Genomic DNA, 72,089 nt, shown 5'->3' on the forward strand with positions numbered 1-72,089 from the left:
CATCCATTTCGCTCCATTCATCTTCGTCCATATCTTCTGGTTTTATCCCCTTGAGCTTTATAGGTTTTATCTGCTTCTTTTGTACCAACACGTGCCAAATCTGCTTCTTCCACAATGGGAAATTGGTTCCATCCAACTTCTTGATATTGTAAAGAGCAGTGTCCTGTGATCCAGCCATAGCTACGCTTCACAGTGGTTTACTTTCCTGGGAAAAATTCGGCAGAGTTTCCCCTATAAACTGACCTCTGAACCAATATCAACCTGTCAAATGAACCAAGAAAGCTTCAGATTCTGCATAAATTTTGGCAGAGTCTCCTTTGTAAAATGGCTCTGGTGTACTCAAAAAACAGACCAAAAAACAGCTCAAAAAACCTGTACTATCTCTCACTGTCTTGTAAGCATAGACTGTGACAATGCCTCAACGGCAGTAAAGCAAAGATGCAATCCCAACTGTCTAATTCATAGTCAATACATCCTAGCTGCCTATCTAAGGGTGCTCGAGGGATCGCTCCAAGACCTGTATCACCGAAAGGATCTCAACATTCGAGAATCCCCCAGCTCAATAAAACCTCACTCGACCCTCAACAAAGGCTACAGTAAATATGACAGTACATAGACTTCCCACAAAGTCATACATCCACAAATTTCCCACTGTATGCTGTAACCGCTGTGGTGGTTGTTTGCTGCGTGACTCACAGCCAGCAAACCCTCAACAGACATACATCATCTCTCACAATACATCCCATGTGGAAGTACCTGCAATGTCAGGATGAAATCTGGAATATCAAGCAGCAAACACAAGCTACCTGATGAACTGGTGGATGTCGCCTACAGTCTGTGTGTAGATGCGCCCGTGTCGTATGTGACACGCCTCCAAGAACTGTGAGCCGTCCTTCGATGTGTAGACAGCCACAAATCAACACTCTGGGAGTGTCGATATCCTCAGCACCTACAGTCGTAGGCCGAAAACCCCAAATTTGCAGAGTCGGATCTGCACCCGTCGAGACCACGTAGTCGAAAATGGTCTGCGCAGACCTTTGTCGAAGCCGAACGATGACCGAGATGACCTCAGAATGATTTGGGGCCGTGTCTTCGCCTGTCGAATTTCACTCCAATCTGAGCTGGTGACTCTAGCCTACTGCAGTGTTGCCCCGAGCCTCGATCTGAGCTCTGATACCAGTTGAAGGAGTACGAGCGGAAGTGCGACGCGAGCGAGAAGAAGAGCACAACGATATGGTGAACTCGCTCTACTGTAATTTGTAGATCATAGTGAGTTCTTATTAGGTTTTTACAAAAGAATATCTGTACATACCTGGCGGCCCGCCCACTTACCTGGGCGACCACATTGGGCTTTATACCCCAACAAAACTGAAAACATGTATAATGAGGGATAGAATCCTGTCGAAGAAAGTCATTATTATAGATCAACGTCTTTACGGGATGATGATATTTCCATCCTATGAGTATATTGTCGAGAAATTTGTTATTACCAAAAAAATAGATCAAAGCACTCACAAAAAAGATTTTTTGGTTGAATCCAATCGAGGAGTACATTGTGAAAGAGACAGTGTATGTAGATGAAACCATTATCTGAATTCACTTTGTTGAGAGTTCTTCTTCCACAAGGGCTTGTAGCAACCTGCAATATAACCAAGGTTTAAAATTCAGGGAAGTTCCTGAGGGGGGGAGACCTGCCTCTTCCTCTTGTAAAGCTACGAACTCTTCCTCGGTTAGAGGATGAACTAGGTGTTAGGAAGGAAGTGAAGGAGTTGGGGGTGATCAAAGAGTTAGCCCTTTTGAGAGCAAGGGAGTCATCCTCATCAATACAAGGTTTAAGAATACTAGTGATGAGCTTAACACCTTTAAAGGTAGCATAAGTAGTTAAGTAAATGCCAGGTTCATCAGCTTTTAACTCCTTCAAGATATCAAGCATTAGTCCACGGAAGATGTTGAAGGCAATCTGTGCAATTACAATTTGCTTAGCTTGGCCATCTAACCAAGAGCAAATGAGGGAGAGATGAAAATCCACAGGTTTCTCCGGGAAAAATAAGTCCAAATGGTTGAGAATAAACTAGATGGTATGATCAAACCACCTGATGTTGGATTCACAAGAGTCTTTAGGGTCAAGAAATCTGCAGGCACATTTCACATAAGGACGAAAGACATTCCAGATGGACTCAGTGTAAAAATCAGGGTTACTCTTGGCGAATTCCATGTTTCCTTTGGTACGGATGTACATGCCTGTATTTGAGGGGCACTTGGAGTGGTCAATGAGATTGAGATTGAAGGGTGCTTTGATGAGCTCACCTTTGTCCAAGAATTTCCCTCCTTTAAGAATTTTGAGTCTGCAATCTTCCACGGTAGAGGCAGGGAGGTTGGCAAGGCAAACCCAGGTTTCACTCAAAATAGGAGCTAAGAAATCTTTGTTGGGCAGGACCCAAAGCTGATGGTCAACCCCGAGGGATTCAATTTCAATTTGTCTCATGGGCAAGACAAGAAAAACTTTAGAAATTTTAGGCACCATCTCTAGGAGGTTTGAGTCATTGAGGGAGCAAAGATTACCCTGAAATTCCTTAACTTCTTCAAGGGCTGCACTATCCCGACAGAAGATTCGACCAGTTTGTGGAATAGAAGGAGTGGCCAGTGCACAGACAAAAGAGGGATTCAGCCCACATAACTTCCTAAGAAAGTTAGATAGATCCGCACCAGAGGAGGAGAACATAGCAAGCTCTTGCTGATATTGTGAGGATAATAGAGGAAGCTGGGCAATGTACTGGGAAATTAAATTTACTCCTTCCATGGAGTCTTTATCCAAAGTCGCTAAAATCTTGACCCAATCATTGAAAGACAGCATATGTAAGACAGATAAATTTTTGTCAGAGGTAAGAGCCGAATCATAAATTAGTTGCAAAGCATCCAAGCTACTAATACATCTGAGAACAAGAGAAGTGGCCACTGAGAGGGGCTCCGAGGTCAGTTCCAATCCTTGTGAGAGAGCAAGAGTCTGCAAAAACAGTGAGGTGAGGTTCACTTATACTTGCCATAGTAGGTAATACAATCTTTGGCTTTCCTAGAGAGGAAGGGTCTAGTTCTAACTGCCAAGGCATTCTTTGGTTTACGATCCTTAAGGTAAAGCTTAATTTGTTCAAGAATCTTTGCAAGATTCTCAAGGTTGTGATTAGTGCTCATGCGAACTGTCTTTCTATAGGGTAAGCAGTCCTGAAAAGGGAACAATGTAAACATAAATAGAGGTATAAACAGTAATTGTAATATTTTCGGGCCTCCAAACCTTCAACCGGCAAAATCAAAGACTATAGTAGCCATGAGCAAGGAACCAGAAAAAGAGTTTAAAAGGGACCACCTAACACCAGTCAATTGGTCAAGGGATTACAGACTGTGGGTTCAACTTAGAGCTCAATTTCAAAGAGAATTTTCAAAGCCAGCATCCCAGTTTCTCTTGGAAAGAGAAACCTTATGTATAGGAGGTGTGTGTAGCTGTTAAATCTTAGATAATAAGAGATAATTGAATTTTTACATTCAAAAGACAACTGGCAATGGAACAAGGAATAGATATGTACAAAAACAACTCAGTATTAGAATCATTTAAGTACAATGTTTGTAGGAAAGAGATCCCCTTTCAGTATGAAGAAAGTAAAAGAACTTCCCAAGTCATCAGTTAGTGTTCCATCCAGAGTAGGGTAGCTTGCCAAAGTAGAAAAACCTTCCAAGATAGAGTCCTTACCTGCATTCATCCAAACAAGACAACAATTCAGTTAGCGTTGGATGTGTTTTACAGGTATCAATGGACCATACCAGTTGTTATCCATGTCCATCTTACAAAACTTTTTTACCTTTAACAAGCTAGGTCCATAGTAAAACCTTTTTGTTTATAAGTTTAATTATCATTTCTAATCTAAGTGACATATTTCCCCTTCTAATCCGAGTGGTATATTCCCTTAAGAAACAAACTTCATGAGTTATTTATCTGTCATATTAGTGAGGTTCTAGCAGTAAACAAGCCTAAATATTTTCTTATAAGTAAAGAACTAATGTTGTTTTTATGTTTCAAATGAAGTCTATTGCAATCTATTCTTATAAGTTACAAACTTATAGCTAGCCAAGTGGTAGAGGCCTAGCCCATCCAACTGTGTTTTTTATATAAAAAAAAGGACAAACTGTGAATGCAAATGTTGTAAAGCATTGTCACAAACAATCCAAATCATAACGATCAGATCCTTACATAGAATGTAACGGATCATATTCCTTCCCAAAAAAGCAACATTAACTAGTACATGGGTACGAAAAATGTGGTACAACAGTTTAACACTCCCTCCATACGGAAGGTTTTACCAAGTCACAAAAGTGATAGACAACATGCCATCCATTAATACCAGCGATGGTATCAGTAGTAGGAATCCATCCTCATCTGGGGTACAACCCTTTCAAAGCTCTGCTCGGTTTCTTTCCATACAAATGTTAAGCCAAACTGCCATATACTTACCTTCCAAATAAGTGAACAGAGAACCCTTTCATAAACCATTAGCAAACCCAAATCGGTGGATTATACCCAGCTTACTACCAAGTATAAATGATGATCATTTACTCAAAATTTTAGTATGCACAGTATTACAAAGTACCCAGCGCCTCAGATGCTACAAAGGCCAAGAATAACCCCATTTTTTGAAAAAAACCAGTTTTGCCGGGACTAGCTAATGTCTGCAGATGGTAATACCCTGCAAAGGCTTGAAAATCCCAATTTCAATGGTACTCATATGATCATATAGCAATTTATAGGCATAGTTTGAATCGTGCTCTGCACAATTTTTTTCAAAAAAAGATAGTAGGACAAAAACCATTACCAACAGCAAAAAAAAACCCTTTTTTATACCGCGAATGAAATCAAGCAGTAGATGCCAACCATTTTTAACAACATATTCCATGTTGAGTACAATAATAACCTATTATTCATGAGTAATACATACACGCACAATGTAAAACAAAAACGACAGTCATCGACGGTTGTAAAAACCAATCAAGAACGCAAGCAGCAAATGCGTGAGATAAAACAACCATCACAATGCTATTGATAAGCATTTTTCCTACTGTGTTAACAAATAGCAGAATAATGCTTACTGTAAATAATTCCAACATAATTGGCAGCGAGGCAAAGTTAGGGTAGAAAAAAACCTGAGACGCTTGAGTGGTGAGCTCCATAGCTCTATTTGTGAAGCAGGCTGTAAATCCTCTCAAAAAAACACAACAGAACAATCACTGGCTAAGTAAGGGGCAGAGGTGCACCCTCACATGTTTAAATAGAGGGTGGACTGCTAGTCCTCTGAGCGGGAGTAATGAGTGAGCCGAGCCGCCCGCCTTTGTGAGTGTGTGGTAGCATCAAACGGCACGCAGATACCCATGAATGGGAAGATCCATAGCCAGGAGGTGTGTGTGTGTGTGTGTGTGTGTGTGTATCCGCCATATCCCAAGCGCCATACACAATGGGTTGGCATTGGGCCCATTGTGTATGGGCCTACTACCTTGTGAAGTAGATGAGAGTACCAAAGGTCGAGTATGAAGCATTAGCAGAGATGTGCCAAGTCAAAATGTCCTTGAAGAGGGTCAGATTAGTCTTATCAACACAATATCTAATATTTTCTTCAAGGAAGACATTACTCTTGTAGGAGTTTTAAGGCTTTGGCAGTCAGTTTGAAAAAAAAGTATGGTTGTCATTCATAGTCTATCAACGATATATCTTATGCTTTTGCTCCTGATCCCAAAGGAGTCCTCAAATGTGTAGTTTGTTGAAAAGTAACCTGTTCCTGACATCATCAGAAGAGAACTTGACTAACTCCCCTTTGTGAGCAAGTGTCAGGGTAAGAATGTTTTCAATGAGTTCAGATAACTCTAGAGTTGTTGACAAGTTGGGCAAGGGTATGGACACATTTATCAAACAACATGGTTTGAACCAAAGAGTTGGCTAGATTAATTGACGCCCCCGCTATCAGTTCAGATGCCATAGGGTCATGTATGCATCTAAGTACTTGAAGCAATGCTTTAGAAAGAGGCACAGTAGGAAGCTATATCCCTTGAGATAGTGTTAAGTTCTGCAAAGTCCATAAAACGTTAAAGATATATACCACCAAACGTAAGAATTGGTAGTCTCTTCAGCCTTCAACCGACCAGGCGAACTTATAAGGGCCATGGGAAGAGAGCCCCATCCCTCAGGATGAGTCCAACGTAAAATTATCTAGGACAGACATCGAGGGATTAAAATATAGTAGCTAGGTCTTTGAATAGTATCACTACTATCCTTGGTATTAGGTGTGTGTGTGTGTGTGTGTGTTTTTCAATAACAATATAACATATCCACCAAAGAATCCTTTCAGATTACAAAAGACACTAGAAACTATGTCGATGAAAAGAAAGTATATTCCATTCATAGTACAAAACAGTCTTATACACAAGTGCTGAAATCAAGAGCCCGAACATATAATAGTTTGCATCTTCAAGCCAAGGAACTTTGAAAACCATAGTTAAGAAGGTAACCCTCATCTGCACCCATGGAAACAACACAACATTTAGTTAGCATTGGTACCATATGCAGGTGATGCATGGGTATCCCACATGTTATAGATGTCACCCAACGAGATTGCTTTCAAAGAAAAAATAATAAGAAAGGTCAAGCTAATCATATATTCAGAGATGAAATCATTTACAAGGGGAAAAAAACATATGAGGCCCCTTGTGCTTTTCAAGCTCTCATGAGATAAAGTTCAGCAGAAGAAGCTATTCAAGTGCCCCTATTGTCATATGCATGAGGAATACTCACAACCATCAAGTAGTTCGGATAGCAGTCCATTTCAATGCCAAAAGTCACATGAGATTGAGTTGGAGCAGCCAACTCCATGATAGTTTGCTTATCCATGTCGTTTGCCATAGAACCAACACTTAACACTACCCCGTTTTGCAGGTAAAATCCTCAGAGTCCTAATGTACAGACACTTCTCCCAAATACGCACACCATGAATGCTAACTGAGCATGTAAAGCTTACCTTTTTATAGGGTTTGGAGCAAGTGTCCACCTTCCTTCTTAGCCGTATGGCAGGCCCAGCTTTAAGAGTGGACTAGTCTAACACTCGCCGCCATGTACAGAGAGAGAAAGAGGGGGGAAGAGAGAGAGAGAGAGAGAGAGAGAGAGAGAGAGAGCACTAAAGAGCGCAGTACGTAGACCTATCAGGAGGGAGCCACCTCATTATTAAGCAGAAGACGACATCATTTACAGAGCCAATTAGCCCGCCCATAACCCATTCATTATCTAAGAGTTAGGTATCATTAGATACCACCCTACAAAAGTTACATAGTGAATTTAAGCGAGTTACTCACTAAAAGTACCCAAGGCCAACTGTCCTAGTAAAAATATACAAGGAAAAAAGCAACACACTAAAAACAGCCATGTGTGTGTGTGTATCAATACCAGTACCATTATAGTTCAATAATACAAATAGGTATCAGTATCAGTACCAATACAACTCTAGTATTACCAATAGCAATATAGGAGTATTAGTACCAGTAGTGTATAGTGCCAGTATCAGTACCAGTATAGTCTTGTAGTATTAGAAAATACCAATACCAGTACCAATATATATTGTACCAGTACAACAAGTACTACCAGTATCAGTATAGGAGTATCAGTAACAATAGCGTATGATGCCAATATCAGTACCAGTACCTGTATATATTGTACTAGTTGAAATAACTTGTGTCTAAGAATGCACTTCATAGACACTCTTAATATTGTGTGTGTGTGTGTGTGTGTGTGTGTGTGTGTGTGTGTGAGAGAGAGAGAGAGAGAGAGAGAGAGAGAGGGAGAGAGAGAGAGAGAGAGAGAGAGAGAGAGAGAGAGAGAGAAAGAGAGAAGATTATACAAAAATAGAAAACGATGTGGTTGTCACACCCACAAGCTTCATCTTTTCCTACATCGAATTAAATGTTATGACAAAGATAAGACTTTGTGCTAGTGATTTTAATGTCTTACATCAACACACAAATCATACTTTTAAAGTAGAGGAACCAATACGGAGACACCCTTTAAAGACACTTATCTAATCCTATGGTGATAAAAACATCAATGTGCAAACAAGGTTATATTATAATTAATGTGATGATAAATTTTTTGATGGTGAGATGTTTGCATGTCTTTTCAACCACTCCTCTATGGCCTTTATTAGGCCAAAAACAATCAAATAAAAAGAAGTAAAATAGAGAAGACCCCATTACAAATTAAAAAGTAGATTTATAAGCATAAATAGTAAGAAAATAATTTCTTTTAAAAGCTTCTTAAATAAAAACATTCTTTCACAATTGAGATAATACTGGGATATCTCACATCATGGGATCAAAATTTTACGAATACCCTCCCTAACGTCTTGTTCTTTAAAGGCTTTTTTTTTAATGGCTTCATAAGAAAAGGTAGGTTTGAGCCCCTCTCTATGGTCCAACCCTTGAGGGCGCAATCCCATAAAAGTAGTCAAAGCGAAGCTTAGAACGACTATATTTTAGAAAAGTTAGGTTTCATAAGAGTAAGAAATAAGAAAACAATTTCATGAAATGTTATTTTAGGAGCTCCTTAAGTGAAAAGCAAAATATTGCAATATTTCACATCATGGGATCAAATTTCTATGAATGTACTTCTAATGCTTTGTTCTTTAAGGCTTTTTTAAGCCGTCCAAATAAACAAAGACACAAAAAAAACGATCAAGAGATTTAAATGGAGGACCAAATTACAATCATGGACAGACCCATTTACAATTTAAAAAGAAGATATAATATTTACAAAACTTTCTTTTTGAGTCCAAGAGGACATGTGTCCACCATTGACAACCTCTGCATCAACGGATTGACAACCTCTGCATCAACGGCTGAAAATTTGCACTTGTCCACCACCCCCATATGGCCTTCTTTAGGCCAAAATTCAATGTTGGGTAGGCTCGTTTTTTGAGGCTCCAGTATACTGCCGAGCCTGCAAGCCTGTCTCCATGCTCCTATGCCTTCCTTTGGATGCCCTCACCACCCTCGATGCCATCATTTTCCAGGCCTTGGCAATTGTCAAGTATGTGCTTGGCTGCCCTTTGGGGAGTGTTCACCATCGAGATTGTTTCTCTTTGCAACCAAATTGGCTCTTCCACTTCGTTTGTTCCTCTCTAGCTCGGATGTGCTTCATCTCTTCTCGTGACGGTGGAGCCCAAGCGACTTGGACTTCACATCAATCGATGGATTCGCTACAAGGATTTTTGGCTTCAGATCTTGGATCAGTTTGATGATGACAATAGCATCTCGGTGATTCTTTTCAAGCTATATGCTGATTTTTCTTTGTTTGCAACCTTCCAACGGACTCTGCACACGAAGATCTACCCTATTTGAACCTTCGCAACGCTTCGGTACAAATCAAGAGCGGACAAGCACATTGATTTTTGTTGGAGAGCGATATTTTTAGTCTCTCGCAAGCATGTTTTTGGGTCAATAGCATGCTTAAAGTTTTCTACTTTGCCTCTCCTACCATTTACCCACTTACGGGACATCATCTTGTAATGGCCATCGGTTTGTGTGATCTATTTGACTGATCCAGCTTGCGATATCCTTGACATTGGCTTCATCATTTCTTTTGTGCATGAGATTTAGGGGAGACTTTTCATTTCCAACACGGCATGATATGACCCTTCAACACAACACTAGAGGAGAAAACGGGTATACGAGGGAAGGGCGCATTCCTTGTAGTTTATTTAAACTAGATGAGGATGGTGCCACTTCCCCATCATATATACGTATGGTTTTTTCTTTTGTTAATGGACAAGTGTACGAGCACAGCATGCATTCTTTCTTCTTGCATCAAAAATACCAAAATTCAAATGAATTTGACTTGTGAAAACAAGATATACATATAAGTACTACAAATTTGGATGCAACAATTTTACGATTCATGTATGGATGTTCTACATTTGTAAGACTTAATGGTACTAATAAATTATGTTGTGTGCAATAATTTACAAGTCATTATATCTTTACTTGTAATTTGAATTGGATTGTTCCCTCCAAAGGAATCATGACACACTAACTGGATTGTTTCCTCAATAGGAATCATGGCACACTAGTGCTTCTCATCTCTCTCTCTCTCTCTCTCTCTCTCTCTCTCTCTCTCTCACACACACACACACATATGTGCGCACACACCCCCTATGAAGGAGATTTTTTAATGTCATAGGACCAATCTCAAGAAAACTTGAAGCATCCTATGTTTGGCATGGTGTGTCTAGGTATTGCATTTTCTTCACAAAGAAGAAGGTGAAATGTTCTACATAGAGATTAAAGAATGAAGCGACCACAAACGGCTTTGTAGTGGAGCATGTCCACATGCTTGTGAGACATGTACACCCACATTGGCTCACATATTCAATAGGGCAATTTTCGCAGGATTTTAAGCCATTATGATTAGCCATCTATTTGACTCATATATGATTAGTCTATTATAGAGCCGGTTTCCAACTTTTCGGTAAAGATGCATGTCATGAAATTAGCGGTGGGTGACACTGGATTTAGACTAAACTAATCACAGTGGGTCAAACAGATGGCTAATCACAATGGATATACAAGCTATATGATGACAATGATAAGCTACCTATTTAACCCATACATGATCAGTCTATTAAAGAGCTGGCGTTCGTCGACATCTGGGTAGAGATGCATGTCATGAGATTCGTGGTGGATAACGTTGGATTTAGAGAAGGCTACATAACACATGTGCCCACCACTTCCACTTGATAATTCAACCAACTCTCAAAGGAACTGGAGAAAATGTGGGAGCTTTTTTGAAATTGAAGAGGGTCAAGCATAGAAGAAAAGGATATATTGTTGATTTAGCAACAATTTGTTAGGGTGTCATGTTCAGTTATGATGTCCTAGGAGACTAGAAGTGATTAGGGTCTTCAAAACATATGCCTTACATGATAGCCAAGTGCAAGTCCCTGGTTGTCATTTCAAAAGTACAATCATTCTGAAACAAAGATGCTTGTTTTCATTGTGAGTCTGTATAGAAGAGGTCTCAAACCGGGTCGAGAGCTAGTTTAGTTGGGGTGTTGATAACAATACTAATGGCATGGTATTAGCAACTGGGTCACTGAAGGGACCTTAAGATCATTTGAATGCTTTGCAAGACTTTAGTGAATCTTCAAATAAAGAAAGTTGTCCTTCAACGTCTCAATTGCTTGAGTGACGAAAGTTCCATTAGAGCGGCAATGTCGCGTTTACAGTAATATGCAGCTCAGACCAAACTATGATTTTTCAAAACTAGTCACCATGAGAGAGACCTTGAGACAGAGCATTTTCATCTTACATTTTTTACTTGGAAAGATGGAGGTTCTTTTAGATGGGCAATTAATTATCTTTCTTTTGTTTTGCATATCGAGGTTATTGTTCTTTGCTTATGATTATATAATTTCCTGTATACCTACATGATGTTGCCAACTGATGTGAGTGGAACATGTGAGAGAGAGAGAGAGAGAGAGAGAGAGAGGGGGGGAGGATGTATATTTTCATTGTCGGCCCCTTTGATTAGCAATGCTACAAGTGGTAGGCCAAAACCATAAGCCAAACGAGGGAAGCACATCTCTATATATGCCAGACCTCAGCAGGCCCTTCAGCATACTGTAGTATACATCCTTCGATCACTTTTGTGATTGAAGTTGCTCCTGTTGAAAGAAAAAAATGGAGTAAGGCCATATGCATGTGCGTGTGCATGGGCGTGGGCATGTGCGTGTGCGTGTGCATGTGTGTGGGCGTGGGCGTGGGCGTGCATGTGTACATGCGCATGTGCCCACTATGTGCACGCGAGCCCTCACTCACTAGGACATGGCTTTTGGTCGTATATACAATCATGTAAAATGTAAAAACATGAAGAATGAATGCATTGTACATCCTTCTCTACACAGGTGCATTTAAATTAGAGGAGGAGGTTGTTGGAGTTACTTCTGAGACAAAGAAGGCATGGAAGCCATAGGGTACTCTGCAGGGAAGCTTGACAACACCAACGGGCTCAGGCACCATCGTCTTTGCATCATACACGCACACCTCAGATTTCCTGCATCAAATAACTCAGCATGTAGAGAAATTCAGATAGAAGCACAACTTTGTATCGCTCCATGACGCAAAGATAACTGCAAGCATACGGAAGCATGAAGAAAGACTCTCTGATCAAAACACCTAGACAATTCATGTGTGGGATTTATGTGAAAAAAAGAAACAACGGTCCTCTTTCACAGTTCAAAGTTTTTTGACAGAGGCTTCGCAGACAGTAAAAATGCCGTCTCAGGGTCATGTTTAGGTCATTTTGTTCCCCAAAAGAGTCCGTAAGAACCAATTGATAAATCTTCGCGGCTTGTGAATGTTTCTCTATTCATGCTTACTTCGTAGCCCATTTTAGATCAAATCGTTTCCTTCCTTAACTTAGAAGCCATTAATACAGTCCAAATCGATTGAATCTTAAAACAATGCAATTACCAAATGAGATTAAAACGAACATACCCAGTGCCCTCGTCATGTACAAAACAGATAAGGAAGCCATCATCTTCAGTTTCATCTTCTCCAGCAGATTGAGGTACAAAAATAGCTTCTGAGCCATACCTCCCCGGGCCAAATATAATCATACCTTTCACATTGCCTCCCACTTCAATCTTACATTTTCCCTCGAATGCAGGCTCTGCCCATAGATCAAACTTGACCAGCCCTTTCACTTTAGTAGAGTCCTCAAGCATAGTGCAATACGCATATTGCTGCTTCCTGGCATTAAAAAAAATTAAAAATTAAAAATTAAAAAAGGCAGTTATACAAAGAAAGACCCCACCATACCAAAGGCCAGGGCAAGTTTATAATTACCTTCCAATATGCTTCTCATTAACACGTGGAAAGTCAACAGCAGACAGAGACAGCTGCCTTTGTGACGCCTTCCCAGTCTTCATATTGAACCTCATCTCATACCTCACCATGCAAAAGAAGCTCATCACTTTAAATCACCCTCCCACCCAATTTAGCCTAGAATTATGCCTTCAAAGCACAAAGATGTGCTCAAAAATTCCGTTGAATGGTTGGCTATTCCCAAAAGCAGACATTTACAGTATAGACTTACAATTCATTTTGAAACCTTTTAAAACTGTCCTTCACAGACCCTGCAGCAATCTCAAGGTCGACTTCTGGCAGTCTACATGTGTAAAGGACAACTTCATCGTCTTCCTCCCAAGCATTGACTGAAAAAGTACCCACAATTGAGTATTACAAGCTCACGTTTCGTAATCTCTGTAGCAAATTGACAACAAAACGCGGGCATTGAACTCACCATTGTGGAATGCATAGCATGTAGGAAGCTCAAACCATTTGATTGTAGATTCATTCTTAGCATACCGAGGAAGAACCCCTATTCTTGCTGGTTTTGTGTCATCGAACTTTATGATCAACTCTCCCTTGGCCATTGCCTAAACATGCAAATTTTTCAAAGACTAACAAAACTACAACAACCCTTTCAAAACATTACATCAGTCTCCCACCTTGGGTTGAAAGTAGAGGGGCATATCCATGAAGATGGCAAAGTGCTCGGTAATGGCAAAGTCATGCATCATGGCAGGTCCAGATACAGTGATAGGGACTGCCTCTTGCATAAGCCCTTCCTTGGAAATGACCCGGTACGTGCAATAGGGAACCTCAAACTGATATCCAAACGTGAATAATTCCCCTGCACCAGGAAAAGAAGATCCTCACAACACTCAGCTTTGTTCAATACCACAAATTGGTACTACAGCTTAGGTATCCTCAAAAATTACCAATTTCAGACTTACCGGTTATCGGGTCCACCTTGGGATGTGCTGTAAAGGGGTGAGTCAGTCTCCTTTCATAGTCTAAGAAACCTATTGTTTGAAGATCCCCATCTTCTAAAACCCTAATGGCATCTGCAAGCATACATGCACATGTATACATGGCATGATAGATAACTAACAGTTTGCACTCAATAGCACGATGAGAAACCCACTGAGCTGAGAAGAAAAGACTTACATGGTTTGTCTCCTTCATGTAAAGCTAGAAGCTTCCCATTATGATAGGTCATGGCTGTGTTACCTACAATCCACACAGGAGGTCCATTTTTGTAAAATAGTCGCAGGTGTGGTTGGAGATAAAGTAAGATGAACTTCATTCTAATGATACATACTAATATACTAAAAGAAATCAAAAATATTATGTTGCACATCCCAGCAAAAGAAGCATTAAGTTGGCTGTACTTCTAACCAACTTGCTTTATCGAAGTGATCCTGCTTTCAATGTACATCAGAATGTTGGCAGCCACATTCCGTTAAAGAAAATTAATTCATGCATGTAAGAAGGATAACCATGCGAGCCTGTAAAAAAATTGACTTGGCATCCCTATGAATAAGACAGTGCTACGTACCTGTGCCAATTCCTTGTGAAAGATCAAGCACTTTGAACTTGCTACGAAGGGTGAAAATCTGCGCAATAAGGAGCCCAAACAATCCTTTCAAATCTCCAATCTGAAAATGATATACATCAGGACCTCAGAGAGCAACCTTCTTATTCAATATACTAAACTGGCAGTATCTGTCTATGCAGACTGGGACAAGGGCAAAAATCGTTCTTAAGTGACAAAGCAGGCCATTTCAGCACGGTCTTTCCTTGAAAGGTGCATCTGGGCTCTATCCTGGATTCATCTAGGTATATTTTGGGGGAGCTTTAAATTTTATTGCTGACTTAAGATTAGGGTTAATAACCTTCTGCCACCTCTAATACACTTCTATCAACGGTTGATCCCCAATGTGTCTCGCATAAAGAGAATTCTTTGAATCCGATTGGTTTTATTTGCATCTGCCGCCTTGTATCTGCCAGACTCGGATGCCGTGTCTTGCCGAAGTGATGCCTTTCCTCTTCTGATTTTGGGTGACTTTGGGATTATCATCATTTTGCACCGGCGCCGAGTCACTTCCATGTTCTTGGTCAGATCCACTGCTTGAGTCCATGGCATGTACTGCAAAAGTCGCACCGGATCCTCCATAGAAGAAGAATCAATTGAAGCTCCAATACCACCATAGAGAGAGAGAGAGAGAGAGAGCAGAGAGAGCAGAAGAAGAAGAAGAAGAAGAAGAGAAGAGAATTTCTAACGTCGTGGGAAACTATTCCAAGAGACCTCAAAGATAGAGAGAGAGAGAGAGAGAGAGAGAGAGAGAGAGTCTCCTGAACCAATCAACCTTGGCAATGAATAACTGATACAATGTACAATGGGGGCAAGGGGTCACATATATACCCACCTCAATAAATTGCCCTACCCAGACTTTGACAAATAAGTACCTAAAAGCCAAAATAAATAATGGGATCACTATGGGCAGTTCACTTGAGATGCCAAAACCCCCTCTGTGCAGCTCATAGTGGACATAAATAGTGAGACGAAGTCGATGAAGAAGCTACCATGGACACGTCACTCCCCAGTAGCTGCAGACTACTGGATACACCTCGGATTTGCTACCCTCAACTTTGTACCTTAGAAGAATGCCATCTTGAGCATCGGTTGCCTTCTAGAAAATTGAACTGTAGACCACACTACACCCAAGAATTCCCATTCGTGAATTGTGAACACATCACGTCCAAATACTCCTAGATAATGAACTTTGAAACACATCCTTCCCATAATCCAACCAACAACAATGGATTGGTGTACTCATCCATAGTATTTTAGATACATCTGATTGGTTCCCTGCCAGATGCATGTGCCTTGAGCCTCTCTCTCTCTGGCTGAAGCTAGTGGCGGCAACTGCCTCTTGACTAGAAATCTCGTGTTGTGGCCACTGTGGTGGCCACCACGTGTGCCAAGCCGATCTCCTCTGTCAAATCTTTATCACCGTTATCTCTCTTCACCTTGTCTTTGCCTTTGTCCTCCCATGAGTTCCTACTTTTGTTTTTGGCTTCAAACTCCCAAGCCAAACAAAGCGTCGTGTCACATTTATAACAATTATTGTCGAACCTCGTGGATACCGAGGTAGCTAACTGAGTACTGGTACTTCTGTCCTTGTCAAGCTTGACTTTGCCAGTGTCCTCTGGCGAACTCATCCATTTGCTTTTGGCTTCACAATCTCGAGCCAAACAAATCGACGGTTTAATTTGCCGATGCATAGACCCCTAACTGGGAATTGGTCGATCCGCTTTCCATAGCCAATGGTTGGCGTTGGTCTTATTTTATCCTTGGTGACGAGGCTTCGTTGGAAACTCAGGCTTCTTGGGAACAGCCATCTAGGAACTTCATAACGGAGACCAATCTTGCCCCAAAATTGTCGTCCTCTAGAGACAGTATGTTTGCATGGCTTCTCAACACTGTTGGAATCCTTGCCCTTCCCCTATCCAAAAGTGTCCACGCTCTCAAGCCTTTGCCAAATCATTTCAAAACACCACTTGAAGAACCCTCCCCACCGTGCATGTTGCATTGGAGACCTCTCCCCATCAAGCATTTCAAAACGCTGCATAACTGCAGCCCTTGGGGAAGTTGCCTGTTGGAGGCCACACTCAAGTGGGCGTTTCAAAACGCGAGTGTTCATGGCCATTTAACAAGCCATCTCAAAGCCCATCTTTCGTAGCGTTTCAAGATGATGTTGTTGCGATGTCCCCTGCCGGTCATCACCTCCACGAAACAAGTTGCGTTTCAAGACATTGTGGCAATGTGTCCTCCAAGCTCCCTGTCGACCATGCACCTACATCTCAAGATGTTGCCACCCCGCTAGCATATCAAAACGTTGGTTGAGCATCAAGAGAACTAGTGTCACAAAGTGATGACATGGCTGCCCGCTCTGCAGGAAACCCTAACCCTAACTGCAGAAAATCAAAAACCCTATTTTGTTGAAACCCTAATTTGCTGAAACCCAAACCCTAAATTGCTGACGTGTCGGACTGACACGTGGCTGCCCGCTCTGCTATACAGAATCTCCGGGATTCGCGGCGTATTTTGCAAGATTTTGCTGGCAGCTTTTGGGCGATGCTTTTTGCTACGCTTTTGCTAGCTGCTCATTTCTACGCAATTGAGAGAAAGCCTCTTTGCTTTATTAAGCAAGAGAGAGAAAGCCTCTTTGCTTTATTTTTATTAAGCAAGAGAGAGAAAAATCTTCTGCTTTAATTTTCAGAAAGCTTTGATTTTCAGCTATTGCGGCTCTGCTTTTGGCATCCCTCGTACCTTTAAATAAGCGGGCTGGCCTCTCACAACTCAGAGCATCTGGACGCAGAGTCCGAGTGTGAGCACCTGCCCGCACTCTTGTACTTTAAACTTAGAGCAATACAAAAAGAAATACCGAAAGGGGCGCCAGTCTTTGGGGCCAATATCTCTAGGCACTGAACTCCGTCGGGCCAGTGTCGAATAAATTGTGAACTGTGAGATTTTTTGAAGTGGTTATTTGGTGCTGTCGCGGTAGATTCTTGACTTGGAGTGTCCAAGTCTGTTACAGTGGTATTAGAGCACGGCCGATTTCTCTTCTACGGGAAATACGATCCCAATTTTTTTTCTGCGGCACCTATGGCTTCAGGCAAGGATCAGTCGACTCTATCCGGAGATGCGGGAAGGGATCACAACGAAGATTCCGGCAAAGAGTATGGCCCGCCTCGGCCTACTCAGGCAGAGCGTCGAGAGATGGAGCGTCGTCAATTGATCGGCGATGCAACAAAGATGATGCTCAATTTTGAAAAAGGACCCAAAATTTGCAAAATATATGAGCGGGACTTCTTTCCAGGAAGTGCATGCGCAGTGGCAAAAAACCACACCACCACCCCCAAAACCCGCTCTCAAGAAACCTTCTGCTCACAAGAAATATACGGAGAATGAATTAGAAGAGGTGGTTGATGCACGAATTGCTCAGCTTTTTGACGGGCAAAAGAAAGCAAAAAAGCACGGCAAAAAGCAAAAGAAAGGCAATGACTTCCCGAGTTATTTGGGTCGTCAGTCGACATTTGAAAAGGCAAAGAAACAGAAGAAGTGAGTTCCATTTGAAGAAGTACCCAGTTCTTCTTCTTCTTCTTCTTCTTCTTCTGACAGTTCTTCTAGCTCATCTGACTCGAGCAAAGAAGACCAAAAAGACAAAAAGCAAAGCAAGAAGCAACGCTTCGGAAAGGGCAAGAAAAAGGCAAAGAAGTCTAAATCTCTCCCAATGAGTGACAGCTCTACAGAGGACTTGTCTACAGACAGTTCAGACTCTGACAACAGCAACTTTTATGCAAAGAAGAAGAATTTTTATAAAGCCAACCAGTATGACTTTCTGGAAGACAAGCAAGAAAGTCCGAGAGTTTAAGGAAGGCGGACAGTCAATTAAATTTGACACGTTTTCGGGATATAGAGATGCTTCGAAGGCTTTGTCTTTTGTAGAGCAGTTTGACATCACTTTCGCGGGAGGACGTTACTCAGAGCACTCTAAGATTCGGAGAGCTGCCTCTTACTTTAAGGGGAATGCTCGAACTTGGTGGTCCACGCTTCTATTAAGCAAGACTGCGCCAGTTAAATGGTTGAAATTCAAGAGGCTTTTTACTTCTTCTTAGTTGACTCGAGAGTATGAACGTGATATACGAACTACTTGGAACCATCTTCGGATGACCAAGAAAGATACAGTGGACGCTTATTGCGAGAGATTCTGGAGCTCTTTTCTACCCGCCTCTTCATTTAAGAAGATCTCGTTCAAGGAACAGATTGAGCGGTTTACCTTGGGTCTACCTACAGAGATCCAAGATGACTGCTTGGAACAAAAGTCAGCTTCTATTCAGGAGTTGATGAGTCATGCGAAACGGAGTTTTGCCATCCACTCTGGCAGTCTAACCTACCTCACCGATGAGATCATGACACAAAGAGTTGAACAGACTTCGACAAATGAAAGTAGAGAGAGAAAGAGCAACTCAGAAAAGAAAGATGCACGACCACAAGCTTACTCCTCAGGAGAGAGCTCGCTTCATCAGAGAGGGGAAGTGCTTTGGATGCGGGGAACCTGGACATATCTCCGTGAAGAGCACTAAAAAGGTACAAAAAAAACAGAACGACAAGGACGACGAAAGGCCTGAGAGTTCGAGAGCAGCTGAGGAACGTGGAAGAAAAGGCAAGATGAAAACAGGACTGGTTCCAGATTGCGTGGGTACCAATCCCAACACGGTGGACGAGAGTACAGAACTTTGCCGAGCTTGGGGCAAAGTGAAAGACCAAGAAGCCCTAATCTTCTTTGATGGAGGAGCCAAGGCCAACTTCATTTCATCGGAATTGGCGGCGCGGCCCGAGATCACTCTCGATCGGATGGGACCTCTTGCGAAGGCAGTTCTAACGGCACCCGACAGGGACGTAGCCATTACACCTGTCATTGGCAAACTTCGGTTGCATTGTGAGAAGGGCAGAACCATTGCACTCAATATAAAACTGAAGGGCGAGTCTGTCCCTATTGTATCGACTTCGGCCATTTCTAAATTAATGAAACCCGGTCTGTTTGTTTACTCGATCTTTTTCAAAGAGTTGAATGATGAGGATAGGACAAATATGTCTGAACTTGATAAAGAATGCCAAGATTTTCTCCACTCTCATGCCGATTGCTTCTCGGAGGGCCTGCCAAGTGAGTTACCACCTACTCGTCCTGAAGATCATACCATTGATCTGATACCTGGAAGCACACCACCGAACCGGCCACCTTACCGTGTGAGCCGAGCCCAGAACGAAGAGATTATGAACCAAGTGAAAGACCTTTTGGAAAAGGGTCTCGTCCAGCCTAGTACTTCACTATATTGCTCTCCAGTGTTGTTGGTTTTGAAAAAAGATGGATCTTGGAGAATGTGCATCGATTGTAGAGCTCTCAACAAAATCACCATCAAGAAGAGATTTCCGATTCCCACGATCGATGATATACTCGACAGATTACAGGGATCCTTGTGTTTTAGTAGGATTGATTTGAAGAGTGGATATCATCATATCAAAATCGCACCAGGAGATGTCTACAAGACAGCCTTTCGGACGACTTTTGGGTTATTTGAGTTTTTGATGATGCCTTTTGGCTTAACCAATGCTCCTGCGACATTTAACCGGATGATGGACACGATTTTTCGAGAGTACAAGCTATTTGTTGGCACTTTCTTTGACGATATCATTGTTTTCTCCAAGAATGAGGTAGAACATAGAGATCACTTGCTTCAAATCTTTTAGGCATTACGAGATCACAAGTTAGTGAGTAATGCAAAGAAAAGTGAATTTTTCCTACCAAAGATATACTTTTTGGGACACATTGTGTCAGCAGCAGGAGTGCAGATGGATCCGACCAAGATAGAGACTATCCGTGATTGGCCTGATTTGAAGAATGTCCATGAAGTTAGAAGCTTCTTGAGACTGTGTTCATACTACAGGCGGTTCATTCGAAGGTTTGCAGAGGTTGCTTCCCCTTTGCATATCTTGACACAGAAAGGAGTCCCTTTCTCGTGGGGACCCACAGAGGTGACTGCCTTTCAGACTTTGAAAGAGAAATTGACTACGGGACCAGTTTTGACTTTGACGGACTTGCAGAAGTCATTTGAAGTATATTGTGATGCTTGTGATCGTAGTCTGGGTGCGGTCTTAATGCAAGAAGGCCATGTCATTGCTTATGAGAGCCGATTGTTCTCAAGGCTGGAATTGACAGCACAAATTTATGAGAAAGAGCTTTTGGCGGTTATCCATGCTCTTACTCAGTGGCGGCACTACCTACTAGGAGCGGATTTTACTGTCTTTACAGATCATCAGAGTTTAAACTACTACTTGTCACAGAAGCAGCTATCAGAAAAGCAGATGCGGTGGGCGAACATCTTGTCACAGTTTCACTTCCAGATTGTCCATGTCCAGGGACATAAGAATTTGGTGGCACATGCTTTGTCTCGAAAGCCGTTGGTTCTGGCTATTTCCGCGATACATCATAGGAGCTTCGAGGAAATGGTCGATCAATATGCCACAGATCTGGATTTTGCAAACGTTTTCACACGGATACGGGATGGGGAGACAGTAGCGGGATATTCCATTTGGGATGGCTACTTAATGAGGAGAACCATGTTGTGCGTTACACAGCCGTTGAGGGAAAAGGTTATGACTGAATGCCACTGTCCACCTTTTACGGGTCACCGCGGCATTGCTATCACCATGAAAGGGGTAGAGACATATTTCTTTTGGCCGAGACTCAAGAAGGATGTGGAAGAGTTTGTGCGCAGTTGCTTGGTATGCCAGAAGGTCAAGTTTGACAGGCATAAAGCACAGGGATTGTTACAGCCTTTGCCCATACCCACCTGTCCCTGGGAAAGTATTGCAATGGATTTCATTTTTGATCTCCCGAGAACACAGAGTGGTCACGATGGTATTTGGATTGTTATTGACAGATTTAGCAAGCAAGCTCATTTCATTCCAGTGAAGAAGACAATCAAGCCGGATCACTTAGCGAGACTGTTTGTGGCCCAGATTTTCAGATTACATGGCATGCGCCTGAGACGATTGTCTCTGACAGGGACCCAGATTTACGAGTTTGTTTTGGAAGGCAATTTGGGAGAACATTGGCACGTAGTTGCAGTTCTCATCTTCTTTCTACCCACAGACTGACGGGCAATCTGAGATTGCCAATTCACTGGTTTTAGATTTATTAAAGTTTTATATCTCGGATCAAAAGACTCAATGGGAAAAGTATCTACCTTTGGTGGAATTTGCCTACAATAACACAATACACTCTTCGACGGGAAAGGCGCCATTTGAGATTGTTGAAGGTGCTGCGAAGGTTCCACCCTTCCCAAGCAGAAAAGATAAGATTTTTGAAGCTGATGAGTATACTCACGACTTAGACACAGCTTTTGCCAAAGTTCCCGTGAGGCTTTGCAGAAATCTCAAGAACGACAGAAAAAGGCAGAGGATCGCCATCGTCGCGATTTGAAATTGAAGGAGGAAGATTGGGTTCTCTTACGTTTTGAGAAGGCACGCCTGAGAAAGAAAAAGGGAAAGGAGAGGCTTTGATACTACGGACCTTTCCAGATCTCCGAAAAGATCAATGATGTCTCCTTCCGACTGAAACTACCTGACACTTGGGAGGATTCACAATGCATTTCATGTGAGTCTCTTGAAACCTTTCAAAGGTGATGTGCCTGATGATGGAAAACCCAAAGTGGAGGAAAACGAGGAGATCCTTGTTCCTGAACAAATTTGGCACATAAGGACACAAAGAATAAGGGTAAAACAAGAAGGCGGTTCTTGGTTAAATTCAAGAACTATCCTACATTGGATGCTAAGTGGATGGAGGAGGAGGACCTAGTAGATACTCCTCAGATTGTGAACCTTTACCTTGAAGCTTTTGGTTTAGCATAGTCTATTCCAAATGGAACCCAAAATTTAGCTTGGCCGCAGATCTGGTGCAGTGGGATACACAAGAGGGGAGTTACTCTACTTCTTTGTCAACAGATGCCTCGAATTTTTAGAATACTAGAGTCACTGATGTCTCTTTGAGCTTCAGGGATACTGAGAGCTGACAATATTTTGTTGTATGACTTTATGAAATGGAATTCCGGAAAATGAAACTGATTTGTTCTTAACTTGTTTTTAAGTGCAGGAACAAATAGAAGAAATGACTACAGCATTTTGGTCTAATTGATCTCGAATAGACATGGTTGCAATAGGGGTTAGTCAATCCGGCATCTATGAGGTCCCGACGGGATCTAGATGCGATTGCTAACTACATTGCCGATAAATCATGGTCTAAGATCCGAATGAATGTTGAATGTCATGTGATGTCCAGTGATGTTGAGTGATGTCCTGTGATATGACTGTCGATTGGTACATGTGCTAGATGTGTGTTCCTAGTGTGTCGGTACTAACGGTCAGTGTCTGCTAAGACAGTTTATGGCCTCTGTCTGTTTTGCAGGCGTAATCGAGGGCGATTACAATGCTTTCAAGAAGGGGGTATGTCACAAAGTGATGACGTGGCTGCCCACTCTGCAAGAAACCCTAACCCTAACTGCAGAAAATCAAAAACGCTAATTTGTTGAAAGCCTAATTTGCTGAAACCCTAACCCTAAATTGCTGACGTGGCAAGCTGACACGTGGCTGTCCGCTCTACTGTATGGAATCTCCGGGATTCGCGGCGCATTTTGCGGGATTTTGCTGGCAGCTTTTGGGCAATGCTTTTTGCTACGCTTTTGCTGGCTGCTAATTTCTACGCAATTGAGAGAAAGCCTCTTTGTTTTATTAAGCAAGAGAGAGAAAGCCTCTTTGCTTTATTTTTATTAAGCGAGAGAGAGAGAGAGAGAGAGAGAGAGAGAGAGAGAGAGAGAAATCTTATGCTTTATTTTCAGGAAGCTTTTGGTTTTCAGCTATTGGGGCTCTGCTTTTGGCATCCCTTGTACCTTTAAATATGTGAGCAGGCCTCTCACAACTCAGAGCATCTGGACGCAGAGTCTGAGTGTGAGCGCCTGCCCGCACTCTTGTACTTTGAACTCAGATTAATACAAAAAGAAATACCGAAAGGGGCGCCAGTCTTTGGGGCCAATATCTCGAGGCACTGAACTCCGCCGGGCAGGTGTCGAATAAATTGTGAACTGTGAACTGTTTTGAAGTGGTTATTTGGTGCTGTCGCGGTAGATTCTTGACTTGGAGTGTCCAAGTCTGTTCCAACTAGAGTTTCAAAACGTTGTGCCCACTGCTACAATGGATTTCCCCTTTCAAACTACGTTTCAAAACGTTGAGGAAACGCTGGGGCAGCGACACCTCCTCCTTCACCACGTGTTGATCCTCTTCTTCGTGGCGAGCTCCTCCCTCATTGCAATCACGGAGCACAAGGCTCTGATACCATGTCAAAGTTGACAATGCGAAAGCGTAAAGAGAGAGAGAGAGAGAGAGAGAGAGAGAGAGAGAGAGAGAGAAGAAGAAGAGAATTTTATCGTCATAGGAAACTATCCCAAGAGACCTTAAAGATCTATCCGACGAGGAGAGTTGAATTCAAGACCTGTTATTCAAGAGGGAAATGGCATAGCCAATCTACCACACTTGGGTGTGTGTGTGTGTGTGTGTGTGTGTGTGTGTGTGTGTGTGAGAGAGAGAGAGAGAGAGAGAGAGAGAGAGAGAGAGTCTCCTGAACCAATCAACCTTGGCAATGAATAATTGATACAATGTACAACGGGGGCAAGGGGTCACATATATACCCACCTCAGTAAATTGCCCTACCCAGACTTTGACAAGTAATAAATACCTAAAAGCCAAAATAAATAATGGGACCACTTTAAGTAGTTCACTTGAGATGCCAAAACTCGAACACAACAGACACACAAACATAACTGAAAATAGTTAACACTTAAACATGGAAACAATCTATAGTCAAGACATGAAGTGGCAGAGGTACACTTCCAGATGTGCTAGCCTCAAAGTCTGGCATCCCTTTCCATGTTTCTTTTTATATTGATGAAAGTTATATAGTACAATTGTCGGGGAGTCACTCTACAACTATGCAACCATGTACTGATTTGCCTAGGCCCCAAAGTGACCGCGAGGCATACTTATATAGGAACTATGGCCCCAACAGCAACTGATTAAAGAAGCTGGCGCTCAAAAGCACCTCTGCTAAAAACATAGCGCCCAAAAGTTATGCAATTCTTTGCTTTCTAAAAACTGAGGCCGAGAAGCAGGGCTATGTTGCCACATCATCACACACAACGCAACGCGATTTATGACGCAATTCATGGACCAGCCAAGTCAACGTGTACTGATTTTCTCTCTTCTTCTGTCTGAGCAAGGGCTGCCACATCATCACTTTGTAACAACTCCCAACAATAGAGGGTGCTTTCTTGTGTGACATAAGAATGGAGGGGCAGATTTGGGAGGGGCATCCAAAAGAGGGGAGAGAGGGGGTTGCTGTAACAGACTTGGACACTCCAAGTCAAGAATCAACCGCGACAGCACCAAATAACCACTTCAAAACAAGTCACAGATCACAATAGATGTACACTGGCCCGGCAGAGTTCCGTGCCTAGAGATATTGGCCCCAAAGACTGGCGCCCCTTTCGGTATTTCTTTTTATATTAATCAAATCAAAGTACAAGAGAGCGGTTAGGGTTTCATTCTCAGACTCTGCGTCCAGATGATCTGAGAAGTGAAGCCCTCACCACTTAGTTAAAGATACAAGGGATGCCCAAAAGCAGAGCCCCAAAAGCTTTTAAAATAAAAAGCATCAGTTCTCTCTCTCTCTTAGAGAGTCTTTTCTCTTTTTTTATAAGAAAAAAGCAAAATTCCCGTCGCTCATCATTTTCCAAAAAAAAAATTTAAAAAAATTCAACCTCCGCGATTTCCAGAAATTAGGGTTTCTGGCAGAAATTAGGGTTTTTGTTGTCCGCCACGTCATCACTTTGTGACATACCCCCCTCTTGAAAGCATTGTAATCGACTGCGATTACGCTTGCAAAACCGACAAAAGCCATATACCGTCTTAGCAGACACTGACTGTTAGTACCTACGTACTAGGAACACACATCTAGCACATGTACAAAATCGACAGTCACATCACACAACATCACAGGACATCACCAGACATCACAGGACATCACATGACATTCAACATTCATTCGGATCTTAGACCATGATTTATCGGCAATGTAGCAATCACATCTAGGTCCAATCGGGACCTCAACGATGTCCGATTGACTAACCCCTATTGCAACCATGTCTATTCGAGATTAATCAAACCAAAATGCTGCAGTCATTTCGGCTATCAGTTACTGCACTCACAAGAAGTCAAGAACAAATCAGTATCATTATCAGGAATTCCATTTCATAAAGTCATCCAGCAGAATACTGTCAGCTCTCAGTATCCCTGAAGCTCAAAGAGACATCAGTGACTTTAGTATCAAAATCAAGGCATCTGTTGACAAAGGAGCGGAGTGACTCCCCTCTTGTGCATCCCACTGCACCAGATCTCCGGCCAAGCTGAATTCTGGGTTCCGTTTGGAGTAGACTATGCTAAACCAAAACATCGAGGTAAAGTTTCACAATCCGAGGAGTATCTGCTAGGTCCTCCTCCTCCATCCACTTCGCATCAAATGCAGAAAAGTTCTTGAACTTAACCAAGAACCGCCTTCGGACTTTATCTTTCTTCGTATCGTTATGTGCCAAAATCTGTTCAGGAACAAGGATCTCCTCGTTTTCTTCCACTTCGGGTTGCTCATCAGGCACATCACCCTTAACAGGTTTCAAGAGACTCACATGCAATGCATTGTGAATCCTCCAAGTATCTGGCAGTTTCAATCGGAAGGAGACATCATTTATCTTTTCAGTGATCTGGAAAGGTCCGTAGTATCGCATACTAAGCTTTGGGAAAAGCCTCTCCTTTCCCTTTTTCTTTCGTAGGCGTGCCTTCTCAAAACGTAAGAGCACCCAATCATCCTCCTTCAATTTCAAGTCGCGACAATGGCGATCCGCTGCCTTTTTTTGTCCTTGTTGAGACTCTTGCAAAGTCTCGCAAACCTTGGCAAAAGCCGTATCCAAATCTCGCGAATATTCATCCGCTTCAAATATCTAATCTTTCGTGCTCAGGAAGGATGGAACCTTCGCAGTACTTTCAACAATCTCACATGGCGTCTTCCCTGTCAAAGAGTGTATCGTGTTATTGTAGGCAAATTCCACCAAAGGTAAGTTCTTTTTCCATTGAGTCTTCTGATCCGAGATACAAGACTTCAATAAATCTAAAATCACCGAATTGGCAATCTCAAATTGCCCGTCAGTCTGCAAGTGGAACGATGACGAGAACTGCAACTGCGTGCCAATGTTCTCCCAAATTGCCTTCCAAAACAAACTCATAAATCTGGGGTCTCTGTCGGAGACAATCGTCTCAGACGTGCCATGTAATCGGAAAATCATCGTAATCATTCTGTGTTCTTGGGAGATCAAAAATGAAATCCATTGCAATACTTTCCCAAGGGTGGGTGGGTATGGGTAAAGGCTGTAACAATCCCTGTGCCTTATGCCTGTCAAACTTGACCTTCTGGCATACCAAGCAACTGCGCACAAACTTTTCCACATCCTTTTTGAGTCTCGGCCCAAAGAAGTATCTCTCTACCCCCTTCATGGTGGTAGCAATGCCGCGGTGACCCGTAAAAGGTGGACAGTGGCATTCAGTCATAACCTTATCCCTCAACGGCTGTGTAACGCACAACATAGTCTTTTTCATCAAGTAGCCTTCCCGAAGGGAGTATCCAGCTACTGTCTCCCCATCCCGTATCCGTGTGAAAATATCTGCAAAATCTGTATCTGTGGCATACTAAACAACCATATCCTCGAAGCTCCTATGATGTATCGCGGAAACAGCCAGAACCAACGGTTTCCGAGACAAAGCATCTGCCACCACATTCTTCTGTCCCTGCACATGGACAATCTAGAAGTGGAACTGTGACAAGATGTTCGCCTACCGCATCTGCTTTTCCGAAAGCTGCTTCTCTGACAAGAAGTAGCGCAAACTCTGATGGTCTGTACAAACAGTAAAATCCGCTCCGAGTAGGTAATGCCACCACTGAGTAAGAGCATGGATAACCGCCAAAAGCTCTTTCTCATAGATCTGTGCTGTCATCTCCGGCCTAGAGAACAAACGGCTCTCGTAAGCTATGACATGGCCTTCTTGCATCAAGACCGCACCCAGACTACGACCACAAGCATCACAATATACTTCAAATGACTTCTGCAAGTCCGGCAAAGTCAAAATAGGTCCCGTAGTCAATTTCTCTTTCAATGTCCGAAAGGCAGTCACCTCTGTGGGTTCCCACGAAAAAGGTACTCCTTTCTGTGTCAAGGTATGCAAAGGGGAAGCAACCTCTGCAAACTTTCGTATGAACCGCCTGTAGTACGAACACAGTCCCAAGAAGCTTCTAACTTCATGGATATTCCTCGAATCGGGCCAATCACGGATAGTCTCTATCTTGGCCGGGTCCATTTGCACTCCTGCTGCTGACACAATGTGTCCCAAAAAGTGTATCTCTGGTAGGAAAAATTCACTTTTCTTTGCATTAATCACTAACTTGTGATCTCGTAATGCTTGAAAGACCTGAAGCAGATGATCTCTGTGTTCTGCCTCATTCTTGGAGAAAACAATGATGTCGTCAAAGAAAGTGCCAACAAATAGCTTGTACTCTCGAAAAATCCTGTCCATCATGCGATTAAATGTCGCAGGAGCATTGGTTAAGCCAAAAGGCATCACCAAAAACTCAAATAACCCAAAAGTCGTCCGAAAAACTGTCTTGTAGACATCTCTCGACGCTATCCTTATCTGATGATATCCACTCTTCAAGTCAATCCTGCTAAAGCACGAGGATCCCTGTAACATGTCGAGTATATCATCGATCCTAGGGATCGGAAATCTATTCTTGATGGTGATTTCGTTGAGAGTGCTATAATCGATGTACATTCTCCAAGATCCGTCTTTCTTCAAAACCAACAACACTGGAGAGCAATACGGTGAAGTACTAGGCTGGACAAGACCCCAAGAGGTCTTTCACTGGGTTCATAATCTTTTCATTCTGTACTCAGCTCACACGATAAGGTGGCCGATTCGGTGGCGTGCTTCCAGGTATCAGATCAATGGTTTGATCTTCAAGCCCTCTGAAAAGCAATCGGCATGAGTGTGGAGAAAAATCTTGGCGTTCTTTTGATTAGGTCAAAACATATTCAACCTTTATCCAGCATTCAGTTCTCTCCCAAAAGAATGAGTAAGAAACTGAAGTTCATCAAGTACAATCTCCAAGCCCTTCAGTTATCAAAGTCGCTTTCTCGGCCCGGTAGTCAACCACGGCGTAGTTCTTGTGGTACCAAGGGATCCAGAGTAGAACGTCACTCGCGTGCCCTAAACACCCCTGTCATTGCAAACTAAGTTTGCCAATGCTCAGTGTAATGGCAACATCCCATCAAGGTGCCAGTCGAACTACCTCCGCCTGTGGCGTCAGTCTGTCGGGCGTAATTCCAAATCGAGCCGCCAATTCCAAGTGAAAAGAAGGTGGCCTTGGCTCCTTCAAAAGAGCTTCCTGATCCTTCACTTTGCCCCAAAAGCGGCAAAGTTTGTACTTTCATTCATTAGATTCGGTGCAAGTCCCACGCCATGTGGTACCAGTTCTGCTTTTCTATCTGCCTTTTCTGCCACATTCCTTAGCTGCTCTCGAATTCTCAGGCCTGTCGTCGTCTTTATCATTCTGTTCTTTCTGTGCCTTTTTAGGGCACTTCGCGGAGATATGTCCATGTTCCCCCGGATCCAAAGCACTTCCCCTCTCTAATGAAGCGAGCTCTCTTCTCAGGAGTAAGCTTGGGTCCTGCATCCTTTTTCTCTAGGTTGCTCTTTTTCTTTCTACTTTCATTCCCAGAAGTCTGTTCGGCTCGTTGTGTCATGGCCTCATCTGTGGGGTAGGTCAGATTGCCAGAGTAAATGGCAAAGCCCCGCTTCACATGACTCATCAACTCCTGAATAGAAGCTGACTTCTGTTCCAAGCAGTGATCTCGGATCTCTGTAGGTAGACCCAAGGTAAACCGCTCAATCTGTTCTCTGAACGAGATCTTCTTGAATGAAGAGGTGGGTAGAAAAGAGCTCCAAAATCTTTCACAATAAGCATTGATTGTATCTTTCTTCGTCATCCGAAGATGGTTCCAAGCAGCTCGTACATCTCGTTCATATTCTTGCGTCAACCAAGAAGAAATAAAAAGCTTCTTAAATTTCAGCCATTTAACTGGCGCACTCTTGTTAAAAGAAGCGTGGACCACCAAGTACGAGCATTCCCCTTGAGGTAAGAGGTAGCTCTCCGAATCTTGGAGTGCTTTGAATAGCGTCCTCCCGCGAAAGCAATGTCAAACTGCTGTATAAAAGACAAAGCCTTCGAAGCATGTGAGTGTCCTGAAAAGTATCAAACTTGATCGAGTGGCCACCTTCCTTAAACTCTCGGACTTTCTTGCTTTTATCTTTGAGAAAGTCATACTGGTTGGCTTTGTAAAAATTCTTCTTGTTCGCATAAAACTTTCCGTCATCAGAATCTGAGCTGTCTGTAGACAAGTCCTTAGTAGAATTGTCAGTCTCTGGGCGAGATGTAGCCTTCTTTGCCTTTTTCTTGCCCTTTCCGAAGCTTTGTTTCTTGCTTCGCTTTTTACCTTTTCTATCTTCTTCGCTCGAATCCGAGGAGCTAGAAGAACTGTCAGAAGAAGAAGAAGAAGAAGAAGAAGAACTGGGTACTCCTTCAAATCGAACACGCTTCTTCTGTTTCTTTGCCTTGTCAAAAGTCGACTGACGACCCAAATAACCTCGAAAGTCAGTGCTTTTCTTTTGCTTTTTGCCGTGCTTTTTGGCTTTCTTTTGCGATTCAAAAAGCTGAGCAATCCGTGCATCAACCACGTTCTCCAGTTCCTTCTCCGTATATTTTCTTGGAGGCAGAAGGTTTCTTGAGAGCGGGTTTCGGGAGTGGTGTTGTGGTTCTCTACCACTCTGTCTGTACCTCTTCCAAAGAGGTCTGGTTCATATATTTTGCCATCTTCGGGTCCTTGGCAAAATTGAGCATCATCTTTATTGCATCGCCGTTCAACTGGCGACGCTCCATCTCTCGCCGCTCCGCCTGAGTAGGCCAAGGCGGGCCATACTCTCTGCCGGAATCTTCGTTGTGATCCCAGCCCGTATCTCCCGATGCAGAGGGAGTCGACTGAGCATTGCCTGAAGCCATAGGTGCCGCGGAAAAAAAAAATCGGGGATCGGATTTCCCATAGAAGAGAAATTGGCCGTGCTCTGATACCACTGTAACAGACTTGAACACTCCAAGTCAAGAATCAACCGCGACAGCACCAAATAACCACTTCAAAACAAGTCATAGATCACAATAGATGTACACTGGCCCGGCGGAGTTCTGTGCCTAGAGATATTGGCCCCAAAGACTGGTGCCCCTTTCGGTATTTCTTTTTATATTAATCAAATCAAAGTACAAGAGAGCGGTTAGGGTTAAACTCTCAGGCTCTGTGTCCAGATGCTCTGAGAAGTGAAGCCCTCACCACTTATTTAAAGATACAAGGGATGCCCAAAAGCAGAGCCCCAAAAGCTTTTAAAATAAAAAGCATTAGTTCTCTCTCTCTCTTACAGAGTCTTTTCTCTTTTTTTATAAATTAAAAAAAAAGAAAAATTCGCGTTGCTCATCATTTTCCCAAAAAAAAAAACTCAACCTCCGCGATTTCCGGAAATTAGGGTTTTTGGCAGAAATTAGGGTTTCTACTGTCCGCCACGTCATCACTTTGTGATAGTTGCTGAGATAGAGAGAGGGCTCCTTTTGCTCCAAAAATGAGAGGGGGATTTAAAGGGTCTTTTTATGAAGAGAGGGCACCCAGTTTTGGGCTGTCCTCATTTGTCCGTGGGCTGCTGACTTAAAGTGGGGCACCGTCACTTTAAAAACCTCAAAATCTCTCTCTCTCTCTCTCTCTCTCTCTCTCTCTCTCTCTCTCTCTCATTTCAGCATTTTATTTTCAGTATTTTCTTTTCCGGACACCCGGACTACCACTAGATGTACATTGATTTGTCTCATAGGCCAACTTCGGCCTTTAGAAGACGTAAAGCGGCCTCTCTGTCAGGTCCTCACCTACACGCACCATGGGACCCAAACCAATACAGCAAACAACCCCCCCGAAACCGGACATCATGGAAGGGAATACGCCACCATGCTCATTACGAGACATATGGGGACTCATCTCCTCGATGCACACCACCATCATGAAGCAGAGCGATGAAATCAAAGACCTAGCTCTAAAAAACCAAGAATTGGAACACAAGCTCCAAATGCAAGACCTACGAGTCCGTCACCAAGAGGAGAAGATGCAGGAGCTCCAGGGTGCTCTTGATAAGCACACAGCTACAATGTAAAACACGCCAGCCACACATGATGAAAAGATTGCGCAAATGAATGTATCTGAAAATGTGGGCTCTTGGAAAGATGCATTGACACACACACACACACACCAATGCCGCCGACTTTCTCAATGAACAGAGACGTGTATGCTAATGAGGATGACAAAGAATACACCGAACAAGAGAAAAGAAAAATGAACATCGTGATACAGGGCATCCCCGAATCCGACAACAAGAAGGTCATTACCTTGAACACCGACATCACGGAAATGATCTCCGCTAACTTCGGAATGCATGATGTGGTGGTATATGGTGCACATCGAGTAGGCAAGAAGAAACCAAAAGCAAATCGGGCAATCTAAAGCACACTTCTGGATGCCCGCAAGAGGGCTATTATCCTCGAAAACGCCCACATCTACTTAAAGGATAGAGCACTATACATCAATGAAGATAGAACGCCGAACCAACAAAAGACCAGACGTGAAGCATACGAAGCTCGCATGAACAAAAAAACAGCCCAAGCAGACACGAAAGGGGAAGCAAAAGAGGAAACAAAATGACAATACAAGACCCATGGGTTCACGGAACTACACGTGACAAGTTGGAATTGCAGAGGCTTCCCGTGGCATAAAGGAGAAGGATTAACGGAAGTCCTACCACAAGCCGACATTCTCTTTTTATTGGAAACATGGGAACACGATGCATGTAGAATACCACATTGAAGGATATGTCACACACTCCCTACGGATGCCATGTACAAAAATGAGGGGACAAGGAGTCGCGGTGATATACCGAGAGGAACTCAGAAAAATGATCACAATTTGCAAGACAGATGCTCATAACCGATACATATGGATCAAGTTTGACACAAAACCTAAACCTATGTTCATTGCCAGGTGCTACATCCCCCATAGAGAGTCACCATTCTACGGTGCCTTCAATGTAGAGAAGAATTACCCTTTCGAGGATCTGTATGCCGATATCCATGCCTATGCACAAGAAGGGATGATTATGCTTATTGGGGACATGAATACTCGCATAGCACATGCGCAAATGCAAATGGTGGATCTCATGACACCTCCAATGCTTGAACATAATGAGATACTAGATCCCACATGGGAGAGATGTTCGAAAGATCTCATTACAAACCCGCAAGGTATTGCATTGCTCAGTATGATGACATCCTTACAACTAATCGCCGTCAATGGAACAAGTTTGAAAAATCGGGAGAATGCACATGCTACACGGCCAACAAAGGCATGAGTGCTATTGATTATGTATTGATTGCATATGAGGTATCCCATATTGTAAGTAATTTTACAATTGGGAAGAGGTCACCCAATTCGGACCACACCCCAATCCATGTATGGCTACAAGTTCCCACTCAAAAAGCACAAAAACAGCCCCATGCCCGATCATGGACATACAAAATGCAAGTGGACAAGAAAAGAATGTCTGCAGAACATCTAGACAATGCACTTGCTCATGTACCCATGCCATCACACATTGAACAAACATGGCCAATTTTCAAACAAGCTCTATGTGACGCCGTGGAACAAACAATGGGAAAAACGCATCGGCGAGGAAATCATGTTAAAGGGCTACCGCATAACCCATGGTTTGATGAAGAGTGCAAGTATGTAAAAAAAACAATTGCGGGCACTCTCAACGACGAACACGGAATGGGAAACTCTATCAAAAGACTACACAAATCTCAAGAGGCGGAAAAGAAGAAACTATGAGCTACGGACGGAGACACAAGCCATAGCCAACTTCAAGAAAAATCCCAAAAAGGAATGGCTGAAAATAAAGGGACGGAGACATGACATTATGGGGGACATAAGCTCAGATGACATGTACATGTATGTGGAACAACTATATGTGCATAATAATGCGGAAGAAATGCCACACATGCAAACCGATCTCCATGCCTAAGACCACTTTGATTCCGAAACGGTTAAAAAAGGCATACAGAAACTTGCAAATGGGAAAGCTCCGAACATACTACACTTGAACTCAGAAATGCTTAAATGGTCAGGTATGAGAGCCAAAGAGTGGATACATAGAATGCTAAACCAAGCCATTGTTCAAGGGCTACCCGAGGATTGGCAAAAGAACTGGATCAAAGCACTTTACAAAAAAGGGGATGTAAATCAGCCTACCAACTACCGTACCATTATGGTAGGATCTTGCATGGCAAAGCTTTTGGGAAGCATCTTAGAACAAAGCATAAGCACATGGGCAGAGACAAATGGAAAACGAGCAAAAGAACAAGCAAGTTTTCGACCAAAACATAGCACCATTGATCACCTTGTTTCACTCAGGGTATTAATGGAAGAGAGTCGGCTAAAGGGAAAAACATTATACTGTTGCTTTGTAGATTTCACCAAAGCCTTTGACACGGTCCCGAGAATGGGTATATGGAAAAGGATGGAATGCATAAAAGTACCGATGCATCTCAGGAGTGCGGTAGCACGTCTCTATGACAGAGTCATATGTCAACTAAAAACGCACGAAGGGCTGTCCAAAGCTTTCTCGAGCAACATGGGGGTCAAACAAGGATGCCCTCTCTCCCCTACTCTTTTTGGATTGTGCATTGATCAAATAGAAAGCTTCCTCCCTCAACTAGAAGGGGGATGAACCAGCCATCGGGATGCTTACACTTCTCATGCTCATCTATGCAGACGATGTGGCTCTTTTCGCCCATGACATTACAACTCTACAGAAATTGGTCAATGCGTTACATGCTTTTTGTGACAATGTGGGTCTATCAATCAATGTAGACAAAACAAAGTTCATGATTGTAAAGACTCGTAAGATGGATATCCATGCCCCCCTCATGTATCAAGGGAAACAAATTGAGAAAGTCGACAGTTTCAAGTACTTGGGGATTGACATCCCGTGCAACTATGCTTGGGGACAATGCGCACATAATAGAATTGACATCGGCCATGCCGAGTACTATCAATTTGAAAACATGTGCACACAAAGGAGCATAAAAAGATGGGAGATAAAAGCGACCATTTTTGAGACATGCGTAGTGCAAGCCATCCTCTACGGAGTGGAAATCTGGGGAGCAAGCATTTCAGCCCACACATGGAATGAAATTGAAAAAATTCAGAAAAAGTTTCTATGTCGACACATGGGGGTCAAAAAGACGATACCATACTCCGTGCTACTCTTGGAGACATTAAGAAATGGTTCGCTAAATGGATGGTAGAGGCATATGTGGACATGCTTATTGAGGAGGGCAAGGAGGGAGAACATATGCTGAATTTTGAAATTGCATTACTAAATAGCCTCCACACCAAGTGGAAGACAACGCAACACCGCTCGAAATTTGAATACTATTGCAAGCATGTCAACACAAAGTATTGGGAAGACTATAGCACAAACCCAATGGAAGCCCAGGCCCACATACGAACACCCATGCCCCACATGGCACGAAGAGCCATCTCTTTGATGCGCACAAGGTCACATATGCTCAAAATAGAAACAGAGGGCTGGCTGAAAATTGATGCTTCTAAACGGATATGCACATCATGTACAATGCAAGCTCCCGAAGATGAAGCACATGTGACATTGGAATGCCCAGAATACGCTCACATCCGGGCTAATTTTCAACCACTTCTAAGCGGTTGCTCTACCTTTGCGGACCTATTATCCAAGACAAACCCCTCCCCTATAGCTCTCGGAACATACCTCACCCACATACTTGAACATCAAAAGACACTCATAGGAACACAAAAAGAGAATAACACACACCACACCATACACCCTCGTGAGGGGAGACTATGTATCACTCTGAGGTCCCATGGGTCATTTCTGGCCCCCCGCGGACGTTAATACCAAATCAAATCTCTCTCTCTCTCTCTCTCTCTCTCTCTCTCTCTCTCTCTCTCTCTCTCTCTCTCTCTCTCTCTCTCTCTCTCTCTCTCTCTCTCTCTCTCTCTCTCTCTCTCTCTCTCTCTCTCTATGTCTGTCTGTCTATATATATATATATATATATATACAAACTTACGAAACAAAATTTTTGCGATGTTTTTTAGTTGCCCATCCCACAACTCATCAGAAATGTTCATCAGGTTGGTTGGTGCTCTAGTTAGTTCCTTGGAATGATGCAATAGACATACTTGCTAGGACGTTCCTGCGGTTCTTCCATCTCCGATACGACAGTCACCCTCTGATGAGGCTTCCAAATTACCCTCTCACGTCATAGGAGCCAGTTATTCTGATAATTCACTTCAAATTAAAATTCTTAAACCATGGCCAATTTAGCAACACAAAGTCGTCAAACAAGCACCTCAACAAGCCACAACTTGAACGCCAAGACCAACCAGAACTAGAACTCCAAAGCTACGACGAAGCACAACCAACTTGAAGATCCCATCCCAGCTGAAAAGTGCAAATCCAAGGTAAGTCTCCACGACAAAGTCGTAGTAGATCTTGACCAGTCCCCCTCATGATGGAAAGCCGCAAAAGGAGGAGATGCCTCCACCACAAAAGACAACCACAACCCCCCGGCTACAGCCTCCAAATCAGCCAATCTGTTTGTTTACGTCTGAAATGAAATATTTATTTGCATCTGCAAGAGGGCTAAGAGAACTATGAGACTAGATTACATCATCATCATGTAATCCAAGTGTCCTTGTGTGTGTGTGTGTGTGTGTGTGTGTGTGTGTGTGTGTGTGTGTGTGTGTGTGTGTGTGTGTGTGTGTGTGTGTGTGTGTAAAGCAGCCCTTGCAGGCAGCCTCTCTACATGAATGTTTCTGATACATACTAGGCATACAAGAGGGCGAGACCATCCATAATAGGGCTCCACAATGAAAAAGACCGCATCACAAGTAAACAACGGACAAAACAGGTGCCCAGCCCTACAACAAATGCCAAATAATATCCCCCACCCCTCAAATGACAAATAACTCCATACCTGGAAACTGTGACCAGCCAAGGAAATGCCCAACAAACCTCTAACAACTTCATATTTCATGAAACTAGAACAGAAAGTAAACCAACCTTCATGAACTTGGCAGCTCCAAAGTGGGTCTCTTGTTTCAGCCTGGATGTTTGAACAAACCGTGATACATATGTTGCCTTCCCATCCTTTATGCGCAAGGCATGAATCATCCTTCACATCAAACAAGAATGACTGGTCTCATGAGGTTCTCAACAAAATGCACAGTATAAAATGATGGGCCTTACCCGTCTCCATCGAACCTGTGAACATCACCCAAACATAATCACACGTCAAAATAAACCATGTGCGCCTGCGGATTGAATAGTCTGAGCTAAGAGACACTGCAAAAACCATACTAAATTACCAGTGGTACCCTGCAACAGGCTTGAATTTTGGATTGGGCCCAATTCGTACAAACTCACCATTCAAGCAGCTCTGTTTGATCAAATAAACAAACTAGAAATGAGCAAAAACGCTTATAATCCTCGCAGGGATTGCATACAGAGAAAGCTATACAGGAATGATATATACACCATGCAAAAATGCCGCATAGCCACACCCACTGATTCAAACCTCGGCATCATCATGGAAAAAAGCAACATCAACTACTGAACAACATACAATATTTCTTTGCGCTTACAGGGAGGTTACCCTCGACAGGGATGTCACGCACAGGCTCGCACTCATCTACAGGGGCATAGTTGCCTTGGAGATAATGGAGGGGCTTGGAGGGGTGGGGATAGAAAGCCCAAACAAACGCTTTTTCCAAGACATCGATGAGATGTGCAGCTGCACCAGTCTTTGGACACGGCTTTGGAGGGCTTGCCTCACAGTTTGCGCCCATGGCAACCAGAAGGTGAGCGCGTGTGCGTGTGTGTGTGTGTGTGGTTTGATCACGTGAGAGTATGCAGGAGTGTGTTGTAGGCTATGTTAAGGCGTTTTAAGGCTGCGGAACTTCGTTGTCCGCATGTGGCTAAGGAATCAAAGGCAAATTCCATCGTTACAAGTAGTGGAACTGCGGAAGGGAAGAACGAGGTGCGTCTCCGTCTCTCAAACCGCGCACGAGAGGGACAGTCTGCCCCACTAAATTTGTCGAACGCAGTTCCCATTATTATTAAACTCGTGTGAATCTTGGTATGTCTAAAGCCGCCCGTGTCGCCAAACTTGCAAAATCCCCGTTAAAGGTTTCAGTTTGTTGAGGGTTAAAGCCACCTAAATGGAAAGACAAAATTCCCAGTGTGTGTTGCTCAGAAACAAGAAGGGAGGAGTGCAATCGGAAGGTAGCGGAAGCGACTACCTACAAAAAGAACGATGCCTCAATCTGATAATCACAGACAGCAGTAGCTCGCGTGCAGGCTTCTCTGTGTTTTTCAGCAAAACATCGTGATCCACCTGGGGGTGCAATTTGAGCCAGTCTTGCCTGCATGAACCGAACATGAATCCAATGGCTACAATAGGATATTTGTTGAGCTAACCACTCCAACACAAGGCACTTGGTGTCCCAAGACTCAGTCTTAGCTTACATAAAGTAAGCCATCCGGTGTTTCTTCTTAGGAGGCTGGTTTTTTATTGGCCCCCTTACCCTAGGAGTTCCTCTTCATCCCATGTGAGGGTAAGCCGATGGTTATTATTGTTTTAAGGATTTATGTGTAAAAAAAATGGGGGTGAATGGACGCTCCCCTTAGTTGTGTTAAGTGTTGGTGACTTCTTGGTGTGGTAACTGCCCAATGAATGGGCAGTTACCACTCATATCCCCAGTAGGGTGTTCTATAGGAACCCTAGTGTGCTGCCAAATGTCTGTGGCTTATCCTATGGGGGGCCTATAATTCCCTTATCGCTTGGAAGCTTACGCCACACATCTCGCCTTCCACAGTGTTGCTAGCACACACTGCCTACCACTGTGCTAGCGAGGACTTATCTATTGTTCTATCAAACTTGCATTGGGGTTACAATGTCCAGTTTTGGCGTGTTAAAGGATGTGGTGGGTAGAGGGAGAACTTTTGGCAATTGATTTCACTCTCTCAAAGAGTGTGGCAAGCGTAAGGCTCTAGCCCCTAACATGATGAGGTGTTGTGCCTCTACTCATAACTCGTGCACGACCATGGCGAGCAGGTGTGCTCTGGCGAGCTATGACAACCAATCTTGCAAAGCCCAGCATGCTCCACACATACATGCAGGAGTGTGGCGAGAAGGTATGTGCCAGTAAGTGGGCATGAGCTGGCATGCAACTTCAAGACGGATCTGTGCTTAGCTGTGAGAGCAAACAACTACAAGTCAAACCTCAAGTTAACTACAGAGAGAGCATCTCTCGAGCTGTGGAAGTGAAGAAGCAATTAGGTGGACAAGGTCAATTTGCATAGGTGGTAATCAAGTTTCAGTCTCTTGAACCCGGAAGTGGGTATGAGTTCAACCTAGAACTCTCGACGAGTACAAATTGATAGTTTTGGGGACAAGCCTGGAGGAATGAAGGTAATGGGTTATGATGTTTACCTCAGTACTATCGATTGTTGTGAGTTTGAAGCGTTGCTTGTGAAAGTGGTTGTGTCTGTAGTGAATGTTTACCTCAGTACTATCGATTGTTGTGAGTTTGAAGAGTTGCTTGAAAAGTGGTTGGGTTTGTAGTCATTAGCATGGGGTGCTAGTGGATGGTGACGAGTCGCTTCTCTTTCGAAGTGGCAAGGTGGCTTCCTACACAATGCAGCTCAGAACATGAGCATTGTGTGAAGGATGACCAAGGAAAGGCTTCCTACACAATGCAGCTCGTGCAGTTTGAAATCATCCACAACACATTCAAAACTAGATAGCGGCCAAAGCTCAAACAGGGATTGTCTTGCACCAAGTTTTTTAGTTGTAGGTGAGGATCTCTATTGCTCACTCAGCAAGTAGGAAGTACAATTTTCAAAAGGCATGTAAAACTTTATGTACTGTGAAATTGACATGTGCATTCTAAAGTGCAAAATATAAAATTTGATATGTGCTTTATATAGAGAACATGATTTGTTTTGATGTGTGCATTGCATTCTAAACCAGACTTAACAAAATTTCACTACATTCAATTGCAAATACAAGCGATGCCTGTAGGAAGAGAAGGTGACTCAAGTAGTACTAAGTGAAGATAACAAGAAAGGCAACTCAAGTAATACTAAGTGAAGATAACAAAAAAGGCTAAGCTCACATTTATTGATGTGGTTGTCGACATTGTTACAGATTCTACATTCTATGTTGTCTTGCAAGAGCATGGAATGATTGGTCTATGTGAACTGGTCTATAGATAAGACCCTGCAAAGATCCTCCTTTCCATAAAATTCAATACAATCGGTCTTCCAATTGATGATGTTGTATTTCCAGCTTTTCCTTGAGAGTTTTGCATGTTGTGCATCTGTCCTCCTTTGCCGTGCAGCTTCCTTCCCTGCAAGCGATTGTTTCCTCTTGTTCTCCTTCTCCAATCTCTTTTCCTCTTTTGCTTTAGAAATTTCTTCTTTCTTTGTTGTTTTGTCCTTCGTACTTGTTGTGAAGGAGGCTAGGGATCCATGGTGGTGCAGGGCGTGCAGAGCAAGAAGAGGGAACGAGAGAGAGAAAGAGTCGACACAGTTTTGCAATAAAAGGACACGCTACCACTAATTCTTAAGAAGAAGTCTTTACATAGTTTTTTGAAAGGTGATATTAACCACACCTTTTGCTCATGCAAACTCCATTAACTGATGGTCTATAGCTGCATGCCTTGAGATTTGTTTTGACGGGCTGACCGACAAGGGCTTGAACCCAACAATCCCCCCCTCAAGCCCGAATTGGACAAGCAACTCATGATACCTCGAGTTTTTGGTGTACTCGTCAACCGTGAGTTTTAGGTTTTCTCACAAACCAAGTATTTATGGTGTATTCATAACCTGGTGCTAGATCAATAACCCCCCCTTGAACAAATAGGGTGTAGGTAAAAAAAAGTTAGCTACCAAAAATGGAGTTTTTGGTTCACCGCCAAACCTTGTGTTTAAGGTGTACCCAGTAACCTCATGAGAAGTAGGACAAAAATAGGACTTGAGAACAAAAATTGATAAATTGGGAGGTCTTACCACTCATGGGTGGCAGTGTCTATAGCCCATACAATTTATTTTGACTAAACAGCATGAAAAGAGTTGATCTAAAAAATTTCCTCGTCAACCGAATATATTGGAGATTCAGTGTCTCCCTCAACCACATGAATTTGAGTTTTACCCTTTTGAAAGATTTGTTTTACCACAATGAACACAAGGATTCTTCTTGAAACAGTCTTTCGTCTGATGATTGTTGGGCCCACAAATGGCACAAGTTCTGGTTCCATTGAATGGTCGAGATGAAGCTGTTGTAGTAGCACATTTAGTGATTGCATATGCACTGGAAGTATCAGAAGAACTGGTGGGGGATACGGCATTCGAGACTGTATATGCACTGGGAAAAATAGTAGAATTGGTACTAGGTACCCTGCGTTCTTCTTCCTGCAATGAATTGATGATACCATCCAAGGAGGACAGCGGATCTTTCTCTTTTAAAATAGTAACAATCTGATGAAATTTGTCAGTCAAACTTTTTAACAAAATGGCTATGAGATCTTCTTCTGGTACTGAAGCTTCGACATAAACAAGTTGAGTTTTAATACTCTTCAGTCTATTGGCTAAAGCTGCAATGTTTTCATCTTCACGCATGCGGATGGAATATAATTCCATTTTTGAACTCATTTTTGAATACTTAGCTTTGGCACCAAAAAGCTTCTCTAACTCTATCCAGGCAGCACTTGAAGAATCAACATCGTCCAAATAATGAATAAAATCGTCTTCTACGGAGGTCAGGATAATACCAAAAGCTTGTTCGTCTTTCCTTTGTAGCTCAGCAGATAATGCCCTTGTAACTGTAGTGGATGTTCCAGATTCGTCGGCTGCGAAAGGCTTGACCACGTTCCATAGGTTTTTGCGCATCAAATAGCCTTTAACTTTGATCTGCCAAGTGTGGAAGTCGGATCCATTGAACTTGTCGACTTTTGATGCCATATTCAATATGCAAAGGATAGCAGCGTTTTGATATGTCGCAAACACGCCTTGCTAATTCAGCACCTGCAATCTGGAAATTCACAAATGTTTGATCTGCTAATCGATTGTTCGATTATTGTGCTTGATCTGCTAATCGATTGTTCGATTATTAGCGTTGACGAGCACCGTGCTGCAGGGTCGAGGGTACCCAAGTGTGGGAATAGTGCCTTGCTTGAAATATTAATTAGGTGGCCACTTGAAATGAAATGTGAAATAAGTAAAATAAACAAATAAACTCAAGCTCTATAGCGATGGCGCAAGAAATGACAGCGTGAGGGTATTTTGGCTCGCAGCAGGCTATCGATGCCGAATTGGGAGAGGCTATAGTGTCGGAAATTGCTCCTCGAGCCAGGGCGAACAGCCTGATGCCGGTTGTGCTTGGCTTACAGCAGGTCGACTGCGGGTCCTTCTTCTCTGTAGGCAACGGTTCCCACAGGGCTTCGAGTCGAGCCGAGACCGGGGGCAGGCTCTTATGGCTCTGATACCAATTGTTGTGAAGGACGCTAGGGAGCCATAGTGGTGCAGGGCGTGCAGAGCAAGAAGAGGGAACGAGAGAGAGAAAGAGTCGACACAGTTTTGCAGTAAAAGGACACGCTACTACTAATTCTTAAGAAGAAGTCTTTACATAGTTTTTTGAAAGGTGATATTAACCACACCTTTTGCTCATGCAAACTCCACTAACTGATGGTCTATAGCTGCATGCCTTGAGACTTGTTCTCACGGGCTGACCGACAAAGGTCTTGAACCCAACAATACTTTCAATGTATTGTGTTGAAGTGAGGATTAAATTATTCATATAATCAACAAAAGCTTCACGATTAACTTGCCTTATGCATACTTCTGTCGGTGGTATGCGCAAAAGATTAATCACACAATTACTTTCTTCACTACTCATTGGCTATGTGGGCAATGTGGGTGCAATATTTCCATATGAAAATTGGTTTACTTGCTGAAAATTGCTTCTTTTTTAAATGGGTTGTGGCAAGGCGACTTCATTTGCTGCTTCATTTCCCCCAAGAAATGCTTGTCGATTTTCAAATCCCGCATCCTCTTCTTCCAAGAGTTGCATGAAACTCATTGCATTTGTTGCATACCCTTGAGCTGAAAACATGCTTTGTCCAATTTGACTTGTTGTAGTACAAAGGAATAGCTTGGCCTGCAACATTAACACAACATAACATTGTCATCTACTCCTGAGACTCGCATGTAATTTCATAGAGGCCTTTGCACCCTTCTTTGCAATGACCTTCATCCCCTATCCGTAGAGCCTTGAAAACCTGTCTCATCAGCATTCCAAATATTTTCGATGGATAGTTATACTTTTGGTACACGATTTGAAGGTTTTTATGAAGTGATTTCACTATTTCAGGTCTAAAGCAACTTGCTCTTGATTGGTCTAGCCCTCTGACACTCTGAAGACTAACTTTGGATGTCGCTTTCAAAAACCATCCCACCAACTTTTTCTTGGAATGTCATTGGAGAACAAAGTGTGTCTTGTTTGACATAGTTTTGCTACCTTGAGTTTGACATCCAAAACTAAAACACCATGTCCGGACTTACACTTCAAGTATATCCATTGAAGTAAAGCATCCTCCTCCTTTGTAGATAGCCGTGTTGGGGGTCCTTTATTTTTTGTTTGGGTCCTTCCCTCTTCCCAATTTGATATGGTTGTTCTGCTAATTCCAAATTGAAGTGAGCATTTATGTAAAGAGAGCCCAATTTTTCTTGCTTGAAGAGCTTGAGCCATGTCTTGTTGAGTCCAAGTGAGTTGTGTGCGGTTATTGGGCTTTGGCAGCATCTTCAAAGAGTTTTCAATGTGTTCAGAGATCGCAGGAGCTATGCTGTTTGTGGTAAATTTGGGCTTTGAGAAATTGGGTTTAGCCATGCAAGAAAGTGGAGGTTTTCTGACTACTTTGTGAGCTCTCGATGATATATTTCTAGCTGATGTTGTAGTTCCCATTTTGCCAGTGCTTTCAACCTCCTTTAAAGAAGATGTTGAAGAGGAACGAAGTTTGGAGTTAGGCATATTTGGCTAGCTAGTTCTTGTCCTTCTAGATGATAATGCATTGTGTCTTCTCTTTGTACATATCTGTCGTGACATACAAGCAAAAAGAGTATTTGGATCAAAATTTACGGTGATAATACAATTTGTCTCCTCTTTGCCATATGTGCCCTGACACAACAGGGCACATAACAACAGAAAGCTCATTTGGTTCAAACTACAACAATTAGACTGCACATGTTATATGCTTACGTATGGGTAGTACAAATCGACGACTCTAGTTTGGTTTGCTTTCCAAAAGGTGTGAATACTCCTTCACCAAAAATTTCCTCTTTGGCACTGGCTTTGGTGGACTTTTTCTCAGGCTTGTTGGGTTGTTTGCTTGTTGTTTGCTGAATTTTTTGTCTTTTGAAATGGGGTGGATGATGTGGTAGCTTTGGGGGAAATGAATGGAGGCTTTTTGTGAGGAAGCTTGCAAAGGAAAATGGGGATCACATGCAACCGGCCATTACAACATACTCGCCCACCATTCTTGTGCAGTGTACAAGGATGTGCAAAATAGACCCTTAAGCATGGGGTGTCATTCTAGCAAAGCTACCTTAGCTACTGATTTTGCTTGATTTATTCTATAATGACTTGACATAAAGGCAATGTCCCACCAGTTTGAAGCATGATTGGGTGGTAGTATGGCAAAGTGTTTGTCTGAGTGGTGATGAGCATGGCCCAAATGAAAGCAAGTGCAGTTTTGTAAAATATGCACTCTACCACGATGCAAAAACATCCCTTTATTGGGTATTTAAATGGTTATTTCTCACTTATGTTAGTCTCCAACTTGTGTCCTTGTTCTGGTACCCGATCCGCTATTGGCCCCTTTACCCTAAATTGAGAGAGGTTTGAGTGGGACCTTTTCTTCTTTGGTTATAAAGATTGTTTTTAGAGAGCCTTAACACTAGGTATTGGACTACTTACACACCTGCCCATCCACTTTTCCACTAGGCAGGTAAGCCTTTACACACCAAATTCAACATAAGGCCGGGCTCAATTGAGCTTGACAACAAACTTTTGTGGTTGCTGGCTACAACCACCCATCTATTCGCACAAGTTGGAGGCATAACATATAAAACTAGTAGCTAGAATTTGCCATAGCAAGTGTTGATACCCAATTGATTGTTAGCATGTTTGCCTAAAGATACGTTGATCTAAGATCAATGCGCACATGTATGGTCAAGGGCAACCCAGGGGGACCACGGACCCAGACCAAGGGTCTGCCTAGATGTGGACAAGGTATCCTAAATAAAGAAGGACACGGGCTTATAAATAGGGTGGTAGGATGGAGGATTCTCATGGCAATTCACAAGGGGTCTTGCATTGGTATCAGAGCTCTTAGTTTTTGGTGGACTCTCCCCTTTTTGCATGAGTTGCATGCATGCAAGTCGTGGACAAGAGGTCGAGGAAGGAGATCCATGTGCAGTGACTCTAAGGTCAAGAAGGAGGGGAAGATCGACCGCAGCCAAACAAGGGGCAAGTGAGCTCGTTGGGGTCGCCCTGTTGCGGGGAGCTTTTCATGATCTGCAGCGTGGCAGACCACACACAATCTCTCTCTCTTCTCCTTGTTTGTCATCTACAGAGCCGCCGTGGCTTCATTTTGAAGGTATTTTCATACCTTAGGGTGCCCAAGCCATACAACTTGACCAATTAAAATTGCTTAAGGGTGTGTGTCCACCAAGGGTACACACCCCTCGAGCAAGCATACCCTCTCAAGGGTTAGAGCAACTTCGGCAAAGCCTTTCAAAGGAGTACGAAGTGAAGATGTAGAAATTTCAGTACGGACTGAAATTTTGCAGAGTTAAATTTTTTTCAAAGCTTGCTTAAGTTCGAGTTAACAATCGACAACCATGTGGATTCGGCAAGCACACAAAGTCGACCATCTCTTAACACAAGATCGGGCAGTCATCAAGGTGATTATTGCAAATCAATACGTAATCATCCTTCACCAAGTGACTTTCGAGAGTTCTCAAAACCAATTTAGCAAAGTATAAAGTGCTTTTTGGACATTAGCACCAACGATTGGCGATTTCTACTTGGCACGGACAAGCACAATAGCTTCAAATTGTTCTCATCCGACCACTTTGGAGATAAGCACCAACAGTTGGCAATTTCTTCTTAGCACAGACAAGCAAGATAGCTTCAAATTGTTCTCATCCGACCACTTTGGAGATAAGCACCAATAGTTGGCGATTTCTACTTGGCATGGCCAAGCACGATAGCTTCAAATTGTTATCATCCGACCACTTTGGAGATGAGGTATCTTTTATTCTCTTGCTAGCACAACACATATTGCCATGGATTTGGACATTAACATGAATCATACATTTGATTTTGAGAATTTTGCACCAAATCCACCTGATGTTGCCCAACGATCACATACTCCTACGGAGGGTACCCCTGCGACACCACGGTCGGATGATGGCTATGAGCTGCTTGATATACAAGAGTTTCGTGCATTGCAAGCACACATGTATGTATTAGCAAATAATTTTGCACGTTTGAATGAAAATGTCATTAAATTATCAGATTTAGTAGTACAATATATGTAACAGCAAACCAAGGGATCTGTTGGCATGCATATGCAGGGGCAAGGCTGGCTTTAATCCAGATCCAGATTCTTTGCACTCTCTCACCCAAAAAGAGGTGGACGATTTGTTAAAAAATAAGAAACCACCAATTTTTAGGGGAGAGGAAAGAGAACGCAATGAAGATATTGTGAATATATTCCTTAATAAATGGGAAGGGATTCACGATGTGAGACGCGCTTCGGATGCAATTAAGGCACTGCAAACAAGTCTAACATTAGAAGGCAAGGCTTACAAATGGTGGATGTCTATCAAGGAGAAGGACATCATACCATAGACTTGGGCAGCCTTTTCCCAACGAGAAGGTGTGTCGCCTCTAGAAGACATGTAAGAAAGAGGAACGCTAAAGGAAAATGTGACATCACCATCACTGGCATATGAAGCCACCGCTCTCGCATGTGTCAAAACCTCATCTGCATCTTGCATACATCTTTGATGTTGCCTCATACATTTGAAACAACGGCGCCTAATGTGCCTTGTGTGACCATAATGCCAACAACGCAAGTATTGGCAACTACGAGACCGCAATCTCTCATTAGTCATCATTGTCAACTCTGAACTGTCATACATGTCTACAATATGGATGCTAAGAAACCAAATCATTGGCGAGAAAATTAGCAAAGTCTCCCCTGTAAACTGAGCAAAAAACTCAAGTATGATCTCGACCATAAACTTTGCCAAAATGGAAACAAAGTGGGAGATCACGCGAGCACTACTCAATCATGAAAAGTATGATCAATCGCATCAAAATCAATGCTCATATCTGTGTTAAACGGGTCTACAAAGGTCCACAATCTACAAGAATAAACAACATCACTAAACCAAGTGAGCCAAGTATGGGACAAACAGCTCAATTGAGCGTAAAGTGCATAACCATATGCACAAATAGTGAGAAAACAGTGCTCAAAATGCATCCCAAGTAGGCCTGCAAAGATCTACCAAAAAACATGTAGAATCTATAAAGCCTGTGACTATCTGTCTATAGCCACATGAGCATATGCAATCCTTACTCCTGCGAGAGTGCATACAAGAACATTAAATTGTGTCCAAGCCGACAAAACCTATCAAAGTGGAAGTCAAACTCGACCAATAAACCATCAGAGAACAAAATTACAGATACGCATAAAACATGGCAAGAAATTGGGAAAAATTCGATAGAGTTTCCCCTGAAAGCTAAGTAAAAACTCAAACGTCTCACCAAAACCGCATAAAGCAAGAATAGACACTCAGTGTTTTAGTAAACAAATCCACATGTGGTATACATAACTTGCCAAAACCTTAGCAAACTAGCTCATTTCTGAACGAGTGGCTCTATGGAAGATTGCATCTATCGAAAGCATAATCGCACAAAATCATGCTAAAAAATCTCTCTGGAATGCCCCACACAGTCATACATGAGCACAACACCTGTGCCGCATAATCCACATTGTAAAAGTGTAAGTTGTGAGTAGAAAAACCTCGACCAAAAGTAATCCTCAATGGGAACTCCAACTCTCTCCACCCGTGTGGTTGATGTAGAAGACTCCGCCTTTGAGAAAGAGTGTGCTCGAGAAACCGCGTCTCTCAAGAGACCGCTTCGATGGTGTGTAAACACCTCCATGCTTCGTTGCCCAAATCTACCAAAAACCTCAAACCACAAGCTCTGCACAAGCTAAAGTTACATCTTCAGCTCACAATTTATGCACCCAATGTCGAGCACCTGTTGTGCTTCCAAAACTGCATCAAACTTGAACACTGTACGAAATAGAAAAGCTGAAATTTTTTGCATACAGTCTGTTTGAGCTAAATCTCAGTAAATTGATGAGAATTTGCAGAAAGTTTCTTTTGCAAAGTTGTAGAACACGTCAAAACAGAGGGGAAATGCGGGCAATTTTTTTAGAACTGCATTTTGTAAGGAGAAAAACAAATCTGAAAACAATGCTGCTCCGCACATAGTTTTAGGGCAGCACCTTTATCTACACACAATCTTCCGCACTGTCTTCTGAACTTCCACAATAGCATTCATCACTCTCAATTGATCTCACAAGCTCCCATTGTGCTCTCACAAGGCTTCCAAGCTTTCTTAATCTCTTCACCACCGAGGGCGAGCAAGCTATCGCCTCGAAGCTCTCAAAGTTGATGTGCTCCCCACGATCTCCATGCGCTATGATACCAGTTGGTTTGCGTATGCAGTGCGTGTGCAGAGAGAGAGAGAGAGAGAGAGAGAGAGAGAGAGAGAGAGAGAGAGAGAGAGAGAGAGAGAGAGAGAGAGAGAGAGAGAGAGAGCGCACATGGATTGGGTTGGAGCAGAGTGGCAAGAAGCAACACGCACTCCTTATTCTTCTGTGTATAAAGAACAAGTGAATAAGTTAGTAGAGTCAGTGGATGGTCGGACACCATACACCCAACCTTGCGCAAAGGCACAACGCCTTTACCCCAACACACACAACCTAATGCTCAATCCAATTATCATGAATCATTGGCTAGGTAGTAGCCATATAGACATTCCCAAAGACCAATGCTAGAGATAATTGGAGTTGAGTAGCAATTAGCCTAAAACTAGAGTTAAGAATCAACTTAGTGCTTGGAGAGAGAGAGAGCACTGTCTAGCATAGGGACCTTTTGGTCACATTAGAGTGTAAACTAAAGGCTTACCCCGACACTCTATGGGGGAAATTTTGTCAATGTAGAGGAAGTGCGGAGCAAAAAACTGATTCAATAGCTCAAAGGCAAATTGGATAAATTTGATAGTTCAAAACAAAGAAGCGAGGTTAGAATACAATTCAAAATCATGCCTTGAAAACATCAGTTGCTGTGAGAAAATGGGGTAAGGGCCATAGGAGAAATGGATCATAAAGGGATATGACTGAACAGCAAGTTTAGTGTTTTGTTCAAGCTAAAAGAAAAAAAATACATGATGAAAAGTTTGTTGAAAACAAAGGAAAAACCACTAGCCAATGATGAACGCCAGATGCATGTAGGGGGGAGGTATGTGGCAAAAATGTGTCGATAAGTGCGTGTGTGAGCTCCTTATTATAATATTTTATCAATAAGAAAGAATAAGATTAGGTTTAGTGAGCGGTTAGTATGTGAAGGTAGCGGTGTAATGTCCCTTATCCCCAACAACCTCCCACTTAAAGGCCAATGTGTCAATAAGCAAAGAAAAGGGTATGTAGAGCATGATGGCTCTACCCAATGCCCATCAAGTCACGAGAGTATGCAAAATGCTCAAGAGGTAAACCCTTCGTGAGAAGGTCAGCACAATTGTCATGTGTGTGTACCTTGACAAGTTGAATACACTTGTCCTCAAGAATCTCCCAAATGAAATGCTACTTGATCTCAATGTTCTTTTTCTTCACATGAAACACAAGATTTCATGCTAGTGAAGAGCACTTTGACTTTCACAATGCAATATTGGAATCTCAGCATTAACGCCTAAATCTCCCACTCGACAAGCAAGGCAAATAGCTTCTTGAAAGCTTTAGAGGAGGCCACATATTCTGCCTCAGTGGTTGATTGATCAAAGCAATGGTATTGTACCCCCAGTAAATGTGAAAACATAGCCACTAGTGGACCTTATATTGTCCACATTCCCTGCATAATCAGCATCCGTGTATCCTTTTACACATGCCTCTTTGTTCCCAAGGCATTAAAGCATTTGTCCCTTGTACCACTCAAATAGCTCATCACTTCTTTCACTACCTCCCAATGATTCTTAGCATGATTAACATGTATCTACTAACCACTCCCAGTGCAAATGCAATGTCTAGACATGTAGCAAGCATGGTATACATCAAGCTACCAATAGCACATGCATAAGGAACCTTGGCCATTTCAACATTTTTCTCCTCTGATTATGACAATCAATTTGGCTAAGTTTTACGTATGGAGGCAATGGGCTATTGGATACTTTCTCCCTCTCCATATCAAAACGTTTAAGTACCTTGAAAATGTACTCTTCCTGAGATAAGTAAAGCATTTTCTTGCTCCTATCTTTGACAATCCTCATACCAAGAAAGCGATTGGCTTCTCCTAAATCCTTCATATAAGTTCTTGTGCAACTTTGATTTCAATGCATCTATCTTACTAGTACTTTTTATGGCAATAAGCATGTTGTCTACATATAAGATCATTATCAAAATACTACCATCTATAGCCCTTTTACTGTAGAGGCAATGATCTTCGTCACTTCTTCTAAAACCTTTAGACCTCATAGAAGCATCAAACTTATGATACCATTGACAGGATCCTTGTTTTTTCCCATAGAGAGCCTTTCTAAGTTTGCAAACCATCTTTTCCTCGACTTCAATAACAAACCCTTGTGGTTGTTACATATAAACATCTTCATGAAGATCCCCATGTAAGATAATCATTTTGACATCCATTTGAACAAGTTCCATATCCTCGATGGTTATCAATGCAAGCAGTAAGCAAATAGTGGTCATCTAAACAACTGGTGAAAATATTTCATTAAAATCAACATCCTTTTGCTGCTTAAACACTTGACAACTAGGAAAGCCTTGTACTTTGGCTTATCATCAATGGAAGTGATCTTCATTTTGTAGACCCATTTGCAAAGGAGAACATTCATGTCCTCTTTTAGATGTACAAATTTCCAAGTGTCATTCTTTTTCAAAGAATTCATCTTAGAGTGCATACCTAATTTCTACTTAAGCTTATCTTCTACAGACATAGCTTTCTCATAGCATGAAGGCTCACCACAATCTGTCAACATCACATAGTCAGGAGGTGGAACAAAATGTTCAAGAGGACAATAAACCCGAGTTGATCTCCTTAACTTAGACACACTAGGTTGTTCCATCTCTCATCTAGCACAGGAGGTCTTCCACATGTTGTGGTTGTTGTTCACATACATTATGTACTCTATTATGCACTATCCCATCCTCTTGAATCACCATATGTCGCATCTCAACAATAGGTATAGGTTGCTTATGCATATTCTGCTTACATCATTACTTTGAACAATCTTTTTGGTTTTGAGATCCCAAATACGATATCCCATTTCACCATAAATGCCATAACCCAAGAATATACATTTCCTTGATTTAAGGTTATGCTTATTATGCTTATTCTTAGGAACATGACAAAATGCTTCACAGCCAAAAACTCAAAGATGTTCATAAGAATGAACCGTTTTAGGTCAAAGCATCTTTGGGACTTACTTGTCTAACATATGATTAGGTGATCTATTGATGAGATGAACTATTATAGTAATTGCTTCTGCATAAAAATCTTTGGGTAGATTGGCATTAGACAACATAGATTTGACTTTTTGTTTTGTTCATCCTCTTTGTAACACCATTTTGTGGAGGATTTTAAGGAGTACTCAACTCACATTTTGATTCCCTTTGAATCCTATAAATCTTGAAAAGACTTTGAAAAATAGACCCCACTATTATCAATGTGTAATCACTTGACCTTCTTTTCACTCTGGTTCTCAACTAATGAGACAAACTTTTTGAATGCATCAAGCACTTGATCCTTGTGTTTAAGAGGATAAACCCAAAATTTGTGAGAATAGTCGTCTATGAGTGTGGCAAAATAAGAAGCACCTTCTAATGAGACACTAGTCATAGTGGCAAATGTCACTATGTATCAACTATAAGCACTCAGTTATTCTATAGCCACTTTCTTTGTGAGGACTTTTTGTTTCTTTGCCATACAAACAATGCTCACATACCTTAAAGGCAGAATAACCAAGACCCTATAAATAACCCAAAGAAGACAATGCTTCATTCCCTTTTCACTCATATGACCAAGCCAACAATGCCACAAAGAGGTATTTGGCTACTCGGCTATACGTTACAATTGTTCTTAATAGCAATATGTAGTGTAAAGAGTTCCATATTGAAAACCATTTGCCACAATCAAAGAACCTTAACTTCCAGGAAGCATCTCCAAAAGAGTTGTGATAACCCTCATCATCAAGTTGCCCAGTGCTAATCAATTTTTTTGCCAACTTTGAAACGTGTCTCACATTCTGCAAAGGGAAGTTACAACCATTAGCAAACCCCAAATGTACATCACCAGTGTCACTTACCTAGCTCATCTAGCTCTTCCCATTCTTCCATAATCATGTTCTCGGGTTTGACACCTTGAAACTTTATGGGCTATACTACTTCTTTTGAACAAAGACATTCATGATTTGCTTCATCCAATAAGAAAAAAAAAATCCATCAAACTTTTCAATGTTAAGCAAAGCATTATCTGAAGAAGAAGAAGAAGCCATAATGCCATTAAAGGGCAAGAATAACCTTGACAAAATTTTGGCAGAGCTTTAGCTATAAATTGAGTAAAATTCAATCAACAAACCAATAGAAGCCCAAGAGAATGAATGGCAAGATAAAGAGATAAAGTAATCACAACCATGAAATTTGTAAGAAAATTTTGGCAAAATTACCCTTGTACGAGGAAGAGAATATCAAATCCCAAATTTCATAAATCATTAGAATAAGCAATATCTGCTAGTATCTCAGCAAGAAGAGTCAAGAGTCACAGCATCTCTCAATGCATAGAGATCATGAACACATTTGTTGAGCACCTATCTCCACTATCCTACATGTCCTATGGTGAAGCAACGATAAGAGGAACTCCAATGACCTAATCCACCTTGCACTAGGTAACTTGGTCCCCGAGTGTTTGGCTTCAAAAAAATTCACGCACGACCGTCACAAAAGGCTAAGCAACGACACAACTATAGTCAAGTCTCAAAAATGACTATCTTTCAAAAAAAGTCTCGAAAATGACCGAGATTGTTGTACTAGTCAAGATGCCTCCACATATGCGTACATATGCAGTATCCATAAGACCGTGCATCAAATTAATCAACAATGCGCATAAGCAAGTGCAAAACCGCAAGATGCACTATCAACCATAGATCTGCTCAATACACATAATCCGAGCGCATATTTTTTCTTCACAAGCCACACATAACTTTTTGTTTTGTATGCTCAAAATCCCCAAACAAATTAGCCACGCATTGGACAAAGGAAGTATGTGATAAGCATTCCACTTCCAACAACTCTTCACAAAAGCATATGCAACTTTTAGAACACACTGCAACCGATTAACTGATATCTCTCAAACCGTATAGAATCTATGAAAACTTCTTCCTGCAAAGTCACAAAGCACAAAAGATCGATGAGGAATCGCATGAACGGAAGGGCATGAAATGGACTGCAGACAGTCTATCAAAAGTAAAACGAAATCGGTACGAAATTTGGAAAAACATTGAACTAGAAAGTTGTAGACCATGATGTTTTTAGTAAGACCCTCGGAAACCAAGGTGAAAAACACCTTTTTACTTATTCATATCCCTATTGCAAGATAGACCCGGAAATTTTGCAGCTTCACGGCATTCTCCGCCACGACATTGCAATGATGCCAGCTTTGTATGATTTTGTGATGCGAAACTGGGGAGGTTTAGTGAAGCATCAGCCAACAAAAATAATGGGTGGTACCATATGGGGGAGACATGAGCAAACACAAGATGTTCCAATGGGCAAACACACCGTTTGTAATAAACACGCCGTTTTTATGGCCAAATATTCACTTCCATGTCAAAATACTCCAATCTATGGTGCAAATACGATAGTTTCTCAGGCATTTGCTCATTTTTGCATCTCAAACGTGGTGGGAACCAGAAATAAGGATATGATGTCGAATAGATCCATCAATCTAGGTTAAGACCAATCTTGTAGTCTATACTAGCTTTCTACAAGATATATGAGGCACTTGGTGGGGAAAATGCAACACATGACATGTGTAATTGTTACTTTATTCTTCAACCTTATCAAGATCCTTGAAGTTGTGAAGGAACAATCAAATGCAAATGTTCTTAGAGCATTTGCAAATTCTCGCGGTTCCTCATGGTAGGAATCAATAAAAATGAAATGTGAGTAGTCAACAAACCCATAAGCTAGGTAGAGGAGCTAGTACTTAGCAAACATTGTGAGGATTGTAGTAGGACTATAGTGGAATCATGTTAGAGTGCATAGCTTAAGAAAAGAGGAAATATGGAGAGTGTATGCAAAACCAACATCTCCTCGGTCTTTTTAAGGGCAATGTAGCCATAAGGGGACAATCTACAACGTGGATGAAGAACTTATCTAACATTGGAAGTGAGGAGTGAATAAATGTAATATTTCAAGAGCAGAAAGCAAGGCTAGAATGTTATTCAAAATCACACATTGAAAACACCAACTAATGCGAGAAAAGGGGGTAAGATAGTAGGAGCAATGGAGCATAAAGGGAAAGGCTTAAGAAGAGTGGATTAAAGAAGTGATGTCAAACTACAAGAATGGCATTGGAAAGAGCAATTCGAAGGCTTTGAGTTTCAGACTAGTCTACAGAGTAGGTATAATAGGCCAAGAATGACAAGCCCTATGGTTACAAAAAATGCAAGAAAGGGGGCTACAAGTGGACTTCCCATTGGGGAGTGGATGTGCCAAATGCCTTCAAAATTATTGGTCACAATGAGGCACCAACCATGTATTGATGTTACAAGCTTAGTTGTACTATTTGGAGTTGTGCTAGCTAGACAATGGAGCTGTATTTGTGCTCCTTCGGATGAGAAGAATGATCAAACACAAGTTTAGCTGAGCATGGAGAGGATATGATTTTGGCTTCTTTACAATGTCCTACATGTAGAAAGAAGGCTAGAGGGGACATATGAAAGACCAAAGGCTACAGGCAAAGGAGCATTGCTGCAAAAGTCAGTTAAGGGTTTGCATAGTGTTGGGGGAGTGGCAGTCAGGGTAGGGAGAAAGGAAACTATGCATGTGATCTGGGTGAGAATTTGCTTATGGAAAGAGGATTTAGAGCTTCTCTTCAAGAATCCATACATGGGCTAAGGTGTAAGATGGAGAGAGAGATTTCCATTGCATTAGAAGAGGGCTACTATTGAGAAGTTTGTAGAACGATACAACCCTAAGAGTAGTCATATGTCATAGTGTTGGGGATACGGTAATCAGAGTAGAAAATGGACTAGAGAAGGAAATCAGTGCATGGAAAGTGGGCTTAGTTTACTCTTTAAGATGCCAAAAGTGATGTAAGGCTAAGTTGGAGAGGGAGATTGCACTAGAAATAGGTTGCCGGTATGAAATGAGTTTGTAAAGGATACAACCTTGAAACCAAGTGTTAGTATTGGGAAGAGAAAAACACTTACATCGGGAGGATAGTGTTGAGAAGAGAAGGCCAAGTTCAGCTTTCGGAGAGTGGGGAGTAGCAATGTGACTATAGAGTGGTTATGCAAGTATGATTTGTGACGAGTAGGACTTTTACATTCTTATCCAATGCTTTCTAGGAATGTCTTGAGTGTTTGATTGAAAATAAATTGTGCATTTTTTTGGGTAGGCGAGCATTGAAGGAGTTGAGTAGAATTTGTTTGCAAAAAGTCCCAACTACAAAAAGGAGTGCCGAGGGGGCATATCAAAGAGTAGTGAATTGGCATTGAAAATTCCCAGAGGAGAAGACCCAAAGATAGAGGTCAAGGAGCATGGCTATGAAAATCATTCAAGGATTTATATAGTGCAGTTATGGAGATGGCAATTAGGCTAGGAAGAGTATTGCCAAAGGCAATTAAGCAAGGAATGGAAGCAAATTGGGAGAGGATTTGCTCAGAGAAAGGGGGTTTAAATTTTTTTTCATGAAGCCTCTACCTTTAAGATATGGCACCTATAGTGGTGATCAGAGTAGACCCACAATTGCACTCCAATTTGGCCACATTGCCATTGTAGTAAGGCCTTTTGCAGAGCATAATGCTTTTCACTACTTGCCATCATGTGTAAGGGGATGTGTATCTCTAGTATGGGCATATAGGACGTCCTCATCATCACAACCAGAGTGTTAGGGGTAATGGAAGAGGAAGAGCAACAAGATCTATGCTTTGCACAAAAACATGACCTTTATATTCTTGTATTATGGTTCCTTCTTCACTTAGGAGATATGGGAGGGATGATATTTTAATGCAGAAGGTAATGAGAGGGAGAAACTGATTGAGAGAGAGGATAGAAGACACGCAATGGGATCCCAACCACCCTCTTAGGGGCCCACACTCCATTACCAGTGTGGTATTGGCTTTATGGATTGCACGAGTGATGAACAAGATCTGATACCTAGTGATGTATGTGGTTGTTAGGGCTGATCTAATATGTTGAAAATTCTTTGCTAAATGCAGATTTGAAGGATAATGTGGGGCTGATTTTATGGCCATTATGATGGTTGATTATGCTTGTGATTATTGTGTTGATAATAGGGCTGATTATGGGCTTATGTGGGGCTAATTCTGATGGTTGAGATGGCTGATGAAGAAGTAGATGTGGGTTGCTAAAGACATAAGTGCAAAGGAGGCATGTGGTTATAGTGATGGGGCTAGGTAGATGATGATGGTGTTGATGATGAATGGGAGCAATTATGGAAAGTAGGAAAAGACACTAGCCTAATGGGGTGTGCAACAATGGTGATGGAGGGGAGAGAGAGACATCATGTTGAAAATGCTAGCACTATGGTGTGGCAAAGAGAGGGTGATGAGAGAATAAGAGAAAACACTGATGCCCAGGTCTTTAAAATGCTTTTGTGGCCAGATACACATGCAAGTAAGGGCAAACTTTGCATTGGGCACCAATGTATCTTACATTGATGATGAGTAGGATCTAAGGCTTTCTCTCTACGTATGGTCTTATGCCCATAGTTTTTGCTTCATTTGTGATAGCTACAAAGAAAAAAGACATAATATCTCCTCTCATTTTGTCGTACTATTGAAAATTGAAAGACCTCTAAACTTGACAACTATTTGCTATTTCTGCAACTAGCTAGCCTGGAATAGAGTCGCCCCTATCCCTTAGGAGTTGTATGCTAAAACAAAAATACACTTGTGGCCTTCTTGGTGAATAAGCATGAATGATGCCTTTGCCAACATGTTTCAAGGTCTACCATCTATACCATCAACAATGAAGGTCTAGAGAGGTCCATTTAGGCCAAGCATTTGGTAGTGCATATGAAGTTCTAGACATTCTCTCATTCACGAGACAAAAGGACTATTTCTCACGCTTTATTTAATATACCATTTAACATCATGATCTTTTGTGAGGGAATACCATATACCTAGGTAGGAGAAGAGCTAGGAAATCGCTAGACTAGTGGACAATTCCTCGTCCTCAACCCGGTAGCTTTTTAATTGGAAATGTTCATGGAATGTGTTTCTGTGTGTGTGTGTGTGTGTGTTGGGAGAGAGAGAGAGAGAGAGAGAGAGAGAGAGAGAGAGAGAGAGAGAGAGAGAGATTTGTACTCTTTTTTATGTGCAACACCCTACGTAGGTACAAGTGGAGTGGCACAATGACAATGGAAGTATAGTACAATCGATTGCAACATAATTAGAGAGAAGCATGCATGTGAGTGATGGAGTGCAATAGAAGAAGTCATTGTTGTTAAGCGTAAAATCAACAACCAATTGGTGCAAAGAGCTCTTGGAGAATGAAGTTAATACAGTTTGTGATTTACACCCATTTTAGAAAGTAGACAGCAGCATGAGTTTTATGGTCATGTCTTAATGTTTATGTATCTTCTCGTAGTCTCCATGTGGGCATTTGCAAATGTTCAAACTACGCAAGATAGTACTCAAAATTTGCAGGTGGTCCATCCTCTAAAATGCATTGACGGTGGAGGATTTGGGACCTCTATACAAACTAGGGGTGGCTTGAAAGATATGGGGCCCACTTGAAGTAAGTACCATTCTAGTATGTGTGTCTTCCTCCAACAATAGTGTAGTTCTGTACAACCCACCATCTTGCACTTTGATGTTGCAATCCTTCTTCATGGGCATAATTTGACACATGCTGCTTTTTTTGCACAAAAGTTGTGTGGATTGCCCATATGGTGGCTCACTTGACACATGAGATGGCTATGGCTTTTATATATAATATATATTGGGTAGCCATGATGTCTCATATTATATAGTTTGCGTAGCTTTTTGTGAGGTTAATGGTGAGGTTTTTGAAGCTGATCACTGAGGGTCAGGTTACCCAGTGTGAGGTGGATTAAGGTGTTGAAACTCTCCTTATCGCAACCTCACAAGAGGACATGTATAGATGGGATTTGGTGCTCGGTTGTGCCATGTTTTACCAATATATACATTAGCTTTTCTACCCAATTTATAGAATCAACATTGTGAATGTACACCTTTCAACACATTTAAATTTCTGCTTTGCAATGTGAGAGCATAGATATCTTACAATTTTATCGTATAGAATTCTGAAAAGTCTAAATCTAAGCAAAAAAAAGAAGCAATAGAATGCTCCTTGTAAATTTTGAAAAAAAAATGCAAATTTTCAAAAAAAATGCTTAAAAAGTAAATTTCTTATTTTCAGAGGCTGGAGAAAAAACCGACCTTATCAATGTGTGTCTTTTATTAAGACAAAACAAATGAAAATTCAAAAACTGAAACTTTAGAAAATAGCTTTTGAAGTCAAGACCCCACCCTTTCGAAAGGACATAAATTCTTTTAGTTTTCATTACTTTTAAGCTTCACGTCTCCACTTGAGGGACACATGTCTACCAATAGGAGATGAAAGACCTTTCATCCTTGTCCTCTATGGATTGTTTATATACAATATCTTGAGTTGACAAAATTTCTCACTTCAAAACTCATCAATATAAAAATTTTAAAAAGAAATCTTGTCATGATGCTTTCTAGCTCTCTAAGAAAGCATTTGTTCCATGTCACACTATTCATTGTTATGATTAGAAAAAACCCCGCATCCAAAACTCATCATCTAGCTAACAAAATGTAACTCCACCACATAATCCGAACTACTTCGTTTGAATGCCAAAAGTGTGGTGGAGATCTACTTCGAACATTCTAAAACATTAAAATTAAAAGCAATATAAGGCCATGAAGTGAAGGAACCTTTCGACAAACTAAAAACAAGATGAAAGTTCATAAAGGCGTTTTCAAACAAATTTCAAAGAAAGCCAAACGCGACCTCTTGATGGAAGGATCCAATCTCTAAGAAAGAAAGGCACCCAAACATCTGTACTCTCTTCTCCCTTCCCCTGTTAAGGCATGTTTTCGTATGTCAAGCATTGCGTTAAAGTTTTGTACCCCTCTCTACATGTTTTTAACATGCCAAAACCTAAAATATAGCCAATGCACCTTCAACACCTTTCCATTGGAGATGTGCCAAGTTTAGTAAACAACATATTTCGCACACATCGAGTCCAAGGCTATAATGCCGACATCAGTAATGGTTGAAAACAATCACATATTTACATCAAATTTTTATTACTATGAAGCCCCTTAAGGGACACATATCCAACACTAGAAGATGCACATTCTTTAACGAATCTTTCGTAAGACAACGTGGCAAGTCAAACATTGGGTATTTTACCTGCAAACCCCGAATAATAACACCTTAGGCTTTGGGAAAATTCCGGTTGCCTCATTAGTTTGACCTTAAAATCAAGGCCAAGAAAATAGTTGTTGAACTGCAATACACTTATCACCCATACGTTGGGACTCGAATGTCAAGAAACGGCCGACAAGAACTCGAACTAAAGACCATACTCAATAGCTCTCTTTCTCTCTCTCTCTCTCTCTCTCTCTCTCCCCAAACAAATGTTTGATAAATTCAAGGATTTTTAAATTAACAATACATGGCAATTAGTGAAAAATTAAAACGCTCTAGTCATGTTCACTTTTGAGCGAGAATACAGAATAAGTAAGCAAATGGCAACCTTGAAAACTCTTGCCTTATGAGGTCTCATGTTACAGGATAACTAACATACAAGTATATTACACATCCATAATTCTTGTGCGCTTCTCTATCTTACAATAAGAGGCACTCGTGATGTAGAACGCACCACACCTCCGCCCACATATCTATGTATATTGCCCACAATTAGAGCCCACCACCAGACCCTTTCGCCTTTAACCAACATACACTCTTGATATTAGGTCGTCACCTTCAGTCACATCTGTGATTGAAGCTGCTCCTGTTTGAAAGACAAAAGAGAGAAAATCTGAGAGAGAGAGAGAGAGAGAGAGAGAGTGCGAGAGTGCGCCCGCGTGCAGGCATATACGTCTTCCCTCTCCTGATACATTCTACTAACATAAAGTACGCACATTGCCACATCCATGTCTACATGGGCACATTTTAATTCAAAAAGGAGGTTAGTGGAGTTACTTCTGAGACAAAAAAGGCATGGAACCCATAGGGTACTCTGCAGGGAAGCTTGACCACACCGACAGGCTGAGGCACCATCGTCTTGGCATCATATATGCGCACCTCAGATTTCCTGCATCAAGAGAATCAGGTATAACACTAAATTTTGGTATTCAAATGCTGAAATAGCTCTCCATGCCACAAGGATATCAGCAAGCAAGTGAGAACATGAGAAAGGGGAAGAGGGGGGGGGGAGGCTTCTCTAACCAAAAGACCTAGACCACATGTGCTATAATGAAACACTAGAACTCAAAGAAATACATGAAGCCGGCAATGAGTATAGAGCAATGTAATCACCAATTGAAATAAGAACCAACATACCCAGAGCCCTCATCATGTACAAAGCAGATAAGGTAGCCGTCATCTTCCATTTCATCTTCTCCAGGGGATCGAGGTACAAAAATAGCTTCTGAGCCGTACCTCCCCTGGCCAAATATAATCATACCTTCCACATTGCCCCCCACTTCAATGTTACTTTTTCCCTCAAATGCAGGCTCTGCCCAAAGATCAAATTTGACTAGCCCTTTCACTTTTGTGGAGTCCTCAAGCATGCTGCAATAAGCGTATTGCTGCTTCCTGGCATAAAAAAGTAATTATATAAAGAAAGAAATCATCATCCAAATGATGAAGGCGAGTGACGAGTTACCTCGGAAGAACCATTACCTTCCAGTGTACTTCTCATTGACACGTGGAAAATCAACAGCAGAAAGCGACAACTGCCTTTGAGAAGCTTTCCCAGTCTTCATATTGAACCGCATCTCATACCTTACGAAGGGGCAAGAAGCTCATCAATTTTAGCCACCTGCTCTAGACATGCACCAGACGGCTGGCTCTTACAGAAAGAAGACGCATAGGGTCTAGACTTACAATTCATTTTGAAATGTTTTGTAATTCTCCTTCACTGGCCCTGCAGCCATTTCAAGGTCGACTTCTGGGAGTCTGCATGTGTAAAGAACAACTTCGTCTTCCTCCTCCCAAGCATTGACTAAAAACACACACACACATATTAACATCACAAGCTCAGGAGTGATAGCCTCCATACCAATACTCAACGATAGAGAGTACATTGAGCGCACCATTGTGGAATGCATAGCATGTAGGAAGCTCGAACCACTTGATTGTAGATTCATTCTTAGCATACCGAGGAAGAACCCCTATTCTTGCTGGTTTAGTATCATCAAACTTAATGATCAGATCTCCCTTGACCATTTCCTAAACATGCAAAGTTTTCAAAATCTTACACACTGCATTGTTAAAGCAATAACACCTAAACATAATATCAGTATCCCACCTTGGGTTGAAGGTAGAGCGGCATGTCCATGAAGATGGCAAAGTTCTCTGTAATGGCAAAGTCGTGCATCATGACGGGCCCAGATACGGTGATAGGGACTGCCTCTTGCATGACCCCTTCCTTGGATATGACTCGGTATGTGCAATAGGGAGGCTCAAACTGATATCCAAATGTGAACAATTCACCTGTACCAGAGGACAAAGAGCCCACGAGACTGTTTCAGTATCACAAATTTCTACACCCTCAGATATTACCGATACCAAACTTACCAGTTACTGGATCCACCTTGGGATGTGCTGTGAAAGGGTGAGTCAATCGCTTTTCATAGTCCAAGAAACCCAATGTTTGAAGATCCCCATCTTCTAGAACCCTAATAGCATCTGCAAGCTTGCACATGTGCACATATCCCAGTAAATCAACCAACATTTTTCCCTTACTAGCAGAGAGAGACTCAAATAAACAGAGACAAAAAAGACTCACATGGTTTGTCTCCTTCATGTAAAGCAAGAAGCTTCCCATTATGATAAGTCATGGCTGTGTTACCTACATCAATCCACACATGGAGGTCCATTCTTACAATATAGCAACCACATTCCATCAAAGAGAAATCTATCCTCGCATAATAGAAGTATAACCCCTACAGGTAAAATTGTGTTTACCTGTGCCAGTTCCTTGCGAAAGGTCAAGCACTTTAAACTTGCTACGAAGGCTGAAGATTTGCCCCATCAAGAATCCAAACACTCCTTTCAGATCCCCAATCTGACAAGCACATACACCAGCACCTCAGAAGGTAACTATGCACCAAGACAAACAGTTAGCTCAGCTGTCTAGATTACACCATGGGGAGATAAAAACGGATTTACGTCAAGAGTTCCAAGCTGCTTATAGGAACTGGGGATACTAGGTACTACATAAGTTTCCGTGCACACCTCCCCTCTCTCTCCCCCAAATATGCCCCTCCCCACCCCACACACACATACACAAGCTAAATACTACCACAACCCCACTAATCTCGTCAGCGAACAATTATTATGTCCCACAAACACGTCATAGAAACGCCTTCAGTGACTGCTCATGATGAGATTTATATAAACATCTGGTGGGAAAACTTCCTCTGGAAACTGGCTACAGAGACATCAGGAGGCTTAAGCTGACCTCCTACGATTGTGCATCGCTATGGCCACTGGTTTGTCAAGCACTATGGCCATCAAATTGGGCACCTCGAAAAACAGTGCTTGAATCTCACCGAAACATCCAACACCCCAAACATGCTGTTTCTTCAAAGTTCATTCCGGACGATGAGATTATTCAAATACACTCCCCATGAAAGCATAAGAGTTCGCCATAGAAGACACTCACAGTACGCTGTTGTCTATGAACAGTTGTCAACAGATCAACGGATAATAGCCGAGAGAAGATAGCCATGAGGTAGGATTCCCAGTCTCCACGTAGGACCAAATTACCAATTGTTACCAACTTCATCTTTGATCCCAACTAAAAGTGGCTAGAGAGTAGACTTGTCTTTTAGAGAGAGAAATGAGCAGAGTTTTGACAGAGTTTGACCTTGATGAACTTAGCAGCTCCAAAGAGGGCCTCTTGTTTCAACCTCGACGTTTGAACAAATCGCGATGCATATGTTGCTTTCCCGTCCTTTATGCGCAAGGCATGAATCATCCTTCATAAAAACCACAGAGTGGTCTTGTGAGGCACTCAACAAAATGTTCAGCAGGTTCTATTCAGATAAATGAGGGGTAGAAGGCGTACCCATCTCCATCAAACCTGATATGCACACATCAAAGTACAACGTAAGTGCCTGAAGATTGAATGATTTGAGCTTAAAAAATCGCCAACATCATGCCACCTTACCAGTGGTACCCCGCAACAGGCTTGAATTTAGGATTGGGCCCAATTCGCACGAACTCGCCGTTTAAGCAGCTCTGCATATAAAAATTAAAAAAGAAACTTTGATCGCTATCAAGCTCTCAACACATGGTGCGCCTGCCTGGCACGAGGATCCTATATCAAGGAGCGCTGGAGCGTAAACAATTTATGTCACAAGGATGGGCAAGAAACCGCAAGGAACCACCATGACGATGGCTGCATAGACGCATCCACTAATACCACACGCTATAGCATCATGGTGAGCTATACAGATTAAGAGGAACAAAAAGAAAGCCATATCAAATTTCTGCACTTACAGGGAGGGTACCCTCGACGACAAGGTCGGGCATAGGCTCGCACTCCTCCACGGGGGCGTAGTTCCCTTGGAGATAATGAAGGGGTTTGGAGAGGTGGGGATAGAAAGCCCAAACAAAAGCTTTCTCCAAGACATCGATGAGATGCGCAGCTGCACCAGTCTTTGGGCATGGCTTGGGAACGAAGACGGAGCCAGTATGATCCGGGCTTTCCTCGCAGTTCGCGCCCACTGCAGAAAGCACACCCATGGCGACGGAACAGGAGACTGACTTGATCCGCAGGCGCGTTTTGTGGTTGTGAAAATTCATTCATTCATTACTTCGTGGGCAATTCCAAATTCCTGGCATGTCGTTAGCCCACGTGGCTTCTCTTAAAAAACAAGGTCACGATGGCCTGCAGAGATGATTAGTAATTTTTTGTTTAAAGATAAATGCAGCTGAGAGAATGCTTACTTCAAAGGCAGAATAAAATCTAACCCTAAACATGAAAATTAAAATGTGGAATTCAGGTGCGAGAGAGAGGCATTCAAAGATTGACAGAGGTGGTATGGGGGATGTTTGTTTTTTTGTCAAGACAATGCAACACAGCAAAGCAGAAGCAGACCTTCCCAAGATAATGCAATGAGATATAATGTCATGACATTGTACCAGCCAATGCCAGTCTCCAAGGCCAACCGCCTTCTTCACAACTCCTTGCAAGCCAACTAAAACAGATTTTGTTCGATTATTGCCTATCACGATGACCTTGGTGTGGCGCGGTAGCATAGACAGCTCGTCATCAAAGCCCTCGTCCCTCGCACCCCCTGAGCACAACACCCCTTCCTCACTTGCACCACCTCCTTGCCCATACATAGCTCTTTCCTCTTATCGCACCTCCTCCATCTCCATCTCTGTGTCCATCTCCATCATCTTTAAATCAAGTGCCCTTCTTAACAAGAGCTCCCAATATATCTCTCCAGAATGTTCAAATTAGCATTGATTAAGCCCCAAGAAGCCCCCCGTGGCCACTAGAATTTATGTTTCAATTGGTTTGAGTTGAAATTAAGGATCCATAATTTGTCATACAGCTGAATTGGAAAGCGCACAATACAGAATTGGCTTGTATGATGATGATGATCTTGGTCTACAAGGATCAAAAAGAAGATTGAGCTAAGCTGAGCAGCTCAAAGACATATAAATAAGGTACAAGTTTTGGATAGAGAGGTAGTCTAAAGCTTGAAAAGATTTAACTCAGCAAGAATGTATAAGGATTTGAGTGGGGATAAAATGCCAATATGCTTGCCTGATCTGATGAAATTGTGCTTACCTCTAGACGGGTACATGTTGGAGAGAAAGGGCGTGTGGATATATGCGCGCGCGTGTGTGTAGCGAAGAGAGAGCTTGCACTGTGGCAGGCAGAGCTGGGCAATGCCGAGAAGAGGGCTTCCTGTCAGAGATTGAAAGAGAGACGAGTTGCAACCACACACGAGCTAGCGGAAGCGTCAGGTGACAGCAACGTAAACTCGCACGCCTTCTCCATAGCGTTAATGCACTCCTCAACTCTCCATAACCATGGAGCTATGTCTCGTTGCAACAGTGCTTGTCGTCAACAAATTGTCAACCACGAAAGGAGCTTGAGGATGCAGCGATGGTGGAAAATGAAGAAAGTTAGCCGTGGGATTGGGTTGATGGCCATGCAAGTGAAGAAACTTGCTTGACTGTACATCGTAATGATCAAGGAGTGGACCTGCTCTTTTCTGGGGTAGACTGTGTGCATTGTGGTTATAGAGTGGTCCAGAAGCTCCGACAACATGGATGGAGGGGGGTATCTGCTTGTATGACGGTGATGAAGATGATGATGTGGGGAAGGGCGTGGAGTTGATGTTGATCCCAACCTCCAACGTGGAATGGTCATGAGGGTGATGATAGTACATGCTTAAATTTACCGCATGGTTATAATCTGGCCCTCCAGATCCTAGGAAATCTTCCAACTTAGGCCCATCTTCTGTCTTCACTCGCACACCAAAGTTCTGTAGAGCCAATGATGACTTGTTGCCTCTGCCTGGAAATAGTGTTGACGAGGATCGTGACGATCTTCTAAATCGCAGCCTGCATCGCCGTTGCCTCCTACCATATTTACCAAACCTGTGTTCATCAGGTAGTGCGGCTGCACAGGTGCAAACTGCTCCAAAGCTTTAAAGTGAGGCCATTCTGCATGTACAAATACTTGCTAAGTCCCTTTAATTCACGAGTTGCCTCGAACCTTAGGTGCAGGACAGCCAAGAGGTAAACTAGCTTAGCCGGCATAAGGACAGATTTGTGTATGCGAGAGATAACTACAGAAGGCCAGAAGAGAAAACATGGTGAGAGTGAAGGAGCTTCGCGAAGCAACGCGCAAAGGTAATAATCGCTTTTCGGAAGCAAGAAAACTGCATGCACATTGTTGGTAGGTGTTGTGGATGTTCGATGTCTTCGTTTAAGAGGCAGGAATAATTAAGGCTCAAAGAAGCATGATCAAAGAGTGACTAATTACACTTACTTCAGGGAGTCGCCACTTACACTGACGCAGATAAATGAGGAGCAGAAATTGCTAAACGACCATGAATGCTTACCAGATGAAGAGGACGAGTTGGGAAAAGACTGCTGGTGCCTGCTGAATGTGGCTTGATGCGAGCAATATCAAGCATCTGAGAGGTGAAGGAGCCGTGATTTTCTGCAGGTAAAGAAGCAAAGCATAAGGAAGCGGATGTGCAGCCGCTACTGTAGCAAGCAGAACTCAAAGGAGAGCTCAAACTTTCCGCATGTAACTGAGCTGGCGGTTGGTGTTGATGATGATCATGATCGCTGCTTTGATAAAGGTTGAGGTGAGCGCCTCTGTACACACCTCCTCATGTGCCATGCATAGCATTATGATGAGCGACAGATGCAGCTTCCTCCGCAGGGGATCTTTCCTCTATAGCCAAGTAAGGAGACAACGAGAAGGAAAGCCAGTTGTTGACAGAAGTCCCCATTAATAATCAACACCCCCTAGATGTACTGTGATATTTGCAGGTCGACATGCGAAAGATGCTCAAGAAACAACATTGCCTGCTACATAGCTTGTAGCAAGCTTGACCTTGGCACTTGAACGGTTTAAATCAACACTAGTCAAGCAAAGCTGGAGAAGCTGCATCGACGCTACGATTCTGAAGTCTTCGAATTAGGAGGATTTTACGACCAAGTTATAATGGGTGAAAGGGGGCAAGCTGTAGACCAGACAGATGCAAGAAGGTGCAGGTCGTCCGGTTTCTGGGGGGGGGGGGGGGGGAGAGAGAGAGAGAGAGAGAGAGAGAGAGAGAGAGAGAGAGAGAGAGAGAGAGAGTGCCTGTGTGTCACAATCTGTGTACACGCGCGATAGTAGAAGTTGTTTTCCTCCTCTATCACATCGAGGTCATGTCATCCTGCATCGAGGTCATGTTGTCCTGCAGGCTGAGGCTGCAGCCCTCGCCTTCACACAAAGCTAAAAACCTACTGGCCGTCCACGTGGACGCCATCCTTCAAAGGACGCCCAACCCAGCCCAACACTAAGGCCTTTTCTTCAGCAGGCCAAAAAACAAGTGATAAAATCACCAGGGCTGCTAGGCATGATAAAAATTTCTTTTTGACATGCAATTTTTCAAGCCCCCTTTCATATGCTTTGTACAATGCAATTAACTTATATAATTTGCCATATATAACGTTAACTTAAAGATATAAATACAAAAAATGACAGCAAATTTTGAGATTGTTTTGGTAAGCAAAATAGCCCTTGACAAAAAAAATAGACGTCAATTTTAGACCTTGAAATTCTGAAGCTAAATCCCACTTTAAAATCACTATATCTTTAAGCTTTTAAAAAAAAACATAAACGCAGAGAATTGAATTAAAAAAGCACCCTTAAGCTCTACACCCTAAGCTTTAAATCCCTATGCTCTACACCCCACTTTAAATTCTACATTTTTAAGCTCTATAACCCTTTTTACAAATTTAAAATTGTGATCCCTAAGTTGTAAATCCCACTTTAAAAGCTTTAAAGTTCTAAGTTCTAAAACTCTAGCGTCTCGGGGTGACCCTTCCCCTACCTGTGGATCCATGTAATATTTTCAATTTCTTTAATTCAAAGTTTTACCTTCTAATAAAAAAAAACTCTAGGTCCTCATTGGATCATTGGAGACCTTATTTTAAAAGTTCTATATCTTCAAGTTCTAAACTTAGCTTTAAAATGTTTAAAAATAAAAATAAAAAATCTTTAAAGGTGAAAGCCCTAAATGATAAACGTAAAGTTTTAACTAACAAAAATGATAACTTTAGTCTATTACCTCAAGTTTCAAAGGGTGAACTAAATTCTCAAAATGAAAAGGTGGCTAAAAGAACTTCTTAAATTTCAAAATGGAAAGGTGACTCTTGTGATTTGCGGAGCCTCTAAGGCTTTATGATTTAACAAGTAAGGCTGTCAAAGTTCCATGCTTTCAAAGGCATTGGGTAACCCAAAATCTTTTCCTTGATATATGAGAGTTCATTCCATATTTCAAAACTCAACACATGTCCATCATTTCATTTCAATGAGTGCCCACTATCTTATTTCAACCAATCAACATTTTTGACTGATCAAAAAATGCTTAAAAATACAACTCAACCTTTTTCCTATTTTAGTCAGCAAAAAGAGAAGGCAACGCTATAGCCTTGCCCTTTGGGCAGGCAAAAAAAAACCAGCGTTGACAAGCTCTAAAAAAAAACTACGCCGTCAAAAGCTACCCAATCTTCTCCACACGCAGTTCGCAGGTTGCAGAGCTTGTTGGCCAGTATGTATGTTAAATGCGGTTCACTTGTCAGGGCACAACAAGTTGTTGATGAGCTTCCAGTCCGAGATGTTGTCGGTTGGACTACACTTATTGCAGGACAGGGGCAGGGTCACGAAGCTCTTGGATGTTTTCATCGCTTGCGAAGAGAGGGCCTCTCTCCTGATGCAGTCAGAGGTTGTTGGAGAAGAATGTCATGCTTGGCAATGCGCTGGTATACATGTATGCGTATTGTGGTGTACTTTGGAAAGCACAACAAGTTCTGGACGAGCTTCCCAACCGAGATGTCATCTCTTGGACTGCATTAATTGCAGGATATGCCCAACACGGCCAGGGCCAGGAAGCTTTGAATTGTTTCCATTGTATGCGAAGTGAGGGTTTCTCTCCAGATGCAGTCACCTATGCTTGCATTTTGAAGGCATGTGGCATTATGCGAGACATTGATATGGGCAAACAAATTCACGATGAGATTGTCAATCAGGGGCTGTTGAAAACAACTGTCATGCTTGGCAATGCTTTGGTTGACATGTATGCCAAGTGTGGTGTACTTTTGAAAGCTCAACAAGTTCTTTACGAGCTTTCGATCGAGATGCGGTCTCTTGGAATGCATTGATTGCAGGTTATGCCCAACAGGGGTAGGGCCAAGAAGCATTGGGATGTTTCTAGCGGATGCGAAGCGAGGGCTTCTCTCCAGATGCAGTCACCTATGCTTGCATTTTGAAGGCATGTGGTACTTTGAAAGACGTCAACACAAGAAAACAAATTCATGATGAGCTTGTTAGTTGGGGGCTATTGCCAAAAACTGTCGTGCTTGGTAATGCTTTGGTTGACATGTATGCCAAGTGTAGTGTAGTTTCCAAAGCACAACAAGTTCTTGACAAGCTTTATGTCCGGGATGCAGTCTCTTCGAATGCATTGATTGTAGGATATGCCCAACAAGATCAGGGCCAAGAAGTGCTTGGCTGTTTTTATCGGATGCAAAGTGAGGGCTTCTCTCCGGATGTGGTCACCTATGCTTGTGTTTTGAAGGCATGTGGCATTATGCAAAACTCTATCATGGGCAAGCAGAGTCATGATGAGATTGTTAGGCAGGGGCTGTTACAAAAAGATGTCATGCTTGGCAAGGCTTTGCTTGACATGTATGCCAAGTGTGGTGTACTTTTGAAAGCACAAGTTCTTGACGAGCCTTCTGTCCGGAATGAAGTCTCTTGGAATGCACTGATTACAAGATATGCCCGACAGGGGCAAGGGCAGGGCCAGGAAGCTAAGGGGTGTTTTCAACGAATGCGGAGGGAGGGTTTCTCCCCAAATGTAGTTTCTTGGACTGCACTTATAGGAGGATATGCCCAGCAAGGGCGAGCCAACGTGGCAGACTTTCACACGGGCTCCATCGTTTTATCCATGCACCTAGGACAACGATACGCATAGGGACAAGGGCCGGAGCGTGGACTCTTGGCTATTTTTACAAGCTTGCAGGGAGATGAAGGGCTCTCGAGTCTCTATAGCTTTCTAAAGCCAATGCAAGAACGCAAACCAGCCCGCGTTAGAGGCTGTTGAAAAAAGTTGTCCTGCTTCGCACTGTCTTGAAGGGCCAAGTTTTGAAAATGATCAGTGAAGCGAGGGCTCAGCGAGGGTGGCCTCTCTTTAAATGGAATCACTTATGCATGCATCTTGAAGACTGTGGCTCTATGCAAGATGCTGACGTGGGCACAAAAAATTAACAACTATGTTGTTACTCATAGGCTCTTGAAAAGAGGGCTCTCTATAGCTTTGTAAAGCCAAGGCAGGAACGCAGCCCGGCCGCTAGAGGCTGTTGAAAAAAACTGTTGTGCTTGGCATTGTCTTAGAGGCTTGAGTGCCAAGTGAAGCGAGGGCCTCTCTTCAGATGGAATCACCTCTGCATGCATCTTGAAGATTGTGGCTCTACACAAGATGCTGATATGGGCACACGAATTCACAACTATGTTGTTAGTCAGAGGCTCTTGATAAGAGGTGTCATGCTTGGCACTGTCTTGGTTGATATGTATGCGAAGAGAGGTCGCAGCTAGGCCGCTAGAGGCTGTTGAAAAAAGCTGTTGTGCTTGGCACTGTCTTGGAGGCTTGAGTGCCAAGTGAAGCGAGGGCCTCTCTTCAGATGGAATCACCTATGCATGCATCTTGAAGATTTTGGCTCTACGCAAGATGCTGATATGGGCACACGAATTCACAACTATGTTGTTAGTCAGAGGCTCTTGATAAGAGGTGTCGTGCTTGGCACTGTCTTGGTTGATATCTATGCGAAGAGAGGTCTTCTCTCCAGATTCAATCACCTACACATACATCTTGAAGGCATGCGGCTCTATGCAAGATGCTAATATGGGCACAAAAAATTACAATTATATTGTTCGTCAGATTCTCTTGAAAATAGATGTCGTGCTTGGCTCTGTCTTGGTTGATATGTATGCAAAGCGAGGGCCTCTCTCTAGCTACAATCACCTATGCATGCACCTTGAAGGCATGTGGCTCTACGCAAGATGCTGATATGGGCACAACAATTCACAATTACATTGTTAGTCAGAGGCTGTTGATAAAAGATGTCATGCTTGGCACTATCTTGGTCAATATGTATGTCAAATGTGGTGTGCTTGAGAAAGCACAAAAAGTGCTTGATGAGCTTTCTGTCCAGCACTGATTGTGGGATGTGCGCAACAAGAGCAACTCCAGAGGCTGTCGCGCTTGGCAGTGTCTTGGTCGAGATGTATGCCAAATGTGATGTGCTTGAGAAAGCACAAAAAGTGCTTGAGCAGCTACTTGTCTTGAATGTTGTCTCTTCCGAATGCACTGATTGTGGGGTGTGCGCAAGAAGAGCAGTGCCAAAAATCTCTGGGCTGCTGTTTTCAACAGATGCAAAGCATTGAAATGCATTGGTTGTGGGATATGCACAATAGGAGGAGGTCCAGAAAGCTCTAGAATGTTTTCCACTTCCTACGCATAGTGTGGACTATTGGAATTCACTGATTGCAGTATTTTCCATAG

The 72,089-nt window shown here is 42.4% G+C and overlaps 2 protein-coding genes and 1 pseudogene across 3 annotated transcripts; all 3 read right to left on the reverse strand.

The window, feature by feature from the left end:
* Nucleotides 1-11,232: 11,232 nt before the first annotated feature.
* Nucleotides 11,233-37,939, reverse strand: LOC147446882 (carotenoid 9,10(9',10')-cleavage dioxygenase-like). Of its 2 annotated transcripts, none has more exons than XM_086522826.1 (14): nucleotides 37,519-37,939; nucleotides 37,243-37,313; nucleotides 37,124-37,138; nucleotides 36,938-37,049; nucleotides 14,480-14,579; nucleotides 14,089-14,151; nucleotides 13,875-13,985; nucleotides 13,587-13,771; nucleotides 13,379-13,514; nucleotides 13,172-13,289; nucleotides 12,922-13,023; nucleotides 12,571-12,825; nucleotides 12,016-12,127; nucleotides 11,233-11,738 (listed from the first exon to the last, which is right to left on the reverse strand). In XM_086522826.1, the coding sequence occupies exons 1-14, from the start codon at nucleotides 37,720-37,722 to the stop codon at nucleotides 11,715-11,717; spliced, it is 1,608 nt and encodes a 535-aa protein (XP_086378952.1). In that variant the 5' UTR covers nucleotides 37,723-37,939; the 3' UTR covers nucleotides 11,233-11,714. The 2 variants fall into 2 exon arrangements, with proteins under 2 accessions (XP_086378952.1, XP_086378953.1); XM_086522827.1 differs by having other exon boundaries at nucleotides 14,480-14,537; nucleotides 37,519-37,938.
* Nucleotides 37,940-60,301: 22,362 nt separating this feature from the next.
* On the reverse strand, nucleotides 60,302-64,584 carry LOC147446883 (carotenoid 9,10(9',10')-cleavage dioxygenase-like). Its single transcript, XM_086522828.1, has 14 exons — nucleotides 64,282-64,584; nucleotides 63,950-64,020; nucleotides 63,848-63,862; nucleotides 63,647-63,758; nucleotides 62,743-62,842; nucleotides 62,564-62,626; nucleotides 62,353-62,463; nucleotides 62,084-62,268; nucleotides 61,869-62,004; nucleotides 61,660-61,777; nucleotides 61,456-61,557; nucleotides 61,114-61,368; nucleotides 60,754-60,865; nucleotides 60,302-60,562 (listed from the first exon to the last, which is right to left on the reverse strand). The coding sequence occupies exons 1-14, from the start codon at nucleotides 64,525-64,527 to the stop codon at nucleotides 60,539-60,541; spliced, it is 1,650 nt and encodes a 549-aa protein (XP_086378954.1). The 5' UTR covers nucleotides 64,528-64,584; the 3' UTR covers nucleotides 60,302-60,538.
* Nucleotides 64,585-65,813: 1,229 nt separating this feature from the next.
* LOC147446884 (uncharacterized) lies at nucleotides 65,814-67,268 on the reverse strand (annotated as a pseudogene).
* Nucleotides 67,269-72,089: the final 4,821 nt, after the last annotated feature.

This window comes from Adiantum capillus-veneris, chromosome 11, assembly GCF_014529385.1.
Source record: "Adiantum capillus-veneris isolate H3 chromosome 11, ASM1452938v2, whole genome shotgun sequence".
Taxonomy (NCBI): Eukaryota; Viridiplantae; Streptophyta; class Polypodiopsida; order Polypodiales; family Pteridaceae; genus Adiantum; species Adiantum capillus-veneris.

Excerpts from the sequence above, each read along its gene's own strand:
- LOC147446882 (XM_086522826.1), bottom strand. The coding sequence starts at position 37,722 with ATGGGCGCAAACTGTGAGGCAAGCCCTCCAAAGCCGTGTCCAAAGACT. Across the intron at positions 14,152-14,479 it reads TTCACAAGGAATTGGCACAG|GTAACACAGCCATGACCTAT; the intron begins GTACGTAGCACT and ends TGTGGATTGTAG. Across the intron at positions 13,290-13,378 it reads ATGCTATGCATTCCACAATG|TCAATGCTTGGGAGGAAGAC; the intron begins GTGAGTTCAATG and ends GTACTTTTTCAG.
- LOC147446883 (XM_086522828.1), bottom strand. The coding sequence starts at position 64,527 with ATGGGTGTGCTTTCTGCAGTGGGCGCGAACTGCGAGGAAAGCCCGGAT. Across the intron at positions 62,005-62,083 it reads CGCTCTACCTTCAACCCAAG|GAAATGGTCAAGGGAGATCT; the intron begins GTGGGATACTGA and ends TTGCATGTTTAG. Across the intron at positions 61,778-61,868 it reads ATGCTATGCATTCCACAATG|TCAATGCTTGGGAGGAGGAA; the intron begins GTGCGCTCAATG and ends GTGTGTTTTTAG.